The following is a 69686-nucleotide window of genomic DNA, read 5'->3' on the forward strand; positions in this document are numbered from 1 at the left end:
AGCCATAGCCCTTGGTGGCTTTAAATACCTAGGAATAGCTCTCATATTTGACATTAAATAGGATGGTGGAACTATACAAATGTTTCTGAAAACATGCAACAGGATCTAAAATAAAATAAAATAGAAGCGTACTAACCTAAGCTGGATCAGTTGCTGCAGTAATAAAAATGTCTGTATTACTTAGATTCTCATGTCTCTTTCAGGTACTGCCAGTCCCCTCCCCTTCACTAAAAAATGGCAAAATAAACTCAATTACTTTGTGGCACAAAGCAAAAGATCAAGAGCCAGTCATAAAATCTTATATAAGTCCAAAGGAATTGCAGCTTGAGAAGTTGCACTCTATCAAAGGTCCTAGAGAACGTTGAGAACCACAATATGCCTCACTCCCAGCCAACAATCTTGCCTGTTGCTCCCAGTGGCTGTCTTTCTTACAGCCACAGTACATGCCGGGAGTCTCTGCTGACTTACCTTCACCTCAGCTTTCCCCCTCCGGCCGGTGCCCTTGCTCACAATGGGGTCATCCTCTGCTCAAGGCTAGTGAAAGGATTCTTGCATTCTGATGACCTTCCCATCTGCTCTTGCAAATGGATGTCCTTCTCCTCTTTCCAGACACTCAAGGTTTGGGAACTGGCATCCTTGTGCTCATTGTGTTGATCATCCTCTTGGTGGCTTTGCTGGTGATGGATGTCTTCTGCTACTACAAGCGCCAGCGTGGCTTGCTGATGTATTGTAGGAACAATATCCTGGGCAAAAGCTCATCCGGAACAGGCACAGAAAACAATGGGTGAGTTCATATGGGGAAGAGAAGAATAGTCATGGTAGTAAACGAGGACCAAATATTGGCATAGCGATGATGGGAATCTCTTCTTAACCTTCTCCAGTGGTGATCTTCCTCCACCAGTCTTTCATCTACTGATCCCATTCCATGTTTCAGTTGACACCCACAGCAGCCTGATTGGGATGGTGGTGATAGTTCATAGTGATTTCCGTGGTCCATCAGTTATAGACATGTTTTGACCATTAAGACTTTCTCAGATATGTCCCAATTGGTCCTGAGTCCTTGGCTTAGAAAACCTTCTCCATCTGCTTTGGGGAAGGTGTCCAAATAATTCAACTAGTGTGTCAGTGGCTGATAAAAAATCTTTTAGCTGAGCACTTTTCCTTTTGTCGAGAGCCTGTTCTCTACAAACACAACCTTATGTTGTATATCACAACTTCTTTGAATCTAGTAGTTCAGTTAGTCCAAGGACTCAGGGCTAATTGGACATATCTGAAAAAGATTTGCTGGATCTATAACCGGTTGTTCCATAGCACTATTGCCCTATTTATATTATCGATCACTGTTCTTTATTATGTTTCTTTCTTTTTTAGCACAAGTATACTTTCATCTATGTCAGACTTTTTAAAAAACAAAAAACCCACACACAACTAATTTTGAATGGCAATTGTGCCTCTCCCCCTGATAGAAATTTTATTATTATCACATTTATATTTCACCTTTCATTCAAGGAGCCCAAGGTGGCACTCATGGTTCTTCTCATTTTATCATCACAATCACCCTGTGAGGTAAGCCAGGCTGACATATGGTGACTGGTTCAAGGTCACCCAGTGAGCCTCATGGCCAAGTGGGGATTTGAACCCTGAACTCTCCTAGGACCTAGGCTGACAATCTTAACCACTGAGATCCAGCGCCGAGGGCCTTCTGGCAGTTCCCTCATTGCAAGAAGTGAGGTTACAGGGAACCAGACAGAGGGCCTTCTCGGTAGTGGCATCTGCCCTGTGGAACGCCCTCCCAGAAGATGTGAAGGAAATAAGCCATTATCTTATTTTTAAAAGACATCTGAAGGCAGCCCTGTTTAGGGAAGGTTTTAATATTCAATGCTGTATTGTTTTTAACACTTGATGGGGAACCGCCCGGAGTGGCTCAGCCAGATGGGCAGGGTATAAATTATTATTATTATTATTATTATTATTATTATTATTATTATTATTATTATTAACCACTATGCCACACTGGCTTCCTCAAAGAGGGTAGGTTAACCTGACTTGTCTTATTTTTTATCTCTGTATGTTGCTCTGGGAGTCTTTTTTCAGCTGAAGATTGGAATAAAAAAAAAAGGTTTGGATAAACAAGCATGTTTATCCATGCTCACCCATGCGTTAGTGTCAGGGGCTCAGGAGCAGAGGCACAGGGGAGAGAGGAAATGGAGAGCGAAGGGGAAGAATCTGAGGGAAGCGTAGGGGAGTATGACAGTGAACCGAGAGATTCCATGAGCTTCTCCAGCGAATCAGAAGATTCCCAGAGGGGGGGCGCCTATGGCCAGGGCAAGGGGGGTCCCAGGGGGGACGCACCAGAAACAAGAGGCCAGCGGGGACTCCCAAAGCAGCAGCTGGAGATCAGGACCAGCTTCCCCACCAGAGCGTAGTGGGGGGGAAGAGTCCCATGCATCAGGGCCAGCGTCTCCTCTAGCAGGGAGAGAAGAGGAGTCAGGGCTGACCACGCTACATTCGGAGAGTGAGGGAACGGAGGGGAAGTCAGACCCAGCTAGCCTCCCCGAAGGGGGAAGCAGTGACAGGAGCAGTGTAACGGTCAGGAGGAAGGTTGCCGGCTGGGCGCGCACACCAAGTTCAAATGTACAGGCGCGCGGGACAGCAGGAAACCAGGATGGGGAACCAGGTCCTAAAGCCCGCCGGAGGCAGGGGGAAGAATCAGGGGACTCAGCGTCAGAAGAGTCCAGAAAGGGCAAAACCCCAGCGGACAGGCGGACCCAGAGGAGGAAGGAGCAAAGGAAGAGGTGGAGCAAGGCTAGAGTCTTAAACTGGTGTCTGGGGGGAGGAGATTCAGACGGAGCTTCAGCGGTCTAGAGTTTGAGACGTAGGGCTGCGCGCCGCGGCTTTGAAATCGAAACTGAACTTCAATAAAGACCTTTGTAAATAGCAACGAACTGGCGTTGGTCCTTTGTGAGCTGGGACCTCGGGCAGCTCTGACAGTTAGCTTTCCATTATTTTTTTCCACAGGAAAATGCTCTCCAAGTCGGGAAAAAGTACAGTGGTGAATGTTTCTGGCATTGAGGCCTGATTAGTCTCTACAGCGATGACCTTAGATTGTGCAAGGATGGAGATGGGACTCCATGGCCCAGCTTGGATGAGCTCTTCATCAAAAATGGAAACACAGAAGTCGACTTCCCATATGGGAGAGCTGAGAAAATAGCGCCTCTCTTTCTCATCTCACTTTTTCCTTAACACCCTCCTGCCTGTGGCCCAGTGACCTAACTCTCCTTTTCAGAATAGCTGTTGCACCACAAGCCAGTGGGAGTGAAACACCCTCCTCATGCAGCCTTCCTCAACTCTATGCTCTCTAGATGTTGTTGGATTCCAACTCCCATAATTCCAAGCCACCATGGCCCAAACGGATAGGGCTGGGGGGAGAAATTTGATTCTGTTCTCATTTAAAAGCAAACTTACCTAATTTGCACTTCCCGAAACAAGATGCAGAACAAAAGCCAGGCATCCTTTGAAATCTGCCTGTCTCCACATTTTGGAAATGCCGTGGCTCAGCTGGGTAGTGGGTATAAAAATGCACGTACTAGTGTAAAGTGCATACTAGTGAAGATAACATGAAGCTATGTCTTATATTAGGGAAAGCCACTTGTCAAAAATGTTCATGCTAGGCCAAATTGTATACAAAAAAATGTGTGTGGGAGAAATTTGCACTAAAATGCTAATGATCTTTCGTGAGTCCTTTTTTTTTTTTAAATCACCAATTGATGCGGAAATATGGAGGAGTGAACTTTGGATAAATTAGATAAACAAGACACTGAGAGAAACTGACATTGATGTATTTCTCCATCCCTAAGTCAGCGGTGATGGGTTCTGTAGTTTAGCGACATCAGGAAGGCATCAAGTTGAGGAAAACTGCTCCAGTGTAGGGATGGTCAACCTTTGACCCTCCAAATGTTACTGGACTACAACTCCCATCATCCTTGATCACTGGTCATACTAGCTGAGGCTGATAGGAATTAGGGTCTAACAACATCTGGAGAGCCACAGATTCCCCAACCTCACCCTCATGGTTTCTCTATACCAGGAGCAGACTGGAAATCCCACCCCCCCTTCACACCTCATTTTGTGTCTCAGAGCCCTTGTTTCAAGCAAAAAAGTCCTGGAATTTCTCCTTAGAATTGTACGGACATTTAGAGAGTAAACTTTTATTCCTCTGATACTACCTCTTCTCCATCATCCCTGATCCTTAATCTCAATAAAGCTTCAAAATTGGAACCTGGGTTTGACTGCATACTTTAGTAGCCCAAGAATCTGCTCCCTGCATGCCTGATTGATTGCTCATTCTGGCTCCATGCTTTATCTGACATGAGGAACACAGGCCAGCTTGCCTAGTGGGGAATAGGAAGGCGTTATTTGTTAGTTAGATGTTAGATGTAAGTAGCAGTCATGTCTGGGGGGAAATTAAGAGGTGGTGACAGCCATAAGAAATGGAAACACACTGCATCCTGGCCAACCCCAGGTTTCATTATTACCAAGGCCCTGGATGTGTATGTTAAATTACAGTTGCACTGTATTATGGACTTTGCAGTTAGGCCCATGAATGTTTTCATACAGATGAACACTTCAACCATACCACGCCACATAGGTGGGTTTTGTAGTATACCAAAATTATGGTGCACTGTGACCATGCATGAAATACCTACATGTCAAAACACCTGGGGGTTGACTACAAAGCCCATAATGCAGTACAATTGTGATGAATGTGTATGTTTGCATGAAAAGCATCAATGGCCTGAAAAACAGTGATTGTTAATATACAATTATCAATGGGAGTCATCATACATTATATGCAGTGGACACTTATGGTTGATTTCTGCAAAAAATAAAAATAAAAAAATTAACTGCAATAGTCACCTGGGCTATTGTACATCTGCATTCCATTTCTTTCCTCTAAGGAGCTCAATGCAGCATATATGGCTGCCACCCCAATGTTATTCTCACTACTAACCTGCAAGGTAGGCTGTGGCTGAGAGACTGCCCCAAGGTCACCTAGTGAGGTTCATGGCTGAGTGAGGTTTTGAAACCTGGTCTTCCAGATCTGAAGTCCAATACTCCAACCACTACACCCCACTGGCAGTGGCATCATCCTGGGAGAATAAAGACACCAGGATCCCCAGACACAGTCTGCGTTACAGGTGACAAGGCAGGGGAATCCTAGGACAGTGGCATCTTTGGGCACATCCTGGCAGAGGAAACATGAACTGAGCGCTCCTGTCTATTTGTTCCAGGAGCCGATTGAGAAAATACATTTCAATTCTGGAGAAATAATAGCAACAATGAGCTGCAGATAACAAAATTACACTGGTCCATGCACCATCCATACAGTAACAACAACAATTAACTAAATTTCTATACCACCCTTCATCTGAGGAACAGTAGGGTGGTTTACAATATAAAAGCACAAAAATACATACCATAATAACAAACAAAAACAATACTTCACCCACAGTTTAAAAGGCCACTGATTCCCTCTAACACCCATTACTAGATGCTGCTAGAATGCAGACAGCACCACCTAGTGTGTATAGAAAGGGAGACCAGCGGCAGAGGAAGAAGCCAGAAGTTCATCTCTTGGTTCGGGCTTCATATATCTGCAAGGACAGCAGAGCCATGTTAAGCCAGTGAAATGGTTCTGGGAAAACTATTCCCTGCACTGACATAAGAAGGGCTGTGGCTCAGGGGCAGAGAACATGCTTTGTATGCAAAAGGTCTCAGGTTTGGTCCCTGGCATTTCCAGGTAGTGCTGAGGGTGGGTGGGTGCGTAAGCCATGTACAAAATGAGATGGACAAAATGGTGTTCGACTCACTATAAATAATGCGGCTTCATAGGACATGAAACCAGCTTGGCTCCATTCATTGGTGATGAAGGAGCAGCTCCTTCAGTGCTTGGTTTCCTCTTAGCTTTCAAAGTTAGTTGCCTTGGGCTCTGTCACTGCACCTGTGGCACCCTGACCTCACTGCTGCCCTGCCCACGTAAGTGACAATGAGGCTACTGCCAGGTCCAAGGCTGTGTGGTTAGTTCTGCCGCAACACCTCGGCAGCTGCCCCTGCACAGGAGGAATTTTCATGGGTGTGTTCAGAGCAATTATTTGTCCGTTGCAGATGTGAAACAAATAGCATTTTGGGAGATTGGACCCAGCACACAGCAGATTTGTGAATGGCCTAATTTTGCAGCCTGTAAAAAGAAAATGCTATTTCCACTCTCAAATGGGGTTTATTTTGCCACATACCTGTCTTCTCAAGCCTCAAGTGGTTTCTCCTGGGGGAGGGACATGTGGGGCTTTGAGACCAATCAGGATGGGGTAGTGATCAAGCTTTTCATGGTCAAATGGTCCTATGTTCAGGTAAGGTAAAGGTAAAGGACCCCAGGACTGTTAAGTCCAGTAAAAGGCGACTATGGGGTTGTGGTGCTCATCTCGCTTTCAGGCTGAGGGAGCCGGCATTTGTCCACAGACAGCTTTCTGGGTCATGTGGCCAGCATGACTAAACTGTTTCTGGCGCAACGGGACGCTGTGACAGAAACCAGAGTGCACAGAAATGCCATTTATCTTCCTGCTGCAGTGGTACCTAGCTATCTACTTGCACTGGTGTGCTTTCAAACTGCTAGGTTGGCAGGAGCTGAGGCAGAGCAACGGGAGCTTACCCCATCACAAGGATTCAAACCACTGACCTTATGATTGGCAAGCCCAAGAGGCTCAGTGGTTTAGACCACAGTGCTAACCGCACCCCCATGTTTAACCCCCAGCATCTCCAGGTAGGGTTCCCTGCCTGAAACCCTTGGAAGCCACTGCCATCCAATATGGACAACACTGAGCAAGATGGTCTAACTCATCTCCTTATGTCAGGAAGAGGCTCCACATTGTAGTTCTGGTAACTCTCCACACAGGCTAGCCTCAGAAAGAGCTGGAGGTTTACAGTGGCTTCCAACACAGAGATTAGGAGCGAAACAGAGATACTTGCCATTGGCAGCCAAAACTGTAAAGACGTGGCTCTCCAATTCCTTGCAGCACCCCCAAAAAACAAGTCTGGTTGCACCAGTACAGAAGCTGCTTGTTGGAGAAGAGGAAAATAATAATGTTTGGCCATGCAATTATAATGCAAGCCATTGAGATGCCAACAACCGTCCTTGACTTATTCCTGGACCAGCCCCAACTCTCTCCACATATACAAACATTTGATATGGGGGAAAACGCACACACCAAAGGGACAAACTGATGCTTGATTCCTCCATGTGACATACCTCAACTTAGCAACTTCTTCATTTCCAGGCAAGAACAGCTGCCAGTTCTCAGCTTACATAGTCACAGGTGAGTTTTCCTTTGCTGTTGTTGCTCAGGATAGCTTGGGTTTGCTTTCTTAAGCAAAGAAAGGGGAGGAGAAACCCTACATTCACCTTGTTTCCAGGCTGCCAGGTTCACCTCCCAGTCTAAAAGAAGGTCACCAACTTTGAAAGAAATTGGGTTCTGCTCCTAGGCCTCAGTCAGAAACTTGAACTGTGGACATTAGCAGGTGATGCTGTTGATCTCCATGCTGTGAAAATGTGGCTATCCTGTTTCCTGTTTAAACAGCCATTGTTAAAGGTACAGAAGGAGGCTGGACTGGGGTTTTCTGGTCACTTGGGAACCCCCTGTCTAGATGGACAGATAACCTTAGGCTAAGCAATGTCACTTTAAGACCCTGAGCTGCAGGAGAAATGGATGGCTTATTTCTAGAGATGATTGACTCTAAAGGGGTTTTGTTTCCCAATGGATTCTATTAATGATTCACTGGAGAATGTTGCATTGTAATAGTGACCCTGTGTCCTATGGCTTATCTAGCTGCTGGAGCTGCTCCCATCCCTTCATCTCCATTCTAGGAAGAGTTGCACTTGCTGCGTGAGCCACGGGCAGGGAAAGGTTCTTCTCTGTGCCTGCCAGAGACGGTCAAAGAATCAAAGAACAAACCAGGACAGATACACAAGTCAGGAACAACAAATATACAGGATCATACTTGAGTCGAAGAAGACCACATGGCTTGAGCGAGGCTCCCTTGACACAGAAAATCCTTCCTAGATCCCAGAGTTTCCAATGCCCAGACTGGGCTGGTGGAGTTAGCCCAGTGCCTGAGAGTACTTCACCATCTGCAGTTCAGCGATTTACAACATGAGACAGATTTCCACAAATCTCAGCAACTCCTGACAACTTTTGCTTTGCATGCAGCATGCATCCCTAGCTCTCAAAATTGGACTCTAACCATCTACCTGGACAATACACTTCTTAGTGTAAGCATACAGAAGGTGACTCGGAAACTACAATTAATTCAGAATGCAGCTGCTAAACCGGTGACTGGGAGTGGTCATCGGGACCATATAGCACTGGTCTTAAAGGATCGAAATTGGCTCTCAGTACGTTTCCGAGCACAATTCAAAGTGTTGGTGCTGTCCTTTAAAGCTCTAAATGACTTTGGCCCTATATACCTGAAGGAGGCCCTATATACCTGAAGGAGGCCCTATATACCTGAAGGAGGCCCTATATACCTGAAGGAGGCCCTATATACCTGAAGGTCTCCACCACCATTGCTCAGCCCAGACACTGGCATCAAGCACTGAGGGCCTTCTGGCAGTTCCTTAACTGCAAGAAGTGAGATTACAGGGAACCAGGCAGAGGGCCTTCTTGGTAGTCAATGCCCTCCCATCAGATATCAAGGAAATAAACAACTATTTGACTTTTCCAAGGCATTTGAAGGCAGCCCTGTTTAGGGACGTTTTTAATATTTGATGTTTCATCATGTTTTTAATATTCTGTTTGGAGCTGCCCAGAGTGGCTGGGGCAACTGAGTCAGATGGGCAACATACAAATATTATAACAACAACAACAACAACAACAACAACTACTACTACTACTAATGGTGTCTCTTGCAGCTCCCTCTCCTTTTAAAAACAAAAAAAGAGTATCTTTGCCCCTGGGCACCCTGCAAATTATAGTGCTGGGTTACAGATAGGTAGCCGTGTTGGTCTGCCATAGTCAAAACAAAAAAAATTCCTTCCAGTAGCACCTTAAAGACCAACTAAGTTAGTTCTTGGTATCAGCTTTCGTGTGCATGCACACTGGTATCTGAAGAAGTGTGCATGCACATGAAAGCTCATACCAAGAACTAACTCAGTTGGTCTTTAAGGTGCTACTGGAAGGAATTTTTTTTATAGTGCTGGGAAGACTCTAGTTACTTGGGACTCAGCTATACAGCTGTAAATGTAACATTTTAAGTGTGTTATACAAATGTGACACTAGATGGTGATGGGGAGCTTATGGCAAAATCAATATATTTTTCAAAACTCCTTTTAAAAAGCATTTTCACAGCATTTTCATGTGTCTAGATTCCAACCTGCTGTCTTAATTAGCCATGATCCCTGATCTCCCAGGTCCTAGTCTGACACCTTAATCACTACATCACACTGGTTCCATTCCATCCTCCTCCCCCTCCTCCCCCCTCCCCTACTGAGAAGCATAATGTGAATGAGTGAAGGCTCTAAGTAATAATCCACTTTTCCTTTCCCAGGCTTTGCACTTGCATGGACTCATAATGAGGCATTTCCTTTGGCTGCTGTTCCTTGCAGGTAATATGTGCAGGTTTTGGTATGTGCTAATGAAAGGAGTCTGGGACATCTCAAGCCCCATTTGTCTCCTGGGTCTGTAGGGTAGCATTTGGAGGAAGGATGGAAGAATATATGAGTGTGGCTCATGAGAGAGCAAGCAACAATACTTGCATGCATTGACTCTGGAGTCATTCAGATCAAAATCAGTGGGACTTACTCCCAAGCAATAGTCTACATACCATGGTTCCAGAATCCAGCAGCAATCCAAAGAGTTGGAGGCTGCAAAAGAACCAGATACCTCCCTGGCTATGAAATAGAGGAGAAGTGTCCTTTAAGGCTTTGAAGTTCTCCGCAAGCGAAAGGAGCCCAGAGGAGGTAGACTGGAGACAGGGGCTTAAAAGGCCTCAGTGTCCCCAGCCTTTGTTAGAGTAGCTTAACTCACTTTGAGCTATCCATGGTCCTGAAATGGCTGCCTTCCCGCCTTCCCCACAGGAGTGGACAGCAGCCATGACACCGACAAAGGAAGACTTGATACGAAGAAGTAGAAAAGAGAGAATGCTAAACCCCTAGCTAGAAAGTCACTCTCGGGACTTGAACACACTTTATAGGACATTTTTGCTTTGCACAGCAGATGCCTTCCTTTCAAAACTCCTCTCAGATTCCTAAATTTTTGTCGCATTGCCATGCGACAATGGGTGGTGGAGAGATGGATGTTTTGCACAGTGGGCATCCAGAGCCTCCTTGCACATCTTAAAATCATGGGGTTCTTTGCATTCTGACCACTGCATTTAAAAACAATAGAGAGGCATTAATCAGGGAAACAGTGGCCTATGAGCTGAATGGAGCCCATGGCCCTCTTCATCTGGCCCACAGCACCCCTTTGCCCTGCCCGCCCAGCTCCAGCAATTAGATTTGGGGGAAGTGACGCGCAGCATAAATTAATAACACAGCCTTCTTCAGTAAAAGAATAAAAGCTTTACTGAGTTAAAATAAACTTGTTTGCAAATAACTGCATAGTGAACAGAAGATTAAACTAGCTTCAGAGCATACACAGAGTTACTGAGTCACACAGAGACTCCATTGGGCACAGGCTTCACAGAGCACAGGCTCTACCATACTCTGACTCACACACACACACACACACACACACACACACACACACACACTCACAGAGAGAGACAGAGAGAGAGAGAGAGAGAGAGAGAGAGAGAGAGAGAGAGAGAGAGAGAGAGAGAGAGAGAGAGAGAGAGAGAGAGAGAGAGACTGACTGGGACTGAGACACTGCCTGGAAGCAGATACAATACTTATACAGATAATGAGTCATCATCAAGATGAGTCACAGTGATTCAGCATGCTGAGTGATTGTGCAGCTTTTCAGCATTTCACAGCATTTCTAGACTCCTTTACTGCTTCTGCTCTCAAATACCTTTGTCACATGACAGGAAGGCCATCTATTAAAGCCTATAGAAGACTTTTTTTGAAGCTTTATTGTACAGGGAGCATGGGGGGGGGGAGAGGAAGGCTCACAGCTCTGAAGAGAAGGGTTAATTCTCTCTCTGTGCTGCAACATCTCTGGCAAAAACTACTCCCCTTGACTAGAAGGCATTTTTCCAGCCTGACTACAGCAGGGTAAGAAGGGTAGAACATGAGACTCAAAGTATATGTTTGTGAGAGAATAATGAGTATGGGTATGCGCCTGTATACACGCACGGTGTGAATGGATTTGTGCAGTGTGAGGTAGTGGCTGGTGGCCCCACTCACTGCCATGACCATGGCCACTTTGGTTTTGGCTCCACCCAGTGCTAGAATGTGGCCCTCAGAAAGTTGGCCATGGGAGAATGCAGCCAGCTACATTTTTTACTTTTGCATAATCTGATGCAAACTTATCCATTGTCTTCATGGGAGATGATAAAAACATTAAGAGGTATTGGTTAATTTCTCAGTTCTTGGAGACAAATTCAGTTTATGGGTGACATCAAGGAGCTGGAAGCGAATTTTCATAGTAAGTGAGTAACTGACCAACCTTTCGTATCCGCTTTCCTGTTTCAGGTTATATATATTGCGATTACCCCCTAAGAATAAGCCCCGATACTTTGGTTGCTTGGAAAGGTTCCTGCGTGGTGATTCCATGCCAGATCAGTGAAACACATCATTCTGCTAAGGTCCAGGCCACGGATGTGGCTTGGTTTTTCCAGCCTGTTTGGGATAACAGTTCATTTGACTATAGCGGCAGTCTGTTGTATGACAGTTCCAAAAGGAGGAAACTCAAAGCAATGGCAGTAAGTCCTGCCTTTCAGGACCGGGTGAAGTTCATAGGCAATTTGGGCAACAGAGACTGCAGCCTGATGATTACTCAGCTCCAGACAAAGGACAGTGGCATGTATGGGGCAAGAGTTGTTGCTTCCGTTGGAAACCACAATTGGAGAAACAAATGGTTTCGTAACGCTACGGTCAACGTTATAGGTAAGAGTTTTGTAGAGCAGTTCTAATTTGCCTTCATCACTTATGAAGGATGTGGGACCCAAGCCCTTCTCTTTCAAAGTGTTGACAGCAGCGTTTAATATGGCAAGTTTCAGCCCAGAAATGATGCCTGGAGGTTGCAAACTAGTTAAAGGATATGTGTAGGCTTGTGGCTGTAGGACACCCAAAGATTCTCTTCCTCTTATACTGTACAGTGGTACCTTGGGTTACAGATGCTTCAGGTGACAGATGCTTCAGGTTACAGACTCCGCTAACCCAGAAATAGTACCTCGGGTTAAGAACTTTGCTTCAGAATGAGAACACGAATTGTGCAGCGGCAGTGCGGCAGCAGCGGGAGACCCCATTAGCTAAAGTGGTACCTCAGATTAAGAACAGTTTCAGGTTAAGAACAGACCTCCAGAACGAATTAAGTTCTTAACCCGAGGTACCACTGCACTTAAGAACTTAAGAAGAGCCTGCTGGGTCAGACCAATGGCCCATCTAGTCCAGCACTCTGTTCTCATAGTGACTTGTGAGAAACCCATCCCAGGATCCGAGCAAAAGAGCACTCTGCCCTCCTGTGGTTCCTAGCAGTTGGTATTAGGATGCATTACTGCTTGCTCCTAATCCCCTCCCAGAGCTACGGTTCCCAGAGTAGATTAAGAATCAATCCCTCTTTGCAGGGAATCCTAGGAATTGTAGCTCTGGGAGGCAAATGGGGTCTCCTAACAACTCTCAGCGCCCGTAATAAACCACAGCTCCCAGAATTCTTTGGGGGAAGCCATGACTGCTCAAAAATGTATAGTGTGGACAGCATTGCCTTAGATATGTCCATTAGTTTCAATGGGCCTACTCTGAGTAGGAGTTAGGTGGATATAATCCTGGACATTGATGTAGGAAGACGCCAACAATCAGATAATTAAAGATGCACATTAATTGATTGCCCAATGTGCTCAGTCCCTATTTCTAACAGGTAGTTACTTATATGAGTCTCTTTTTTGTTGACTAGTTTTTAGCCACATTCTCCTGTTACTCTGAGTAGGCAGGTGCACTGTAATAATGTTGTGATACGTATCATCCAGAAAGAAACATTTTGATCTGATTTTCCAGACAGCCCCAAGGGTGTCCATGTTGGCATTATGAATGACCTGCCCATAAAAGAAGGAGACACGGTTGTGCTGTGCTGCTCTTCAGGCAGAAATTACTCCAGAGACAACTGGTACAATTGGGTCAAGTCAGATCACCATTCAGTTGAGCATACGTATAGTGCTTCAGAGCTGTTAATCTTCCCTGCGACCTCTGAACCGGTCACATCTTATGAATGTGAAGCATGCAACAATGCTGGCTGTACTTTATCCCAAATGGTCACCGTGGATGTACACTGTGAGTAGCACCACTTTATTTACTAGTTGGGACCCTAAGGCATTCTGCACCGACAAATCCACAAGGACAGGGAGAGCAGAATGTTTGGTCCATCCAAGGTACATAGCATAAATGCACAGTCTACCTATTTGTGCAGCCAATTCAGGGATTGCAGGTTGAATACAAATGGATGAAGTCCAGGTTCCTGCAGATAGAGCTTTCTTCTTCCAGCATCAGGTCCAGCTCTGAGGGCCTTCTGGCGGTTCCCTCACTGTGAGAAGCGAAGTTACAGGGAACCAGGCAGAGGGCCTTCTCGAGAGTGGTGCCCACCCTGTAGAATACCCTCCCATCAGATGTCAAGGAAATAAACAACTATCTGATTTTTAGAAGACATCTGTAAGACAGCCCTGTTTAGGAAAGTTTCTAATGTTTGATCTTTATTGCCTATTATTATTATTATTATTATTCTGTTGGGAGCCACCCAGAGTGGCTGGGGAAACTGAGTCAGATGGGCGGGGTATAAATAATAATTTATTTATTATTATTAGCTAGATAATACACTGTGGATGTCAAATATTTGATAGTGTTGTGTTTTATGAAAGTGTGGACCTTTACCCATAGAAACTGTGAACTATTTTTAGTTGTCAGATAGATCCACTGAGGCAAAAACAATTTGGTGATCTTTTTCCATGCTCCTAGAAACTGAGAGCAATGTAAACTGTGAGCATTCACAGTTGGCCCAAGAAAAAAATATGAGTGCCAAGAGTTGCAGGGTTGATAAATTATGTTGTTTTCCTGACTTCAATGCTGTTTACTTGATATGCAACAGATCCTTAGATGACATGACTTTCCCGGGTTCAGTTGACCAGGTGTGGGGTTTCTTCATATGATGGTTTCTCTTTGTCCTCCTCTCTTCCTGAAGTTGCCCCCAAAGATGTAAAACTAAAAATGACGCCGGCAGGCAAGATCCAGGAAGGGAAGTCTGTTCAGCTGAAGTGTGAAGTCGGAAAGGCAAAACCCCAGAATCTCACATACGCATGGTACAAAGATGACGAATGGCTGGAGATGGACTCTGCGACTGAAGAGTTGTCCATTCCAGAAGTTACTTTAGCACACTCTGGCAGATACAGGTGTGAAGCCGGCAATAGTGTGGGCACATCGCAGTCCTCACCAGTCACACTCAGTGTTATTGGTGAGTAAGACAAAGAGAGAGAGACATTGAAATTGTACTAATGATAAAATCTTAGAGCTTGACTTCTGTGTTGTAGCCTCTTAAATATGACTATTATTACAAATACATCATTATGTGATATAATGAGGCGCAAGCTGATGACCATCTACCTTGAACTTTTCCCATTTCAGGTTTCTTGTCTGATGAAAGTGGACTGAGGAAACATGCTAACTCTTTGGTGGCCTGGAAAGGATCCTGTGTGCTGATTCCATGCGAGATCAGCGGAACATTTAACTTGGCTACAGTCAACGCCACAGCTGTGGCTTGGTACTTTGAGCCTTTTTGGGACCACAATTTGCCGGATTATAATGGTACCTTGTTGTACAACAGCTTCAAATTCACAGAAGGCAATGCAAGAAGTGCTGCCTTTCAGGGTCGGGTGAAATTTTCAGGGGACCTAGGTAATAGAGATTGCAGCTTGATGATCACTCAGCTCCAGAAAAGTGACAGCGGCAGGTATGGGGCAAGAGTTGTTGCTTCTGTAGGAAACTATCCTTGGAGACTCAAGTGGTTCCTTGATGCCACAGTTAATGTTACAGGTAAGAGCTTGGCAGAACAGCTGTGATTTTTTCGCTCCATCCCATATAAAAGCGGTCTTTTAGCTGAGATGCAGAACCCTCCCTTTCAAAGTATCAGCTGCAGTGTTTGAATGGTCAGCTTTCAGGCCAGAAATGATGTTAGCAGTGAATCACTCCCTCTATTTCCAAATTTCAGAGGAGAGGGGAGGTTTCTGTGTAGCCAAAACCCATGCACAAGTGCTGAGTGTGTATATATATATATATATATATATATATATATATATATATATATATATATATAATATATTTTATTAATTTCAACATACCAATTATTATACATTCCACAGAACTTCACATCTTATACAATCTTTTTGGACTTCCATCAGCACCTCTGATGATCCACCATTTTTATCATTTCTTCTGTATTTCTTAAATTCCTATTGCCATTAATTATCTTAACTCACAATCCGTCTCTTTAACCATTTTTGCAATAATTCAAATAATTTACCTCACAAAACTTCTTGCAAACCTACAAAAGTAATCTGGCCATCACAATTACTTTTCAAATAGTCCGTAAATTTACGCCAGTCTTCTGTGAATCTCTGGGATTCACAGAGAGGCAGGAGTGCTGAGTATTAGCAGGCTTGGGGTCAGTTCAAGGTTGGCATAAGTACAAGTGATCTTTAGAAAAAAAAATACTAAGACAGATTTAGGGAACCTGTGAAGTGAAGGCCCAAGACAGGTGTTGATCATTATGTGAGCTGCGCACAGGTGGTCTGAAGCGAGCGAGTGAGCTACCACCATCCCTGTGGAGCCTCTTTTTATTGAGACAAATATGCAAGCCAGGCAGATACATTTTTGGGCTGTGACCTTTACACATCTTCTGTCCCGAAATCGTGGGGTGGTACAAATCTATTTTGGCACCTGTTCCACAGCGTCATTTTCCCCTTGCGCAGTGTATGACGTAGGAGACAAACGTCTCATGGAAAAGGGTTACAGACAGGACACCGCAAACTGCTGAGATCGCGAAAGGTCAGGCAGAGGTGGAACGATGTACAGACAGCTGTGGCTTGTCTGGGGGGGGGTTTCCCTGCACCCCAAGGTCATGCGTGCAGGCAGATTGTGGCTGCCTGCTGGTGAGGAAGTGTGCTCCCTCTGGACCCCACTCCCCACTCCGCGATATCCCTACAAACCTGTGTGACCCCTCCCCCCGCAGATGTTGCTGGGCTTGCAGGTGAGAATCCAAAGAGAACTGAGCATGCTCAGTGGCCGTGGAATGCTGATGGAATGTTGATGTCACCTGTTGAATTTCTTCACATCAAACTACTGAAGATGTAATGATAATTCTTCGATTGCATTCATTTTTTTTTTAATGAGATGGACTGCCTTAATTTTTCTTTAGCAGTTTCTAGCCATCTGGAGCAGCTAGAACATGATGCTGAAAATGGAAGTGGTGGTACATTATGACATGCCGTCCTTTCCTAGATAGTTGTATCAAGAAAGTACGAGAGCAATCTTATTGGTACAACTGACTGGGCCCCAAGAAAGAGAAAAGCAGGTGGGCCCACTGAGGTTGGTCAGCCCACAGTGTATTGTGTCCAACAGCCCCCCAAGGCCTGGAACTGTGCTAAAACACAGGTGGATACTGATGTTTTGGAGAAATTCTGTAGCTCAGTGGTAGAGCAGCTGCTTTGCATGCAGAAGGTCTCAGCCTCAGTTCCCAGCATCTCCAGATGCTTCATCCACACACATACATTTAAAGCACTCTTATACCACTAACAATCATGGAACATTGTTGGCAATGTTGCTTGTTACCAGGGCTTTCCCACCCAGCTGGAACTCACCAGAACTGAGTTCCGGTATCTCTCAGGTGAGCACCATTGCCATTATAAGAGAACAAAGGAGGCGTTCATGGTGGGTTCCGCCAACTCCCCCCACCCTAGAAAAATAGCACTGCTTGTTATGGTTTTGGAAGTAATATCTCCATGAGGTCAGCACCTTTAACAAACCATAGCTCCTATGATTCTCCATGACGGTTAAAGTGGTATAAGAGTGTTTTAAACACATTGTAGGACTGGGTGAGACTCCTGTCTCAAATCCTGGAGAGAGCAGCAGCTGTTCAGTGTAGAAAATATTGAATAGATGGACCAATGGTTTGGCTCAGTAAATGACAGCTTCCTATGTATTGGTGGCAGTATCCATCAGTTTATCTAGTAACTCTTTATCATCACTTTGCCCTAACTACTGCTATTTTTCTTTCCTTTCCTTCTGTGGATTCAGAGTCACCTCCAGAACCCAGGTTGGAAATAGTCCCTGCAATAGTCCATCAAGGGAGGACTACAGAAGTGGTCTGCTCGGTGCCTTACCATTGCACCGATGTGCTCGTACTCTTGACTCTCAGTGGCTTAGAGAAGCATCACTTGTCTCCACAAATAACCATGATTGAAAATCAAATCATGAAGACAGTGACGTTTGAACCCACATGGGAGGACAACGGGAAAACGGTGGGCTGCTCGCTGAGCAATCTGGACGGGTCAGAGATATCCCACAGTACCATGAAACTGAATGTGAGATGTGAGTGCACAGTGGGAAAGGATGGGTCTTTTTGTGGATTGAGAAGATGCTGCCCGGTGGGAGCAAAATTCAACTAATGCAGTTAGCCACGTCATCACAAAAGCTGCAATAATATGCACCAGGGGTAGTGAAAAAGGGAATCCTTTCCACGCGAAGGGCCATCTAAGCTCTGCATTTAAACCTCCAAGGAAGGAGAGTCCACTTCCTGATGTTTATTCAGAATCTCCTTTCTTGTAAGTTGAATCCACTGGTTTGGGTCTTAGCCTCCAGAAAACTCTTTAGATATTTGAAGATGGCTGTCATATCTTCTCTCATTCTCCTCTTTACCAGGCTAAACATGCCCAACTGTTCCCCCAACTCATAAGGCTTTGTTTCCAGACCCTTTATCACCTTGGTTTGTTATTATGTATGCAATCCACAAACAGGCACATTGACCTGATTTTCCAGATCGTCCCGAGGATGTCCAGCTTACCATTATGAATGATTTGCCAATAAAGGAAGGAGATGCCGTCATGCTGAACTGCTCTGTGGGCAGAAGTAACCCTGGAAACAACTGGTACAACTGGGTTAAATCAGATTCACATACAGCTGAACATAAGTATAGTGGCTCAAATGTATTGGCTTTCCCTGCGACACCTGGATCTGAAACGTCTTACACATGTGAAGTGTGCAACTATGTTGGCTGTACCTCATCCCAAGCAGTCACTGTGGATGTTCATTGTAAGTAATGCTACTTCATTTGCTTTCTAGAAGCCCTGGAGCACTCATCATTGACTAATGTACTTGCTCACAGGGAGAGGAAAAGCTTTTGGAGGCAAGTGTATTCATTCAACACATTTAACATGTCCAAGACAGGCACAGCCACTGCACAGCCCATGAAGCAAATTCAGGGGTTACAGCCTGAATGCTCAAGGCACTAAATCCTCTGTCCATTTGTGGGTGGCTGGTACACTGTGGATTCCAGGTGCTTTGTAGCCTTGCTTTGAAACATGTCAATGGAAACTGTTACAATTTATACATAAAGACCAACCGGGGGGGGGGGGATTTGCTTTGGAGAGTTTGAGGATGATGTAAGCAACAAGCTCTTGCTGATTGCACAAGAAGGTAGTGTGTGCCTGGGGTAGGGCTGCCACATTCTGTATGCATGTGTCTTTGGGGACAGTACAGGAAATTCCTCTCTTGTGCAACTGGCTTTCATGCATGCCATGGCACTGCCAGGCAAGGAATGTCCAGCACGAGGAATTAACTCTTTATTAGAAGTACACTTGCAAGTTAGGAAAAGGCATGTCCACCAGTTCTACGTCTCCCAGCTACCCCTAGGTGTGCACCTGATGAGGCAGTTGCAGCGACAGAGAGGCCTCAACCTCAGCTTATGTATCTCCCCAGTGCTCCCCCCCTAAAAAAATGTTTAGGGGTACTCTCATTTTGATTAAAGCAAATCACCATTTTATAGTTCAAATTGGGGGAAATAAAAACAATAAATGGACAAAAGTACAAAGGTTCACAAAATGTTTAGGGGTATGCATACCCCCATGTCCCCCCAGAAAAAAAGCACTCTATCTCCCCTACCTGAGCTGTGTGCAAGCAGGCGAGGACTATGTCTGTGTGTAACCTGTTTCTGTCTCTCCCATTTCAGTTCTCTTCTGATCCTGGGAGACAGTGGAGCAGGAGAGGTGGGGGCAGGAGGCGGTGGCAGCGTGGGGGTCCTTGACTTTACACCAGCCTGACCTATCTCTTTCTCCTCCTGCACCTGTTCTTCACTCTCCAACACTGCAGTTTCTCCTGCCTCTGACTTCAATCCCCCTTTTCCTGGGTCCTCTCCTCAGCATCTAACATCCATTCCTCAGTGTCCAGCCAGGCTCTGACAGTGCAGCAGAACCCTTGGTGCTGCAGTGATGATGATGATGATGATGATGATTTTGCATTCATTTGCTTGTGTCTTTGTGTGATGCTTTGTATTTGTTCTCCCTTCCTGCAGTTGCTCCCAAGGAAGTATACATTTTGGGAATGACAGAAAAGGTGGTCCATCAGTATAGCCGTTTTCAGGTGACGTGCGAAGTGAGAGCAGCTAACCCCCGAGAACTGAAATACGCATGGTACAAAGATGAGCAACAGCTGCTGCAGGACTCTGCAGATAATGTGTTGACCATCCATGAAGTGAAACCAGAGGATTCCGGGACCTACCATTGTGAAGCAAGCAACAGCGCAGGCCCATCACGCTCCCAAGCCATTCTTATAGATGTCCGTTGTGAGTAAGATTGATTGAGCTTATTTATATGCCACCTTTCCACAGTGGGCTGGGCCCAAGGTGTCTTGCAACAAATATCCCCTTATTACCAGAATACAAAGAATTGTAGGGGTGGTTGTGGCTAGGACTGCCTTTTTTCCGATCTGGCTGGTTCTCCAGCTACGAACCCTTTTGGATAGAGATGACTCGGTCACTGTACTCCACGGTCTGGTATCTTCCAGATTGGATTACTGCAACACACTCAACATGGGGCTGCCCTTGAAGGCAATTCAGAAGCTTCAGCTGGTCCAAAATGCAGCAGCCAGATCACTGGCTGGTGTTCCATTTAGATATGATGCAACCTCTATTTGAAATAGCTGCATTGGTTGCCAGTTCATTTCTGGGCCCAATTCAAGGTGTTCACATTGGCGTTTAAAACCCTTAAACATCTCAGGCCTCAAATATCTGAAAGACTGCCTCCTTCTCTACAGCCTCACTTGGGTGCTGAGATTGGCCCTCTGCCCTCAGAGGCTGAATGTGGTGAAGGCCTTGGACAGGGCATTCTTTGTGGTGGCCCCTAAGCGGTGGAACTCCCTCTCAACAGTGGTACACCTGGCACCTTCATTATACAACTTTCAGAGGATGCTGAAGATGCGCCTCTTTGCCCTCGCATTTAACAGTTGAGGTGTACGCTTTTAGGATCCACTTTGTTTTTATGGCTTAAAGTTGTTCTAAATTGCTTTTAATACTGTTTAAGTGCTGTAGCTTACCCCTGGATCTTAAGGTGAAGGATGGGTAATAATTGACTGATTGATTAATAATAATAATCTCTCCTCCAGAGGAGGTTGAGGGCAGAAAATGGAAATGTTGTAGAGGATGATGGTGGTAATTCCTCTTCTTCCTGGAAGTTCCAGTTGCTGGTGCTGGTTTCATTGAAATGATGGGTTGTTTGAAGCCTTCACGCTTGATTCCTTTGTTCTAATACCTAGGCACTAATCCTATTGCACCCCACAGCTGAGCACAGAATCCCAACATCTCAGACTCTGAATCTCTGTTGTAGGTACCAGTGGCCTTTTTATTATGTCATATTTTCAAGCAGAGGTCATGGATGCTTACTCCACCCCAGCTGATAGAAACCAAGTCATTGCTAGTAGAAGGTCACACATCCTTCAGGCAAAAAGCCAGCTTCATTTGCTAATAGGATTGTGGGGCCAAAATGAAATGTTGCCTACATTAAGCATTCCCATATTCAGATCCTGAATTTTGCATCTCGCAATGTTTTCCATTTTGCTTTCCAAAATTTGCCTTGGGGTTTTGAAAGGCATAGAACCTCAAATAACCTAGGAATTAGGTTTGGGGCTGAGTAAACTGCAGAGCTCACCTTCAGTGGGTGGTGTTTAAGACTAGTCCTACTCAGGGTAGACCCATTGATGGACATGGCTAACTTAGGTCCATTAATTCCAGTGGGTCTACTCTGCATAGCACTTAATTGAATACCACCCAGTTTGTGCAAGAATTGGCAGGAACCACCTCAAAAGCAATATGCATAAGAATCCTTTGGATTATATCTGGCCTAGAGATGTCTGGAGAGATCTGAGAGTGAGGTGCACAACTTTACAGAATGATGCAGATAATGCTAGGGGTCTGTTAGTTGTGGGGATGGTAGGATTACGGATGTAAGATGGCACCCTTTTCCACCACATGCAGCACTGTTCCCATGCTGCTGCAGTTCTTCCTCCAAAAACTACATTATTTGTCTTCCTCTCCACTGTGGGAAATTTATGTAGCTTATGCAATATATGTAATTAACTATGGTGTCATTACATTATTCCATCTCATTTATTTCAAAATAAAGGAAACACAGTGCAAATGGGAGCAAAAACAAAACATTAATAATAATAATAATAATAATAATAATAATAATAATAATAATAATAATTTATTATTTATACCCACCCATCTGGCTGGGTTTCCCCAGCCACTCTGGGCGGCTTCCAACAAAATATTAAAATACAATAGTCTGTCAAACATTAAAAGTTTCCCTAAACATTTGCAGTCTGAAAGCAACAACAACAGCAGCAAAGCAATCATATTCATTGGACTGGGTTATTCAGAATGGCATGGGATGATTAAGTGGATGTAGACAATTTCTTCTCCTGTTTCTGTTTTTGTCATAATTCTCCTACATCTCCGGAATATGATGTTGAGTATGTTTTCTTTCTTTGCCCCAAAGCCTGATTTATAAGGATTTCAAAGAACTGAAACAAGCAGTCATCAATATTGTGACCACCTTTTGAGAACAAAGAAGCAGAGCAAAGCCCCAAAGGATATGTCCGGATAAGAGAACCTAGAAGTAACCACAAAGGATGAGAGGCAATCAAGATCCCAACTACATTCTCACAAGTGATGATTCTTCCGCCATACTTTCCACTCTTTTCTTAAATGTTGTCTTGTGTTCACATCCCTTTTGTAAGAGAACAAATTCTTGATAAACATCTCCTTAAGATGAATCTTGGTTTAAACCCCCATTTAGAATCAAACAATGTTTGCAGGGTACCACATTGGCTACGTTGGACCCAAAGCTTAGGCCAGTCTGGAAAGTCTCAGGTCCCTGCCTCCTCATCTCCCCGCCTCCTCATCTCCCCATTTTTGCCTTTTCCTTTTGTGCACCGTCTCTGCATACTGACTGGGAAGGGCCATTGCTCAGTGGCAGAGCATCTGGTTTTAATGGGAAAGGTCCCAGTTCCAAACCCTGCTATTTCTTGCTCTGGGCTGGGGAAGATTCCTATATGAAGCCCTGGAGAGCTGCTGGAAGCCAATAACAGCACTGACTTGAATGGACCAATGGGATGAGCTCAGAATCCAGACCCTTTCCATGTTCCTAATTGCCAGGAAGAGAGTATTCCCTAGCATACATTGAGTATGGGCGGAGGGAGGGAAGAGATACTTTCATTTGCTTTTTCATACAAACTCACCTAAGCTAACCTTCCCAAACTCACCTAAGCTAACCTTCCCAAAGCAAAACCCAACTCTCCTTTGAAATCTACTTCACCGAATTTTGCATTGCACTAGGGAATATCACTGGCAAAAATGTGCTTATTAGGCATAATTGCATACAAAAAATCCATACATTCATCTGTGCATGAAAATGTGTTTGAATCTTCTCAAAAACATTCCCCAAATTGATGTAAAAATGCAGCGAACTTAACGACTGAAAAACATGAGAAAGAGAGGGAAACCAAAATGGGCAGATTTCTCTGACCCTCATGAACATGCACTGAATTTGACTTGCAAAAATGGAAGTCACTTTCAAACTCCCACCATCACCCCTGGCTATTGATCATGTTTGCTGGGGCTGAAGGGAGTTGTAGTTTAGCAACATCTGGAGGGCAAAAGGTTACACATTTGTACTCCTATCAAGACAAGGGATAGAGGTCAGGAGATAAAGATGGTAGAATGGCCAGTACCAATGCTTTGTGGACAACATAAATGTATCCCCATGAATTGGTAGGGAGTGATTCTTCTGCTGATGTCCTGAACCCATGGCCTACCTTGTGGCAAGTCAGGAGTCAAGTCCCTAGTCCAGGGTCAATCCACATGTCCACATGTGTGCTGCATCATGTGATTGATTATGTGTGGTGGGGCTTACCTGGGCCCCCACAGTATTTTATTCAACTTGGCACCCCTGCACTGTTGTGTTTTCTGAACAGCTGTTGTCTTGATTCTAATGAGTGTGTGTGAAAGCCAGCCTACTGTTTGAAACTGAAATTTACATTCATTGCTCCTCCCACTTAATCTCTGGCCCCACCCACCACTGGCACCCAGAACAGAATGCAGTCCTTGGGATGAGTAAAGTTGACCACATCTGTTCTAATCCAAATTTAACCCTCATTTGGCTATTCTGTTCTTAGCTGTTAGTTTCCTCCTGGAGCTTGCTGAGCTGATCAAAGTGTCTTTAAAAAACATATTAAACATTAATGTTGGCATTGCTAACCAAACATGAATACTGCTGTACAAAGCAATTGCTAATCTACATGATTTGACTTGTTTTTTTGTTTTGCTTTCATTTTTTAACAGACTGTTGTATTCATCCTTTGGGTTGCTCTGTATATTTTGTTCTGTTTTCTGAAAAATAATAAAAATTTCAGTTTTAAGAATGAATTATTTGGATAAGTAGATTAAGTCTGGACTCCAGGGTGCTGACATGGAACTGTAGCGAAAAGTACATCATTTTGTGCCCCTCATGCTATCGCTTTGATAGTCAGTAGGCGGAGCTGTTTCTTTTTCATCAGGCTAGTTTTGGCCAGAGTCACATCAGCAACTAGAGTCCACTTCTTCATGAGAGCTTATTAGGCAAACACACAGAGCTTCCAAGGTATTCTGGGCCACCTGCTGGCTCTGGGAAGGAACTGTAAGTCTTCCTTGCTCAGCAGCATTGAGACACTGTGAGTGAGCCTATAAATGAGGGGGGTGGCAGATGCAAAAAGATGACCAGGTCACACAGCCAATATGCTGACCCTTCTTCTACAAATCTTTTGAAATTGCAGGAGCCTCATTAGCCTCATCTGCACTTTCATCTGGCCACTCCACAACCTTGTCTTCAAATCGAACTCTGCTCCAAATAAGCCTCAAGTAGTAATGGTTCATTCAGGCAGACTTGCAATTCTAAGGGGCACCATCTCCCTGTCTATTGCGCACCCTTCACTCCTGCTGAAGGTGTTTTTCCTTTCAGCTTGGATCACCTTTAGTATTAGAGCCCAAATGGAGTTGGGGAAGAGAAGTTACTATGGAGTTACGTTTGCTACCCTCTCTCTGCTACCCCGTTTTTCCTTCTTCCACCCCCCCCCCTTTCTTGCCACCCACATGAAATCCGGCAGATGCCTGCAGTTGATGTTTGGGCCCACCCCTTCCTTAAATGAAACATTGGATGGTCCTCTGCTGTCAGGGGTTCCTGCTGACCAGCCATGCATTGCTCCGGTCTCAAACTCACAGCAAAGTGGGTAGGCTACTCTTCTAACAAAAATACCTCACCCTGAACCGCAGAGACTCAGCCAAGCTTGAAGCAGCAGAACCAGATGCCCCAGATCTTCTGCTCAGGGCAGAAAAGGGGAAGTTCTTGTCACAGATGCGCAGCTTTAGTTGCTGCTGGGTTTATTGTTATTTTGGGCCATCACAGCTTGGCTGAATCGGACCCTGGCAAAGTGCTGCACTCAGCTAAGCTGAGCTCCTCAGCCTTCGTCTGCATCTTCACTATCAGGTAAGAATACAAATGAATGATTTCCAGGGAAATAACTTTTACTTGAGAGCTTTCATCTCCTAAGGGGTTTTTAATGAATGCTCCATAAGCGGATGTCTCACAAGGGGTGTTCACAGGTGACACACAGCAAGGGTACAATCTGTGTACCTGTGTAGCTAGGCAGCTGAGCTGCACAGTTATTCACATCTAATGTTCAAGGGGAGTCGATTCTGTGTACACAAGAGTTGAGCTTTGCAAATCAACGCATGCAAACTGTTTCATGCAAACCCTTGTACTGTGTAGAGGCAGCTGGCACTTCTGTTTAGTCGACTGTGTGAACAAGGCAACTAGCATTTGTGATCCATGCAGGGCTGGCTGTAGGTTTGGCAGGTCCCTGGGCAAACTGGAGCTCCAGGTCCCTGGGTAAACTGTCTCCTCCAGACAGCAGACCAATGTACAGGGTTTAGTTGGGGAAACATTTCCCATCACTTCCCTGCTGGGAGAAACTCTGTAAAGGACATGTAAATGTTACATAGCTGTGCCTTTCAATGTGTTTGTTTACAGATTGTCACTGTGGGGGACCCAATCAGGAAACAAGGCAGTGTTAACCCTTCATCCCCCACTGTGGCCTCTTTTCATCTGCAATTTGCAAAGTAAAATAAGATTTTGTTTATCTCAGTTGCGCAGGTGTGGGGCTCTCAATTCTGAGTGAGAATTGAAGCAAACAGTTAAAGCTTTCTAACAGGCACTCCTCCCTGCCTCTTGGGTCCCGATCTGGATCCAGTATCATGCTGTCAATATATGTAGTGGGGTGTGGTGTGGTGGGGGAAACCCTTCCATTCAATTCACTTAAAGATACAGCTACACAGGTAATACAAATTGTTCTGTGGCCCATGTGTTAGAAGGATTGGTAGGAGGGCATGCCATTTGTTTCCTCTGATAACTTTTGATCAGGAGGAAATGCTTTAGCAATGATACTGATGTAGAATAGAAGGTCCCTGTTTCCATCTGAGGAATGTTGGAGGGTATGGCTGCACTTCCTATTTACTCTGTAAGGGATGTGGTGTAGTGGTTAAGAGCAGTAGTCTCGTAATCTGGTGAACCGGGTTCGATTCCCCGCTCCTCCACATGCAGCTGCTGGGTGACCTTGGGCTAGTTCACACTTCTTTGAAGTCTCTCAGCCTCACTCACCTCACAGGGTGTTTGTTGTGTGGGAGAAAGGGAAAGGAGATTGTTAGCCACTTTGAGACTCCTTTGGGTAGTGATAAAGTGGGATATCAAATCCAAACTCTTCTTCTTCTTCCCAATACAACTGTGGTGGGCAAGCATACAGATTGCAAAGTCTATTTATTGCAAGGGGAGGATGAACTCTAGTAGAACAGCTCAGTCTGCTGAGTTTTGCCTCTGTGAAAAGGAGGAGACAGAGACAGGAGCAGCTGATGGGACAGCCAAGAACCTCTGCCCTGCCCTGCACTCATAGGGCAGATATCACAGGGCCTGCCATGTCTAAGTCTTCTGATCCAAGCTTCACTGTACTTCCTGCAGCATCTCAGCATGGCGGAGAAGCAGTAGCTGTCAGTGGCCAGATCGAAACAGGCAGGCGTTTGAAAAGGGGCTTTCAATTTTGCAAGGCAAATTCAGTGCATGTTCACTATGGTTGGTGAAATTGGTCCATTTTGGTTTGTCCTTATTTAGAATCGTAAGTTCTGTATGCAAGATAGCTGCATTGTTTTGGAAATGTTCTTAAGAAGTCTCCTTGCTCTCATGCTGTTCAAGCTAGTATTTCTGAGCTCTGAGGGTGAAGTAGACAGGTTGGTGTCTCCTGTTTATACCCTACTTCTGATCATTGATATGGGCTCTGCAGAAGGCCTGAAATGGATGTGGGAGTCAGACTGGAATATTTTGATTGAAGACAATGGTTGGACTTCTATATGGTTAAGGTTCCCATTGACATCCATTTTATCTACCATGAGAGAACATGCATTGAAAATAACGCAAAAATGGTATACGACTCCTATGAGACTGTTTCAAAGAAAGTGTCCAATTAGAGACCATGTTGGAGAGGATATAAGGAGCCTAGGTAATTTCAGGTCAGGCAGAGGACTTGTGACGAAGTGTCAGAGTTTTGGACTGTGGTCTTTGCAGAAATTTCTATAACAATTGGACAACAAGTATTGAAATCTCTGGAAACACTACTGTTAAATAGGAAGGGCACTACATTAGCTGATTGGCAGAAAGGGGTTTGGGGAGTTGCTTTGGTGAACCCCTCCCAATAATCTGGTTAAAGAAACAAAATATTAAGTTTATTTTGTACTGGTTTGGTGATTTTTATTGTTTATGAAAGCGAAGAGGAATTTCAAAGACATCTCTCAGCAGTGTGCAAAACTTTCTGGCTGCTGTGAACATAATGGATTAGAATTGTCCATACACATTCTTATGACTCGGGGAATATATTTCTGATGGTAAATAACTGTTACTGAATGAATCAATAATCTATTTCCACCCCCTTGCTTCCAGATTTGGCCCTTGCATGAATCCACAATGAGGAGCTTCTTTTGTCTGCTCATCCTTCCAGGTAATGCATGATGTGTGATGCAGGTTTGATTTGTGCAAACAAAAGCAATTTGGGCTTCTGGTATCTTTTCAGCACCACTGCTCTCTTCGGTCTTTAGAAAAGAATGAGGAGAAGGCAGTGGTGGATGTTGGGCTCTCAGATTTCAGCAGTGCCCTTTGCGACACTATTTTCCATGAACCCCACCTCTGTAGCTCCATTCTGAAACCTTGTCTTGATGCCCCCTGCTGGGTAGTGCTCAGTGGGACCACACCACTCCTGCCACCCTAAAAGTGCCTCTGATGATGTGTCAATGGTCCAGTTTAAATCCCCCACTATTGCATTGCTATTGACATGTTTCAGAATATTCCTGCAAAAAGCCACCAGTCTGGAGAGGTAGTCAGAAGTTTAGTTTAGTTTTGATTAGAGAGCACTGCCTTCAAACCATTTTCATCATCCTTCTGAATGCATGGTGGGAGCTGAGCAAAATATCACATGTTGTTTTCCGATTTAGGTATCTTGGGTTATGAAAATATGTTGACTATTGCACCGAATAATCTGGCTGCATGGGAAGGATCCTGTATTCTGATTCCATGCAAGATCAGCCTAACATATAAGAACGTTCGGGTTGACAACTTCTTCCTGATTTGGTATTTTGACCCTGAGTATAATCCCACACTGAAAGATTATTCTGGTATCATGTTATACAATGGCTCCACGATCTCAGAGAACTACCTGACTCCATCAACTCCCCATTTTTTGGATCGGGTGAGCTTTGTTGGGAATTTAAACAGTAGAAACTGCAGCCTGAAGATTTCTCATCTCCAGAAAAATGACAGTGGCACATATGGAGCAAGATATTATGGCTTCGTTGGAAACAGGCGTCATCCAGACAAGTGGTTTGCTGCTGCTGCTGTTAATATTAATGGTAAGAAACTTTCAGAGATTCTTTTTCCTCCACTATAGATACAGTACACCACATTCTTATTTGCCTTGCCAGTATCTAGTACTGAGTTTTTCACAGCACTTTGATATGCAAAAAGAATCAAATATTTATTTATTTTATTACCTAACAAATTTATAATCTGCTTTATAGCCTGAAGGCCTTGAATTAGTGTATGAGTTAAATATGGGGATACTATATACACAAGTTCAACTTTAAAAGCAATAAAAGAATTCATATGAACTTTAAATCAAGAAAACCACCTGTACGAGTCTATGAAAAAAAGGAATAAAATTATTTCTGCAAATGCCCATTTGACAACTAGCAACTCAGAAAGCCATAGTAATTCAAAACAAATGCTTCACCCAACTAGGGATATAAGATGTCCTTATTTCCCATCCTTCTCTGGATTTGTCACATGCAGTAATGTTCCCATTCTGCAGGGAAGGAGACTTGGCAGCTAGATGGCTCCACCAACAGAGGCGTCTCCTCCCTCTGCAGAGCTGGTTCTCACATGCCCTAGATCCTCATGCCAACAGAGTCACCAGTGCCGGCTGGTGCCCATAGGGACTGGTAGGATGATAGACAGAGAGGCCAATAATAAGCGGCACCAGAGCAATGACAGGCAAAGCCAACAGATTCTAGATTTGCCCCCGTCCTCCACCCTTCTGAGTTGTACTTGGGGAACTTTGAAAGTGAGGAGGAAGTTAGCAGCCAGTGCTAGCCCCCTCTGAACTGGTTATAAGTTAGGAGGCAGATGGGAGGGGTACTGGCTGAGGGCAGACTGTGGTTGTAGAGGGAGTGCCCCATTTTCCTCATTGGCCAGCCTCCACGAATACATAATTTGGAAAAAGTGATCATTCTTTCTGTGCACCAGCTGGAGGCAGGTATAACTATGCTAACATGCTGCATCACAGAAGGCCTGGATGCTTCGTGCCATTTTTGGATATATGATCAAGGCTCTTATTTGCTCAACAACTTCCTTTTAGATCAGGGGAGAGGAACCTTTACACTTCCAGAAATGGCAGGATTAGAACCCCCATCACCCCTGACCATGCCGGCTGAGGCTGATGGGAGTTGGGGTCCAAGAACATGCGGAGAGTCACAAGTTCTCCATCTCTGGTCTACAGCTTTGCCTGATCAATGACTTGGAATTTCCCTTTTTAATTTTCTGCATGCAGTGTCACCACCCAAACCCAAGATAGAAAGCAGAATGGCACAAATCCAAGAACAGAGGCCAGTGACAGTGACCTGCTGGGTATTTTACCACTGCCCCGATGAGCCAATTATGTTGACTTTCAGCGGCTTGGAGGAGAGTCGTATGTCTTCCCAAAAAACAACCAATAGAGATGGAAAAGTTCGGACTATTCTGAGTTTTACTCCAACTTGGGAGGATCACGGGAAAACGCTGACATGCACTCTGAAAAGCCACAATGGGACAGAGATATCCCAGAGCACCATGACATTGGATGTGAAATGTGAGTATTCAGGGGGGATGAAACTGGGCTATGTGGGGAAAATCTGGAATAATAAGCCACTCTGGGCAGCTTCCAAAGGAGTGTTAAAAACAATACAGTATTCAATATTAAAAACTTCCCTAAACAGGGCTGCCTTCAGATGTCTTTTAAAGATAAGATAGCTACTTATTTCCTTCACATCTGAAGGGCGGGTGCCATTACTGAGAAGGCCCTCTGTCTGATTCCCTGTAACCTTACTTCTCGCAATGAGGGAACCGCCAGAAGGCCCTCGGTGCTGGATCTCAGTGTCCGGGCTGAACGATGGGGGTGGAGACGCTCCTTCAGGTATACAGGACTGAGGCCGTTTAGAGCTTTAAAGGTCAGCACCAACACTTTGAATTGTGCTCGGAAATGTACTGAGAGCCAACGCAGATCTCTCAGGACCCGTCGGCCACTCCCAGTCACCAGTCTAGCTGCCGCATTCTGGATTAATTGCAGTTTCCTGGTCACCTTCAAAGGTAGCCCCATGTAGAGTGCATTGCAGTATTCCATGCGGGAGAAAACTAGAGCATGCAGTCCACAGGCAGGTAAAGTCTCAGCCTGCATACCAGGTGGAGCTGGTAGACAGCCGCCCTGGACACAGAATTAACCTGTGCCACCATGGACAGCTGTGAGTCCAGAATGACTTCCAGACTGCGCACCTGGTCCTTCAGGGGCACATTACCCCATTCAGGACCAGGGAGTCGCCCACCCCCTGTCCCCCCAAAACAGTACTTCTGTCTTGTCAGGATTCAACCTCAATCTGTTCGCCACCAAAAAAATATTCCGTCTGAACTGCACAAGATTCTGTTCCTCTGAAAAGCCATTGTTTAAACTCTGAACCTTGTGAGGGATGGTGGGCTTTGGCTTAGGCATTTACAATAGCAAGAAGCATGTGACTGTTGCATTTGGAAGGATATTACTGTTACTGAGTACAAAATGTGATATGAATCCCTGCAAGATGGGAGGGGGTTATAATTAAGGGTCCCTGATTGTATTCTAGGACATCCAGCCTTGCAGCTTCTATCAGTTTCTGATGGTACTTATGACTTCCATAATTTTATTTATTTCAGATGGTCCCAAAGGAGTTAAGCTGAGCGCTATGCCTGGAATCACAGTCCGAGAAGGGGAGAAACTCTCTCTGGCATGTACAGTCAACAGTAGCAACCCTGAAGTTACATACCAATGGTACTGGAAGGATATGCAGAAATATGAATGGACGAGCCCAATAAAGGAATTTGATTCTGTAGGAGAACAAGATTCTGGTGTCTATCGTTGTACAGCTGAAAACACAGTTGGATCCGGTAGCTCAGAACTGACCATCAATGTCCAGTGTGAGTTTCTTTGTTGGGCTGGTGAATGATGACCATCAAGATTTACAGACATTGCTTGCCTCTTCCTTCCTCTTCTGAGGGACTTTTCTTATTTCAGAAGAAAACTACTTTTCCCTTCTGATTTTCATGCATTGTGTGACTATCAGGATGGAAAGCAGGAAATAGCTTGTTTAACTCCAATTCTACCCACACACCAATATAGTTTGTAAACCTGCATTGCTGGTCTTGCACTTTTAGAATACAATCTTAAGTCCGGTCACCTTCAAAGATGGGCAGGGTTGCATCCAGGGCATGCTTGTGATCTGGTGGCTGCCTGGGTCTGGAGGGGGCATAGACATGGCCTCACTTAACCTTGCAGGTGCTGAACTGCAGTATCTGAACATGTTTGTATATATGGACTTTCTCAGCACTCCCAAATGAGAAATAACAGATATGATGAGAAAATAATGCTATCCCAAAATCTCCCTCCTGGGGTTGGGTTGGCTCACCCTGATTAATGTGGCATGCTGGACCAGGATCTTCAGCAGCAGGATTATAATTGCCACTCAGACATGCAGTTCACTGGGAGTTCCTGGACCAGTCCCCATTTCTCTGGGCTCATCAACCCTGGGAAGGTAGCCCATCTAGGAGAAGGAAAACTCTGATCCAGAGTGGTGTCCCTATGACGGTTAGATGGTGCCTTGTATAGATGGTGCCTCCTTCTGGCAACTCCTGCAGTCAAGCTGGTGCCAATCATATTGCTCTGCTTTCTTGTGGACAACATCAGCAAGTCGGAGAATGGGGTCTTGTAATCTGGGCAGCCCAGGACCTCCATACACACTGCCCAGGCTCGCACCATATGGAGGTCACTTTGATGCTGCTAATGCAGTGATTTGACTAAACCCACGGAAACACGCTCTGTTGTCTCTCAAGGCAGGTGGATGCCAACAACAGTCACCATCAGCATAGTAATGATCTGTTTTCTTAACAGTATCCCAAAATGTCCCTCCTGGAGTGGGCTGACTCACCCTTCCATATGGTGGGGCCAGTTTTGCTATCTTCACCAATCCCTGAATACACATGTTACTCTCTCACAGTTCTCTTGTCCCCCAAGGAAGCATACACAATTTCTTGCCCTGAAACAAGAGTCCTGATTTCAGTGTCCATAATTTCTCTACCCCAGATCCACCAAAGGATGTGAAGATTGACGTGCCACCAGGGAGAATCAAAGAAGGGGACAACGTGGTTTTGCGGTGCTCTTCCCGAGGGAATCCTGCCACCAACCACCATGGCTGGTATAAAGATAGTGAGTCTGGCATAATTGGAACTGACCAGGAGCTGCGTTTTGAGACGATCCAGTCCAGAGATTCCAGTACGTATTACTGCATAGCCAGCAACGCCATTGGAAATTCAACATCCTCATCCGTCACCCTGGACGTTCAGTGTAAGTAACCTCAGTTTCAGGAAGTGAAGGGTCTATAGGAACACAGGAAGTTGCCTTCCAGCAGCTCAGACTTTGACTGGCAGGATCACAGATGTGCTCCGCATCAACTACCACCTGATTCTTTTAAAAATTAAAACCCTGGAGGTTCCAGGAAAATTGACCACTTGCATGCAAAGTGCAACATCATATACAAATTTAAAGGAGAATTAGACGTATTCACTGGAAAAGGTTATCTATGGCAGATATGTTGTATCTGCACCCATCCCCGAGACAACACTCTGTAAGTAATGTGACCGGAAGTCCTGGAGCACATGTACCAGCCAAGCAGAGGTTATGGGAAGGCAGGTGCAGTCATTTCACAAACTTGATCCACACAGGCTATGTGACTCCACTACCTGTTTGGAGAATTGCAGGTTGAACTTAAATAACTTAGCCAAATCACAAGAAGGATGTACTCTTTGGCATATAGAGCCTCTTGGCGTAGACTGATCTTAGATCCCAACTTGTTTGCAGCCTTATATATGACAGAAGCCAGGATGCTTGCCTATAGAAATTGTGAGCCATTATTAGTTGCAACTTACACAGGCAGATCCGCTATGGCAGAAAGATTTTGGAGAATGTTTTTTTCTGATGCTCCTCAAGGGGTGAGCACTCACTGTTGGCAACATTTAATAAAAGGTCATTGCCAAAAGCAGGGCTGTTGAGTGCAGCAGGCATGTGCTTTCCAAGCTGAAAATTGAGGTTGTTAACTTAGATTTACTACCGAGGAATCTGTATTCAGCGGTTGTTGTGTGTATGTGTGGCGGGTTTTGCATGTGTGTCCAGGTGCTGGGACAGGTGGGGCATGTCATGTGATACATTGCCTTTGGTCTCTCCTCCTGCAGTTGGTCCCAAGGATGTGAAAGTTGTGCGAGAACCCCTGGGGCTGATCACTGAAGGCAGCTTTGTTAAGCTGAGATGCGAAGTGAGAGAAGCCAACCCCCAGGAGCTCACCTACATATGGTACAAAGAAGGGCAACAGCTGCAGCTGGACTCTACGGTGACCATCCCCAAAGTGACCCCTGAGCATTCTGGCAGTTACTATTGTGCAGCAAGCAACCAAATAGGCTCAGCACAGTCCTCACCAGTTTGGCTGAGTGTCCGTTGTGAGTATGGAAAGGAGAGACTCCTGAAGATGGCTGATGAGGACCCCACCCCGAGTATCTTATTCCCTGACTCTGTCCTCAGGGAAGGCCCATCCATTCTCGGTGCTTGAGCCAAAATGGGAAGTGCCACTCTGTCCTGCCGTTGGCACCGCTGCCTCCGCCACCCACCCTGCCATTTCCTTCACTGGTGGAGAAGTGCTGATTTCAGGCGAGATCTCCCCGATTTTGGGTGAGATCTAGCCTGACCCATGCAAGATACTGTGCACTTCACAAGATCTTGTGCAATTTCAGTGAGAATTCACCTGAAATCGTGGTCAACACCAGCCCCACCTCACCCCTGTAAATGGGGGCAGTGGGGCAGGTGGGGTCTGCTTAGGCAGCTTATGCTGAGGCAGCATCCTCACCCTGCCAAATGGCATATCAGCCCTGCCTGTCCTCTAAGCTTCGCTTCTAGCTAAGCTTTGAAGAGTCTTCCAAGGGTCTTCAGCCCTTGCCTTTTAATCAGAATCAGTGCTCTCTCATTCATTCTCCTTAGTCTCGTTGTTTCCTTTCTAGAACACGGCAGGGAAAAAGGATGGGGACAAAATTAAAGTTAAAAAGTTGGATCTGCCTCTCAACGGCTCTGGCTTCACCTGCTGTTGGTCTCTCCGTCTTCTGCCCTACAAGCCCTGAAGGGCACCAGCAATCCCTGAGTCGTACTGAGAGCCTTAAGACAAATACTATGGTGGACATTTGCCTTTGAGACCCAGCTTGGCAGGCCACCATCCCTGGAAGTGCAGCCCAGCTGCGAAGGCTGGCAAAGCACAATCACACACCTGCTCTCCGTGGGTTTGCTGTGTTGTAAGCCAGAAGTAGATGCTGCCTACAATCAAAATCAAAGAAAAGAATCAAATCTAAATGGTCATGAGTCTTAATAGTGGGATGAGCCATAGGCCAAATAACTCATTGGATCATTTTCTTTTTCTAGCTACCTGCCTGGACGTGCTACCACATGCCACCTCTGGGCCCAAACCCAAGACAAAAGATGGTAAGCCGACATAGCAGGTTTGAACAGATTTCATAATTTGACTTCATACTTGGAGTGGTGTGTGTGCACACTTGTCCTAGATGCTTCTCCTTTCCTTCTCAGATGAGACACAGGCTTCCTCGCTACCAGGCTGCACCCTGGAACAGATCTGCTCCTTGTGTCCGACGACTCTGGCTTCTCCCCAGCCTCAACTAACCTCTCCAATCCCGCTTGCTCTTCCTTCCTCTTCTCAGACACCTGGCAAGAGCAATGCTTTCTGGGAAGAGTTCTGCTCCACCAGGAATTCGCATGGTCGTAAGTATGACCTCTACTATTCACCATGGAAGGCATCCATTAAGGTTAGCATTTTCCTCATCTTTTTGTGAAGTTTATGCATCCACTTTGTATGCAGACAGTCCTATGTTTAATCCTTGGCATCTCCAGGGATGCAGGTGGTGCTGTGCCTAACAACCCCAAAATATGCCATCTGAGGTGTGGTGCCTTGCCCTCTCTGATGTTAGGGTAATTGTAGAAGAGCTAAATGGGACCTCCTCAGAACATTTCCAAAAAATAGTGGGTAAAATACAACCATCAAAATAATGAACAATTAGTTGCCCTTTGATGGTACCTCAAAATAAACCACCCCAGGTGGGCTTCCTTGCCCTTGTTGCTTTTGTTTTAACACCCACACCCACACACCCCCTCGCCACAGTGTGACATTGTTTGGATACCATGCTAAGCCGAATTTGGGTTAAGTGAGAGGCATCAAGTGTACCAAGAAAATCCTAGGCACTTTGTTCCTCACCCAGCTATGCTACCCAGAGTGAAGCCACAGCATGTTTTAGTATTGCATCCAAACTCAGCCTCATAGATTGCCTTTATCTCAGCAAGCCAAAAGCGATAAACCAAGAACAAGGCCTGGATACAGCTCATGGTTTCTTGGAACTGAGACAAACCACCACAAGCCTGGGTTTGCACACAATGTGAAAGCAAACCATGGCTTACCTTTAGGTAGTGCTTTGGCAGCAGGGCTTGGGGAGGAATGAAGAGCACGAGACATTTAATTTCTGGGTCATGGGTTTGATCCCCACCTGGGCAAAAGATCCCTGCTTTTCAGGGGGGTTGGACTAGATGACCCTTGTGGTTCCTTCAAACTCTACAATTCTACGATTCTAAGATTTAGGCAACGGAAGCAGAGGCCTTCACATCACCACTCAGATGGTTGTCTTTTAACAGCACTCCAAAAGAAGCCACCTCAGACACGTTTCCTTGCTCTGTCCAATATTATGGCTGGCTTTGACTACTTACCATAGTGTTTTTCTTTCTCTCCCCCAGAAAACAAGATCCTTAGCATGATCAATGAATTAAGATCTGCAATTGACAAACTTATAAATGAGCTGCAGCAAGCAAGGCGCTGGATCCAGGACCTTGAATCTTAGGCCAGTGGTGTCAGGTGGACGGAGTCAGATGAAGCAGTAGAAGAGAATGATTCAAACACCTTTCTCATGTGTTTTGATGTTTCTGCCTTATGTTCAATTCCTATTTCTAATTTTGCCTTGTGTTAACGCCCATTTAAAAAGCTGGCTGAGGGCTGCAATCAAGATTCACATTTTAATTTTTTAATTTTTTGCCTTGCAGAATAAACTCATGATGGGGATCACCAGTTAAATGAACAGAACTCTGATTCTTCCCCTTCACTGTTGTGTTTTCTGAACAGCTGGTGTCTTGATTCTAATGAGTGTGTGTGAAAACAAGCCAGCTGTTTGAAACTGAAATTAACATCCATTGCTCCTCCTCCTTAATCTCTGGCCCTGCCCACCACTGGCGCACAGTTGATAGAAGGTTGCCCAGGCCAGAGGGCAGTCCTTGGGATGAGTAAGGTTGACCACATCTGTTCTAATCCAAATTTAACCCTCATTTGGCTATTCTGTTCTTAGCTGTTAGTTTCCTCCTGTAGCTTGCTGACCTGATCAAAATGTCTTTAAATAACATATTAAACATTAGTGTTGGCATTGCTAACTAAAAATGAATACTGCTGTACAAAGCAATGGCTAGTCTGCATGATTTGGTGTGTGTTTTTGGTTTTTTACAGAATGCTGTATTCTTCCTTTGGGTTGCTCTGTATGTTTCCTGAAAAATAATAAAAATTTCAAGTTAAAAAAAAAGAAGAGAAGAATTCTTTGGATAAGTAGGTTAAGTCTGGATTCCAGGGTGCTGTTATGGAACTGAAGCGAAGAGTACAACATTTTAAGCCCCTCATGCAATCGCTTTGATAGTCAGTAGGCGGAGCTCTTTCTTTTTCATCAGGTTAGTTTTGGCCAGAGTCACATAAGTAGCTAGAATCCCCTTGTTCACGAGAGGTTATTAGGCAAACACACAGAGCTTCCAAGGTATTCTGGGCCACCTGCTGGCTCTGGGAAGGAATTGTAAATCTCTCTTGCTCAGCAGCATTGAGACACTGTGAGTGAGTCTATAAGGGGGGGGGGGCAGATGCAAGAAGATGACCAGGTCACACAAGCAACATGCTGACACTTATTCTACAAAGCTTTAAAATTGCAGGAGCCTCATTAGCCTCAACTGCACTTTCATCTGGCCACTCCACAACCTTGTCTTCCAATTGAAGTCTGCTCCAAACAAGCCTCAAGTAGTAATGGTTCATTCAGGCAGACTTGCAATTCCAAGGGGACCATCTCCCTGTCTATTGCACACCCTTCACTCCTGCTGAAGGTGTTTTTCCTTTCAGCTTTGATCGCCTTTAGTATTGGAGCCCAAATGGAGTTGGGGAAGAGAATTGGGGGTGGGAGTTGTGTTTGACCATCAGTTAAGGGAGGAGGGCTAGGGCAAAGGGTCCAGTATACCCTGTACTTGCATCCCTCTGGTGTCCTCAATTGTACTTAAATTGTAGACTTGTCTTTGGGGACATGGGTTCTAAAGAAAAGCGGGACACCCGGGGATCAAATAAATAACTGGGACGGCTTCTGTAAATTCAGGACTGTCCCTGGAAAATAGGGACACTTGGAGGGTATGGAATTCTGGGGGCTCCAAAATTGTTATATTGGTCACATCAGTTTTAAAATACTGTGAAAAGAAAGCATTTAAACTATGCCATACAGCTTGAAGATTAAGCCAGTTAACACAGAAACAGTTTAATCTTAACTGGAGTTCAAATAATATTAGCTAAAACACAAAATATTATGCAAAGCAGCTTACAAATGTTATATTGGTCACTATGGAGTTACTTTTGCTACCCTCTCTCTGCTACCCTGTTTTTCCTTCTTCCACCCCCCCTTCTTGCCACCCACATGAAATCTGGCAAATGCCTGCAGTTGATGTTTGGGCCCACCCCTTCCTTAAATGAAACATTGGATGGTCCTCTGCTGTCAGGGGTTCCTGCTGACCAGCCATGCATTGCTCCGGTCTCAAACTCACAGCAACATGGGTAGGCTACTCTTCTAACAAAAATACCTCACCCTGAACCGCAGAGACTCAGCCAAGCTTGAAGCAGCAGAACCAGATGCCCCAGATCTTCTGCTCAGGGTAGAAAGAGGGAAGTTCTTGTGACAGATGCACAGCCTTAGTTGCTGCTGGGTTTATTGTTATTTTGGGCCATCACAGCTTGGCTGAATCGGACCCTGGCAAACAGCTGCACTCAGCCCTGAAAGGGCACTCTTAACACAGCTAAGCTGAGCTCCTCAGCCTTCGCCTGCATCTTCACTATCAGGTAGGAATACAAATGAATGATTCCTAGGGAAATAACTCTTACTTGAGAGCTTTGATCTTCTAAGGGTTTTTTGATGAATGACCCATAAGGGGATGTCTCACCAGGGGTGTTCGCAGGTGACACACAGCAGGGGTACAATCTGTGTACCTATGTAGCTAGGCAGTTGAGCTGTACACACTCGCAGATATTCACATCTAATGTTCAATGGGAGTCGGGTCTGTGTACACAACAGTGGAGCTTTGCAAATCAATGTGTGCAAACTGTTTCATGCAAACCCTTGTACTGTGTAGAGGCAGCTGGCACCTCTGTTCAGTCTATTGTGTGAACAAGGCAACTAGCAGCTGTGATCCATGTAGGGCTGGCTGTAGGTTGGGCAGGTCCCTGGGCAAACTGTCTCCTCCAGACAGCAGACCAATGTACAGGGTTTAGTTGGGGAAACATTTCCCATCACTTCCCTGCTGGGAGAAACTCTGTAAAGGAGATGTAAATGTTACATAGCTGTGCCTTTCAATGCAGGTGTGTTTGTTTACACAGATTGTCACTGTGGGGGACCCAATCAGGAAACAAGGCAGTGTTAACCCTTCACCCCCACTGTGGCTTCTTTTCACCTGCAATTGGCAAAGTAAAACAAGATTTTGTTTATCTCAGTTGCATAGGTCTGGGACTCTCAATTCTGATTGAGATTTGAAGCAAACAGTTAAAGCCTTCTAACAGGCACTCCTCCCTGCCTCTTGGGTTCTGATCTGGATCCAGTATCATGCTGTCAAAATGTGTAGCAGGGTGGGGTGGGGTGGGGGAAACCCTTCCATTCCCTTCACTTAAAGATACAGCTACACAGGTAATATAAACTGTTCTTTGGCCCATGTGTTAGAAAGATTGGTAGGAGGTCGTGCGCTAGTCGGATTTGTTGAAGTTGGCTTCGCTCCATTTCTCATGTATCCTATCTTAATTTTTGGTTTGCCACATTTCCACATTCGTTTGCTTTTTTCCTTTAAAGTATCTTTTTAAAAAATTTGTATGCCATTTTGCCTCATAGATACATTTTCCCAAGCAAATTTACCTAACAGAAAGCATTTTTAATGTGGTCATTCCTACCAATATATGCATTTTAATGCATACTTCCCCCTCCATGTGCATTTTAAATGGGCGTTTTGATGGAAGATTTGTGCATTTGGAGAACGGCCAAAGGATAGCTGAGTTTTGGTCAACACTTTATTTCAGGAAATGAGAAGTAGGTAGTTGAACATTAAAATATAGACTGAACCAAACTTCGCTCCCAACCCTAGGGAGGTCTAACCACAAGCAGCCTTTGAATTCGGTTCAGAACTCTTTTCACCCATGTGTCTGTCTGTCTCTCTGTGATCAACTCCGGCCCAAGAAACCAATGTCCGCACTGTGGAAGGACATGTGGGTCCAGAATTGGCCTCCACAGTCACTTACCAACTCATTGTTAAAACTGTGTCTATGGAAGACAATCTTACTCGGCTACGAGTGATCGCCAAAGAAGAAGATTTATTTTTACAATGTTGCATTTATTGTTCATGTTTTGTGTGTATATGCACACACAGTTAGTTGTATTTATTGATTTGGGTTTTGTCCGTCCCCCCCCGGCTTTCCCAAATGCAATACATAAATTCAAAGTTTTCTGTGCTTAAAATACTTCAATTTTGTTTGCTTCCTCTAATAACTTTTGTACTTGATCAGGAGGAAATGCTCAAGCAAAGAAACTGATGTGAAATAGAATGACCCTGTTTTCATCTGAGGAATGTCGGAGGGTATAGCTACACATCCTATTGATGGCCTGACTCTGTAAGGGATGCTACAACTGGAGTGGGCAGGCATACAGGTTGCAAAGTCTATTTATTGCAAGGGGAGGATGAACTCTAGTAGAGCAGCTCAGTCTGCTGAGTCTTGCCTCTGCGAAAAAGAGGAGACAGAGACAGGATGGGGCTGATGGGAAAGTAAAACAAGATGGACAGCTGACGGGGCAGCCTGAGACCCCTGCACTGCCCTGCACTCATAGGGGGGATGTCACAGGGCCTGCCATGTCTAAGTCTTCTGATCCAAGCTTCACTGTACTTCCTGCAGCATCTCAGCATGGCGGAGAAGCAGTAGCTGTCAGTGGCCAGATCGAAACAGGCAGGAGTTTGAAAAGGGGCTTTCAATTTTGCAAGGCAAATTCAGTGCATGTTCACTATGGTTGGTGAAATTGGTCCATTTTGGTTTCTCCTTATTTAGAATTGTAAGTTCTGTATGCAATATAGCTGCATTGTTTTGGAAATGTTCTTAAGAAGTTTCCTTGCTCTCATGCAGATCAAGCTAGTATTTCTGAGCTCTGAGGGGGAAGTGGAGAGGTTGGTGTCTCCTATTTATATCCTACTTCTGAGCACTGATAGGGGCTCTGCAGAAGGCCTGAAATGGATGTGGGAGTCAGACTGGAATATTTTGATTGAAGACAATGGTTGGACTTCTATGTGGTTAAGGTTCCCATTGACATCCGTTTTATCTACCATGAGAGAACATGCATTGAAAATAATGCAAAAATGGTATAAGACTGCTATGAGACTGTTTCAAACGAAGGTGTCTAATTAGAGATCCTGTTGGAGAGGATATAAGGAGCCGAGGTAATTTAAGGTCAGGTGGAGGACAAAGTGTCAGAGTTTTGGACTGTGGTCTTTGCAGAAATTTCTATAGTGATTGGACAACAAGTATTGAAATCTCTGGAAACACTGCTGTTAAATAGGAAGGGCACTACATTAGCTGATTGGCAGAAAATGGTTTGGGGAGTGGCTTTGGTGACCCCTCCCCCAATTATCTGCTTAAAGAAACAAAATATTAATTTTCTTTTGTACTGGTTTGGTGATTTTTATTGTTTATGAAAGCAAGGATGAAATTCAAAGACAACTCCCAGCAGCATGCAAAACTTTCTGGCTCCTGTGAACATAATGGATTTGAATTTGTATCCCCCCCCCCATCCTTTATGCTTACTGGAGACGGCTGTCTTCCTGGTTGTTAGGGACATTGAAAAGTGCCATACACAGAGTCAGCCCATTGGTATTATTTATTGTTTACTTATTACATTTATATACCACCTTTCTTTTTCTAAGGCTCTCAAGGTGGTCACATGGTTCCCTCCTCCCTTTCATCCTCACTACAACCCTGTGAGGTAGGTAAGGCGAAGAGATGGTGACTGGCCCAAGGTCACCCTGTGAGTTTCAGGGCAGAGTGGGGATTTGAACCTTGGTCTCCCAAGTCCAAGTCCCAAGTCCAGCACTCTAACCATGACACCACATGGGCTCATTGGTCCATTCAAGTCAATATTGCCTACTGACTGGCAGCAAATCTCCAGGACCTGAGGTAGCAATCTCTCCCTGCCCTGCAATGACAGGCCTTGGATCTGGGACCTTTTGCATGCAAATCATGTGCTCTGTCCCTGAGCACATAGGAGTACTATGGGAGCAGAAGCACAATGGACAGGAATAGAGCATGTGACAAGTTCTCCTCCTTCCACCAAGGTGCATAAACATTCTTATGACTCGGGGAATATATTTTTGATGAAAACTATCTGTTACTGAATAATCTATTTCCACCCCCTTGCTTCCAGATTTGGCCCTTGCATGAATCCAGAATGTGGAGCTTCTTTTGTCTGCTCATCCTTCCAGGTAATGCATGATGTGTGATGCAGGTTTGATTTGCGCCAACAAAAGCAAATTGGGCTTCTGGTCTCATTTAAGCACCACTGCTCTCTTCGGTCTTTAGAAAAGAATGAGGAGAAGGCAGTGGTGGATGTTGGGCTCTCAGATTTCAGCAGTGGCCTTTGCGACACTAAAATTCCACGAGCCCCCCCCCCCCGTAGCTCCATTCTGAAACCTTGTCTTGATGCCCCCTGCAGGGTAGTGCTCAGTGGGACCACACCACTCCTGCCACCCTAAAAGTGCCTCTGATGATGTGATGATGGTCCACTTTAAATCTCCCACTAATGCACTGCTATTGACATGTTTCAGAATATTCCTTCTAAAAAGCCACCAGTCTGGAGAGGTAGTCAGAAGTTTAGTTTAGTTTTAATTAGAGAGCACTGCCTTCAGATCATTTTCACCATCCTTCTGAATGCATGGTGGCAGCTGAGCAAAATATCACATGTTGTTCTCCGATTTAGGTATCTTGGGTAAGGAAAATATGTTGACTATTGCACCGAATAATCTGGCTGTGTGGGAAGGATCCTGTATTCTGATTCCATGCAAGATCGAGCAAACATATAAGAAAGTTCGGGTTGACAACTTCTTCCTGATTTGGTATTTTGACCCTAAGTATGAAGACACTCTGAAAGATTATACTGGTATCATGTTATACAATGGCTCTTTGACCTCAGAGAACTACCTGACTCCAACAAGTTCCTACTTTCTGGATCGGGTGAGGTTTGTTGGGAATTTAAACAGCAGAAACTGCAGCCTGAAGATCTCTCATCTCCAGAAAAATGACAGTGGCACATATGGAGCAAGACTTTATGGCTTCGTTGGAATGAACCGTCACCTAGACAAGTGGTTTGCTGCTGTTAATGTTAACGGTAAGAAACTTTCAGAGATGATTTGTTCTCCACTCTTGCGAAAGTGGTCAAGTAGTCTGGAAGCTAAGGGCACCTCTAGACTGTCACTGTTCTGTGGGAGAGATTCAAGTGCATACCACAAATGTAGATTTATGCTCTTTTAAGTGCTCTGTTGCCCTAGTGCAAGAATTCACTTTTAAAAAGAATCAGCCTTTCTGTAGCTTGGCAAGTGGGGTGAGCAAATGACTAATGTGGGAAGATGAGTAAATACCTCATAAAGAAATCAATATGAATAACAGATGTGATCAAATCAGAACAAATGGTCAACAAGGATATACTCTGCATAAGTTTAATGCAAGGAAATACAGTGGTACCTCGGGTTAAGTAATTAATTCGTTCCGGAGGTCCATTCTTAACCTGAAACTGTTCTTAACCTGAAGCTAATGGGGCCTCCTGCTGTTGCCGTGCCACCGCGGCGCGATTTCTGTTCTCATCCTGAAGTAAAGTTCTTAACCTGAGGTAATATTTCTGGGTTAGCGGAGTCTGTAACCTGAAGCGTATGTAACCCAAGATACCACTATAAAGATGAACGTTCAATAAATAGGTCTTCGGGTGAAGTCCTAAATTTTCACTTTTCTAATGCTGTAATTATAATCCTATAGGAGTCATAGAATCAAAGAATTATGGAACTGGAAGGGATCTCAAGAGTAGACTAACAGTAATGGGTATACTGGTAACTGAATAACATTTCTGGAATCCCCTCCTAAGGGTTTGGTCAATGACACTAATAATGTATTTGCTAGGCGGTCATGCCATATCTTTGTGTGAAACTAATGTGTCATTCATCATCTACATTGTGTTGCATCAAACGTTAGTCTATTCAGAGTAGACCCATTGAAAATAATGGACCTAAGTAGATTAACTGTAGATACAATGCATTGTGTACTTATTTGCCTTGCCAGATCTAGTGCTGAGTTTTTCACAGCACTTTGATATGCAAAAAGAATCAAATATTTATTTATTTATTTTACTACGTAACAAATTTATAATCCGCTTTATAGCCTGAAGCTCCTGAATTGGTGTGCAAGTTAAATATGGGGATGCTATATACACAAGTTCAGCTGTAAAAACAAGAAAATAATTCATATGAACTTCAAATCAAGAAAACCACGTCTACAAGTTCTACAAAAAAAGAATAAAATTATTTCTGCAAATGTCCATTTGACAAATATTAGCTCAGAGGCAGGTATAACTATGCTAACATGCAGCATCACAGAAGGGGTTCAAAATAGGCCTGGATGCTTCTTGCCATTTTGGGATAGATGATCAAGGCTCTTATTTGCTCAACAGTTTCCCCTTAGATGGGACACAGGTGGCGCTGTGGGTTAAAGCCTCAGCGCCTAGGACTTGCTGATCGAAAGGTTGGCGGTTCGAATCCCTGCTGCGGGGTGCGCTCCCGCTGCTCGGTCCCAGCGCCTGCCAACCTAGCAGTTCGAAAGCACCTCCGGGTGCAAGTAGATAAATAGGGACCGCTTACCAGCGGGAAGGTAAACGGCGTTTCCGTGTGCAGCTCTGGCTCGCCAGAGCAGCGATGTCACACTGGCCATGTGACCCGGAAGTGTCTCCGGACAGCGCTGGCCCCTGGCCTCTTAAGTGAGATGGGCGCACAACCCCAGAGTCTGTCAAGACTGGCCCGTACGGGCAGGGGTACCTTTACCTTTTACTTCCCCTTAGATCAGGGAGGGGAACCTTTAAACTTCCAGAAGTTGTGGGATTAGAACCCCCATCACCCCTGACCATGCTGGCTGAGGCTGATGGGAGTTGGGGTCCAAGAACATGCGGAGAGTCACAAGTTCTCCATCTCTGGTCTACAGCTTTGCCTGATCAATGACTTGGAATTTCCCTGTTTAATTTTCTGCATGTAGTGTCACCACCCAAACCCCAAATAGAAAGTATGGTGCAAATCCGAGAACAGAGGCCAGCGACAGCGACTTGCTGGGTATTTTACCACTGCCCCGATGAGCCAATTATGTTGACTTTCAGCGTCCTGGAGGAGAGTCGTATGTCTTCCCAAAAAACAACCAATATAGATGGAAAAGTCCAGACTGTTCTGAGTTTTACTCCAACTTGGGAGGATCACAAGAAAACACTGACATGCACTCTGAAAAGCCACAATGGGACAGAGATATCCCAGAGCACCATGACATTGGATGTGAAATGTGAGTATTCAGGGGGGATGAAAATGGGCTATGTGGGGGAAATCTGGAAAAAGATATTCCGCCTGAACTGCACAAGATTCTGTTCCTCTGAAAAGCCGTCGTCTGAACTCTGAACCTTGTGAGGGATGGTGGGCTCTGGCTTAGGCGTTTACAATAGCAAGAAGCATGTGATTGTTGCATTTGGAAGGATATTACTGTTACTGAGTACAAAATGTGATGGGGATCCCTGCAAGATGGGAGGGGGTTATAATTGAGGGTCCCTGATTATATTCTAGGACCTCCAGCCTTGCAGCTGCTGTCACTTTCTGATGGTACTTATGACTTCCATATTTTATTTATTTCAGATGGTCCCAAAGGAGTTAAGCTGAGTGCTATGCCTGGAATCACAGTCCGAGAAGGGGAGAAACTCTCTCTTGCTTGTACAGTCAAGAGTAGCAACCCTGAAGTTACATATCAATGGTACTGGAAGGATATGCGGAAATATGAATGGACGAGCCCAATAAAGGAATTTGATTCTGTAGGAGAACAAGATTCTGGTGTCTATCGCTGTACAGCTGAAAACACAGTTGGATCCGGTAGCTCAGAACTGACCATCAATGTCCAGTGTGAGTTTCTTTGTTGGGCTGGTGAATGATGACCATCAAGATTTACAGACATTACTCGCCTCTTCCTTCCTCTTCTGAGGGACTTTTCTTATTTCAGAAGAGAACTACTTTCTCCTTCTGATTTTCATGCATTGTGTGACTATCAGGACAGGAAACAGGAAAAAAGCTTCTTTATCTCCAATTCTATACACACACCAATATAGTTTGTAAACCTGCATCATTGGTCTTGCATAAAATGTACCTTTAGAATACAATCTTAAGTCCGATCACCTTCAGCCTCACTCACCTCACAGAGTGTTTGTTGTGGGGGAGGAAGGGAAAGGAGAATGTTAGCTGCTTTGAGACTCCTTCAGGTAGTGATAAAGCGGGATATCAAATCCAAACTCTTCTCTTCTTCAAAGATGGGCAGGGTTGTATCCCGGGCTGGCTGGTGGCTGGCTGGGTCTGGAGGAAGCATAGACATGGCCTCATTTAACCCCATAGCTGCCGAACTGCAGTATCTGAACACCTTTCTGTGGACTTTCCCAGCACCCCCAAATGAGAAATAACAGATATGATGAGAAAGTTATTTAATGCTCTCCCAAAATCTCCCTCCTGGGGTTGGGTTGACTCACCCTGATTAATATGGCATGCTGGACTAGGATCTTCAGCAGCAGGATTATAATCCCCACTCAGACATGCAGTTCACTGGGAGTTACTGGACCCCGTCACCATTTCTCAGCCTAGCTTACTTCACAGGATTGATGTGAGGATGAAATGGGGAGGTGGAGAACCACACTCAGCAGCTTGAGCTCCTGGGAGGAAAGGTGGGATGAAAATATATACTGTACATCAGTGGCGTAGCGTGGGTTGTCAGCACCCGGGGCAAGGCAAGTAATTTGCGCCCCCTAACCCCTAACCTGCCGCCGCTGCCAGCTTCTTCTTGCTGCTGCCTGGTCTGGTCTGGTGTGGTTCTCTCCCGCGCTCAGCGCTGCGCTGGGCGGCCGCTGCACTGTCCCTCCCCCAGATAGTCCCTCGCTCTCTCTCCGCACCGCACGCCTGGCACCCACCCCCTCCACACTGGGCGGCGACCCGGCGGCTCGGATCGGATTCGCACAGCCAGCACTGCAGTGTGAGAGAGTGAGCCAGGTAGGGGCAGAGAGCTGTGAGTGCGAGTGCGCCCCCCCAGATGTTGCGCCCGATGCGGGCGGCCCCCCTGTACCCCCACACTACGCCACTGCTGTACATAAATAATGGTTGGCCAAATTAATACCACAGCAGTAAACATCATAATCACCATCAATTAATTAACTGATGATGATGATGATGATAGAGGGGGCAGTAGTCATTCTGTTGACACGGTGGTAGCAGAGGTGGCAGTCAATGGTGATGATAAAAGTGAAGTCTTACTCTGACTTCCCCTGTGACAGGCTCTGGCAGACTGAACAGATGAGACCAAAGTGGGTCCAATGGTCAAGCAGACGGTTTCTGCACTTGCTGTAGAGGGGAGTGAGGGGCAGATGGGCTCATTAACACTGGGAAGGTAGCCCATCTAGGAGAAGGAAAACTCTGATCCAGAGTGGAGTCTCTATGATGGTTGGATGGTGCCATGTATGCTTCCTTCCAGCAACTCCTGCAGCCAAGCTGGTGCCAAACATATTGCTCTGCTTTCTTGTGGACCACACAAGCAAATCGGAGAATGGGGTCTTCTCATCTGGGCAGCCCAGGACCTCCATACCCACTGCCCAGTCTCGCGCCATATGGAGGTCACTTTCATGCTGCTAATGCAGCGATTTGACTAAACCCCCGGAAACACACTCTGTTGTCTCTCAAGGCAGGTGGATGCCAACAACAGTCACCATCAGCATAGTAATGATCTGTTTTCTTAACAGTATCCCAAAATGTCCCTCCTGGAGTGGGCTGACTCACCCCTCCATATGGTGGGGCCAGTTTTGCTACCTTCACCAATCCCTGAATACACACGTCACCCAAGGAATCATACACATTTTCTTGCCCTGAAACAAGAGTCCTGATTTCTGTGTCCTTAATATCTCTACCCCAGATCCACCTAAGGATGTGAAGATTGACGTGCCACCAGGGAAAATCAAAGAAGGGGACTATGTGGTTTTGCGGTGCTCTTCCCGAGGGAATCCTGCCACCAACCGCCATGGTTGGTATAAAGATAGGGAGTCTGGCATAATTGGAACTGACAAGGAGCTGAGTTTTGAGGCGATCCAGGCCAGAGATTCCAGTACCTATTACTGCATAGCCTGGAACACCATTGGAAATTCAACATCCTCATCCGTCACCCTGGACGTTCAGTGTAAGTAACCTCAGTTTCAGGAAGTGAAGGGTCTGTAGCTTGGACTTTGACTTGCAGGTTCATAGCTGTGCTCTTCATCAGCTGCCACCTGATCCTTATAAAAACCCTGGAGGTACCAGGAATATTGCACGCAAAGTATGTGGCACATCATATACAAATTTAAAAGACAGTTGGGCGTACTTGCTGGAGAAGGTTATCAATGGCAGCTGGACATGACAGCTTTGTTGTACCTCCACCATCAGAGGCTATGTGCTGGAAATCTCAAGTGGGGACAGTGTTCTTGTGTTCATGTCCTGCTTAAGGACTTCCCATAAGCATCTTGGTTATTGACCACTGTGAGATGGACCTTTGGCCTGATTCCTATGGGCTGTCCTGAAGCTCTTACCTTGGGATGCAATGAGAGGTCAAGCAAGGCTGTTTGTATAAACGAGCAGCTCTGCTTGATTTCTGCAAGCTGAATTGGGATAGTAGCGCCAGCCACCTTGAGTGAATCTTGTCCCAATCCTGCTTGTGCACAGCCCTTGAATACCATGCTGGCTGGGGAGGAGGGTGAATCCTCTACTTGCTGGTCAGAGATTAATGGAGAGAGTTGGGCACCACCAACCTTCCTCTATTGATGTTCTCCATGTTCATGATCCTCCTTTGCTGGCTAGTGTAGAGTGAATTAAGGCCATTGAATCCTTCAGTTAAGAACAGAGTTGGCTGTCTTATACAGAGTCAGACCACTGGTCCCATCTAGTTCTATGTTGTCTAAACTGGCCATGGCTCTGCAAAGTTCCATGCAGGAGACTCTCCTAACCCTGTGTGGAGATACTGGGGATTGAACCTGGTACCTTCCACACGCAAGGCAGATGCCCTACCACTGAGCTATGGCCCTTCCTTTTAAAGGCTGTAAATCTCAATGTGCAAGGCCACCACTGCATTTTCAGTATAAGCAATTTCTTGCTCACCTGCTCCACAGTGCGGCAGACTAGCAGCCCATGTGTGTTGACTGCTCCCATGCTTCTGCTGGTGATATTTGAATGATGCTGATCATGCTAGTGGGACTGGGAAATTGGGTAGCAATTCTGTCAGGGCAGGTGCCAGGAGCTGGTCAGTAATAACTCACATGATGTCAGTGAAGTTAACTCTTTATTCAAAGAAACAAACAACTCAGGATTCCAGGCCTAGTGGGCACAGTAACTCTTCCCTGTAGATTATTGGGAGACGTCAGAGATTGAACTACAATCTTTAAGCTGCAACCTTTTCCATGTTATTGTGAATATAACTCTTAACTTTTGGAAAGTGGGTATAAATGTAGAAATACTTCTGGAAAATGACCAGCACCCGTGCACATGAACAACTTGGAGATTATCAATATTAACTCGTCAATGTGCAACATTTGTATTTATAGGTATTTATGCTCATTCTTTGCTATTTTGTGTGTGACTGATTATTGTGCACATCTCCCAACTACGCACATCATGGTTGATGTTTCTCAGGAATAAAAAAAACATTGATTTGATTTTCCAGATGCTCCCAAGAATGTCCAGCTTATCCTTAATAGCCGTCAGCCCATCACAGAAGGAGACACTGTCCCACTGAACTGCTCTGTGGGCAGCAGTAACCCCAGTCACAAACGGTATTACTGGTACAAGTCAGGGGAACGTATAGCTCATACTCAGGAACTGTACACCTTTACTGCACCACCTGAAAAGGTCAGCATTTACAAATGTCAAGTTTGCAACGAGATCAGCTGTACAGCATCTGCACCCATCTCTGTGACAACACTCTGTAAGTAATGCTACTGGAAGACCTGGAACACGTGCACCCGTCAAGCAGAGGTTATGGGAAGGCAGGTGCAGTCATTTCGCAAACTTGAGCCACACAGGCTATGTGGCTCCACTACGTGTTTGGAGAATTGCAGGTTGAACTTACCATAAATACCTTAGCCAAATCACAAGAAGGATGTATTCTTTGGCATATAGAGCCTCTCGGCGTAGACTGATCTTACACCTGAGATCCCAACTTGTTAGCAGCCTTATATATGACAGAAGCCAGGATGCTTGCCTATAGAAATTGTGAGCCATTATCAGTCGCAACTTACACAGGCAGACCCGCTATGGCAGAAATATTTTGGAGAATGTTTTTTTCTGATGCTCCTCAAGTGGTGAGCACCCACTGTTGGCAACATTTAATAAAAGGCAACTGCCAAAAGCAGGGCTGTTGAGTGCAGCAGGCATGTGCTTTTCAAGCTGAAAATTGAGGTTGATCACTCAGATTTACTGCAGAAGAATCTGTATTCAGTGGTTGTTGTGTGCGTGTGGCGGGTTTCGTGTGTGTGTTCAGGTGCGAGGGCAGGTGAGGCACCTCATGTGATACATTGCCTTTGGTCTCTCCACCTGCAGTTGGTCCCAAGGATGTGAAAGCTGTGCGAGAACCCCTGGGGCTGATCAAAGAAGGCAGCTTTGTTAAGCTGAGATGCGAAGTGAGAGATGCCAACCCCCAGGAGCTCACCTACATATGGTACAAAGAAGGGCAACAGCTGCAGCTGGACTCTACGGTGACCATCCCAAACGTGACCCCTGAGCATTCTGGCAGTTACTATTGTGAAGCAAGCAACCAAGTAGGCTCAGCACAGTCCTCACCAGTTTGGCTGAGTGTCCGTTGTGAGTATGGAAAGGAGACAGTGCTGGAGATGGCTGATGAGGACCCCACCCCAAGTACCTGATTCCCTTACTCTGTGGGGTGGCTCATCCATTCTCGCTGCTTGAGCCAAAATGGGAAGTGTCACTCTGCCCTGCCATTGGCACCGCTGCCTCCACCACCCTCCCTGCCATTTCATTCACTGATGGAGAAGTGCTGATTTCAGGTGAGATCTCCCCAATTTCGGGTGAGATCTAGCCTGAAACCATGTAAGATATTGTGCACTTCACAAGAGCTTGTCCAATTTCAGTGAGATTTCAGCTGAAATCGGGGTCAATACCAGCCCCACTTCACCCCTATAAATTGGGGTAGTGGGGCAGGTGGGGTCTGCTTAGGCAGCTATTGCTACCTGAGGCAGCATCCCCACCCCACCAAATGGCACATCATCCTGCCTGTCCTCCAAGCATTGCTTCTAGCTGAGGACAAGCTTCCAAGATCTTTTCTTCAACCCTTGCCTTTTAATTAGAACCAGAGCTGTCCATTCCACCCTCCTTAGTTTCATTGTTTCCTTTCTAGAACACAGCAGGGAAAAAGGATGGGGGCAAAATTCAAGTTAAAAAGTTGGATCTGCCTCTCAATAGCTCTGGCTTCACCTACTGTTGGTCTCTCTCTGTCTTCTGCCCTATAAGCCCCAAAGGGCACCAGCAACCCTTCAGTCATATTGAGAGCCTTAAGACAAATACTGGACAGTGCTGAATGTATCTTCCCTGCCTTTCTTCTTGGCAGATGGGCCTCGCAATGTCCATTTACTCCTGAGCACCCAGGATGCTATCATTGAGGGAATGAGTATCTCATTGAGATGCGATAATGATGCCTCCCCACCAGCTGATGTTTACACGTGGTACTGGAACAAACAGAGGCTCCAGGAAACTTCCAAGATACTTCAGCTTAAGAAAATCCAGGTCGACCAGTCAGGATCCTATCACTGCAAAACTTCCAATAGCATCTCTGAGCAGGAGTCACCGCCCATGGGCATCACTGTGTCCTGTAAGTAGTTTAAGGTTACCAGATTTTTTCCAATGAATCCGGGGAAACTTTTCAACTGCAATAGGAATTATAGGATTTTGTATGCGGACTGATTTGTAAATCCGGGGACTGTCCCTGGGAAACAGGGTTGTCTGGTAACCTTAGAGTAGTTATTAATGGCAGGTCAAAAATTCTACCTTGCAAAATGTTGTTTTAGTAGCTGCATGACCATGCTTTGTCAAGAATTGTATGTTGATAATTATTGTGGAAGGACGATCCATGGATATAATGGCCAATGCATTTCCAACAACCTGTGACCTGACCAAGGAGCATGGGCAAAGGAGAGTCTTGAGAGCTAGACAGATAGTTCTGGAGGGCTGTATTTGAGCCCAGGACCAGAGGTTCCCCACTGCTAATCTATAGAGATCTGCTGTAGTGTCAGAGTTATTGTGGGAAATAAACATGGCAGCAAACCCAGCCACTCAGAGCACTAGATGGTGGTGGTGGGGTTCAGAAAGTGCGTATACACAGCCCTGCCTGGGACCTTCTGCATGCAAAGCCAATGTTCTGAGTTCAGGCCCTTCTCACTGCTTGCAAGGCAGATGGATGCCAAGGAGAGGAACCTGGTGGACTTCAGTGTGCAACTGAACAAAAGCCTGCTTGGGATCAGGCAACAATCTTTTCGCCGTTACAGCCAGGTGTTGCAAATTCTGCGCTTTCTCCCTTTCTGTGTCATGTAGACAGCAGAGCTACTGTGTTGAAGCGTGCCCTGATTGGCCTGGGCAGTGTCCTACTTGCGGTTTTCCTCCTGGGGTTGCTGTCGCACTTGGTGCAGAGATGGTAAGTGGTTGTGGGGAGAGCCTCTTTGACCCAGGTAGGTCATTAACTGGTGGTGTTTCTGGAGGAGGTAGGCTTCCCTATTCTGCTGGCATTGTATCATTGTGCATTTAATTATGTATGGATTTTATAATCGAGCTAATGCTTGTAAACTGCTTAGAAGCCATTTTGGCATGTAAGCAGTATGTAACTGTAAATAACTAGTGGGTAATGTCTGACATTGTCCAGGAATTTGTAAAAACAAACAAGGTGTTTTTTAAATGGATAGTGTAGTGGCCCATCATGCCCTAAACCAGACAAGGTCACATTTGGGCCTGCCATCCTACTTCACAATGGCTCCTGACACCCAAACTTTGATGAAGCCTCCTGCCCTCACTTCTGGACACCTCATGCCAAGTTTTGTGATGAAATCTGGAGAGGCGGCCAAACCTATGGCAAAAAATGATCAAAGTCATACCCATGTCCAGCTTCAGTCTGCCATCTTGATTCAGAAGGGCATTTGGCATCCCAACAATGACAAAAACCACTACCCCACCTTGAGAATTCTCATGCTGAATTTAGCAACGGTAGTTTGGTAGCTGGGAAAACCTGTAGAGAACAGGCAGACAGACCAGTTTCCAAAATATGTAGCAGAAGAGATTGACCAATGATCTGACATTTTAAATAATGCCTATCAACTTTCTATAAATCACACACACCTTCTGTTTGGTGAAGGGGTTTGGAAGTGGTGGTAGTCTTCTGGTGAACTGCCCCAGTGGGACAGAACTGTATCTTTTCTACCATTGCAGGAAGAAAACATTAGACCCCGGCACTGGAAGGGCACGGAGATCAGGCTCATTTTTTGTGAAGAAGGTTAAGTCTTATTTTCCACTGGCATCAGTACATTGTGGGAGGGTGAGGGTGTTGAATCTGTTTGCAAATAACAAGTGACATGGCTGCTTCTGTGACCAGCCAATGAACTCTAGATGTTGTTGGCAGTCGTGACGATCAGCATGAATTAATAGGACAAATTAGATGAAGCTGCACCACAGTCCCAAGTATGATGATAGTGGTTGCTTCTTCTCCCTTGTGGCAAGTAGCAACCTGTGGGAGTCATCCCTCCAGCCTTGCGATTGGGACTGGGGCACAGTGGGAATTGGTTGCCGTCCCCTTGCTTTGAAAGAGAATTGGACAAATTCGTGGGAGATATCAGTGGGTACTAGCCACCATGACTATGTTCCACCTTTACAGTCAGAGACAGGGTAGCTCTGAATTTCAGGAGCTGGTGGCTTTTCTCAGCCCCGAGTGACACATGGGACACCCCGTGAAAGGCACAGGAGCCTGTCATCCTTTGCATGGAGGGGTGGGTGGGCACTTGGAATATATGTCCCTGCAGAGAAAATGAAGGTGTCCTAGGCAAGAGAGTAAACACTGCTTTGTTTCTTAGGCCAAGGGAGAAAAACTGTGTAATGGTAACAACAGGCTGAGAGAAAATGGAGCAGATGGCTCCATTGGATTCCTGAACCAGGGTGCAGAAACTTCAATTTCTTATGCAGCGCTCAGGTTCCCTCCAAGTTTGTCCGAGGAACACACTGTTTATGCCAGGTATGATGGGGAGCAAACTAGAGGGTTGAGGGAAGCTGTGGTAGATACGTTGCCTTTTTTGGAAGACGGGGGAGTCAGACAAGTGATGGGTTTAGATGAACTGCAGTAGGAAGGGGCTTCCACATGCAAGGAGTCATCACTGAATAGGCCCTTCCTATACACTGCCTGTAAGGGACACGGGTGGCGCTCTGGGTTAAACCACAGAGCCTAGGATTTGCCGACCAGAGCATTGGCAGTTCGAATCCCCGCGACAACGGGGTGAGCTCCTGTTGCTCAGTCCCTGCTCCTGCCAACCTAGCAGTTCGAAAGCACCTCAAAGTGCAAGTAGATAAATAGGTACTGCTCCAGTGGGAAGGTAAACGGCGTTTCCGTGCGCTGCTCTGATTTGCCAGAAGTGGCTTAGTCATGCTGGCCACATGACCTGGAAGCTGTATGCCGGATCCCTTGGTCAATAAAGTGAGATGAGCACCGCAACCCCAGAGTCGGCCACGACTGGACCTAATGGTCAGGGGTCCCTTTATATTTATACACTGCCAATGCCCATATTTTCTCTCTCCTTCCTTCCCTATGATGGACAAGATACAAAGGAGGTCACCAGAGCTCCTGTGAGTTTATCACTGGTGTAGAAGAGGGGATTTCAGTTGGTACAGCTTCTCATGTGGTGGGTGGGGAAAATGTGCCCATCCTGAAACCACATCGTTTGCATGATGATTAAAGACTCAGCAACCCCAGTTCTTCTTTGCATCTGGTACTTCTGTTGCTCATCTCCTGTGAATGGGAAAGTGTATAAAGTCAGTAAGGGACCCACCCACTGAAAATCAACAAAATGCAACATGGTGCATTCTGGATGTAGATTACAACTCCAACCATCCTTCACCATTGACCATGCTGGCTGGGGATGATGGGAGTTGTGGTCTAATGGAGGGCACAAAGTTGACAAAGGCTGCTATATTGCATTCAGACAGCCTAAGCACTAAATTCCTCTTCCATACTCCGAATGCTTTTCTAACTGGAATCTTCAATTCTTTATAGTGTCAAAGCACCGCAACCTTTGGATGATGCCGTGATCTACAGTGTGGTAAAGAAACCCCAGCTCCCCACAAAGGTACATCTTCATTGCAAGACAGAATCCCATGGGATGTGTGAATGACTTGGCTTCTCCAGTATTGTAGCCCATGATCTCCTATGGTTGGCATGTCTTGACATATGGTTGGAAGTATGCCAGGGGCCCACATCCTAGCAGGTTCTCCACTGACCCTGGAGATGCTGCGGTGAGGAGGTAGACTCACAGAGGGAAAAAGGACCACGGAGGGTAATCTCAAGGTATCCCCCATAACTCCAAAATGCTGTGAGGTTTGGTCCATGCAAGGTGGAGGTAGGGGCTTCAAAGGGGTCTGGTCCCAACACAAGCATGACCAATGTTTCAGGTCATGTACTAAATTTGGTTGTCATTCAGACTGCAAATGGCAGTTTGACTCACACTGTAGAGAAACAGGTTTAAGAGCAATATGTCTGCCTCTTTTAAAGCATCACAGAGAGTTGCGGCTTTCAATAAACGTGTATTGAATATATGGGAAATAACTGTGTACAGCTGAAAACGCTGTCAGCATTAAGATAAATTCAACAGTGTAAATAAGTTTTGATGAATGCAATAACGGAACACAGATAGGTATAGTTTTTGTAAAATGTGCAGGGATTTATTATATGCAAAATCAACCATGGAAAGAGAAGAATGGAAGTCATGGATATCTCAAGGGTGTAAAATGAGTATTTTAAATTGTAAAACAGAAAATTAAATATATATTAAAGAGAGAGAGAGAGAGACAGACAGAGAGAGAGAGAGAGAGAGAGAGAGAATTGCGGCTTTCAGTTTAGTACAGGGAATTCAAGCTGTCACTAGAATATTTTTCTCAACTTTGTGGTCAGCTGTAGAATAGGTGTGTGGTGAGAAGAACAGAACAGGGGAAGCCCTGATGCAATTTCCCCCAACCTGGTACCCTCCACCTGTTTTGGACTAAAACTCCCATCATGCCTGATGATTGGCCATGCTGACTAGGAATGATGGGAGTTGTAGTCCAAAGCAGCTGGAGAACATCAGATTAGGGAAGTTGCCGTAGTAGCACCCTCCTTTGGAGTCATGAAAAAGTCAGGTTTAATTCCACCCTGTTTTTGTAAAGCAACTTGAGAAGGTGGTTTTTGTTTTAAAGGACCTTCAAAAACAAAGAGCACTCGAATCTGGCAAAATAAAATGCCAGATACCTTTAATTAGCTGGGCTAATGTCACAACCATGAGAGAAAGGTAAACCATCCCTAACCTTCCCAGGTAATCCACTTCTGGATAGATAATGAACTGCCTTCATAGTGATTTGTTGCTCATGGCAAGTGAAAACTGAACTGAGTGGGTACCATTTATTTTTTTAATTTGAATTTGCTTTGAAACTCATATCATCAGGCTTGCTAATGCACAGGGCCATGCTGTCCTGATTCAGCTTCTGGTTTCTTATGCTGTCCCACCCCCTTGTTGGCAATTTACAAGAAATCGTCACCCTTGAAGTGAAAACCATTTTTCTTTAAAAAGACGAGCATGTGTTTCCTTTGTAAGGCCCAGATAGAATCTCTGCAGAGCGTAACATGGCCCCAGGGATGTGCACTGTCAACAGCATCTCCTACTAGCTGTGCTACTTTTTAAAATCATTACAGTATGCCAGTGCCTTCTGCTATCTGCATGAGATGCAGAAATTCAATAGGTAAAGGAGGCTTTCCTTGCCATAGTGGTGAGACGGGAGAGAGGAGAGAAATCTCTTGAAGTCTGGTCAAGCAACTGTTGAATAAAAGTTTTGGGGCATGTGGAAGACCTGCCCTAAAGATGGGGGGGGGGACCTAGATCTGTATTAATTGGCACTTCTAATGAAGCTACAAATCCATAGCTGTCAACTTACAGATTTGAAAATAAGGGACCAGCAGCCAAAATAAGGGATCAACAATTACTTTGATAAAATACATATTTTGTTGCGTGCAAATGGCTTTAGATACCTGTTAGGTCCATAAATTACCATATAGCATATATTCAACACAAAAAACAGCAACAATTTGTTGTTGACAAAGCACTGCTGGACATAGAAAGGGCTCCATTACTTTCAGTAGCTTATTTAAGGGACATCATCAATAAGGGACAGCAGCGGGACATGGTGCTGGGATAAGGGACTGTCCCGCCAAATAAGGGACGCTTGATAGCTATGTATAAATCTCACCACCTCTGAATGTTGGCCATTCTGGCTCGGACTGGTGGGAGTTACAGTCCAATGATGTCTGGAAGGCACTGAGGTGGGGAAGTATGCTCTGTTGCATCCAGGAAGCTTAACCACTAAATCCAAAATGTGAAAGTTTTATCAACTGCATAGGGATACCTGTTGTAGCATGGCTGGGTGGGAGTGCAGATGTAGTATCATGAAAAACTGTGGTCCTTAAAAAACACACAAAAAAACCAAGCTGTTAGTCCTTAAGTTTGCAGCGAGCACCCTGAAAAATGTGTAGGTGGTTTCTACTAAATATTCCAAGGCTTTGGGTGGAAGCTGCCTTAAAACTAGCCAAACAATTGGCCTTTTTAGCTCTGTATTGTCTATTTCAGGGCTCAGCAACCTTTTTCAGCCGTGGGCTGGTCCACTGTCCCTCAGACCATGTGGTGGGCCGGACTATATTTTGAAAAAAATAATGAATGAATTCCTATGCTCCACAAATAACCCAGAGATGCACTTTAAATAAAAGCACACATTCTACTCATGTAAAAACATGCTGATTCCCGGATCGTCCATGGGCCAGATTGAGAAGGCGAATGGGCTGCATCCAGCCCACGGGCCTTAGGTTGCCTACCTCTGGTCTATTCTGATTGGTAGAAGCTCCCCAGGATTTCAGACAGGAGTCTCTTCCAGCCCTGGAGATGCTGGGAATTGAACCTGCCATGCGAGGCAGATTCTATGCTACTGAGCTTTGATGAAGGGCCAGGGAGGGCTGGGGAGGATTCTTAGTCTGAAACCCTGGAAAGACAGTACTTGCAGACAATACTGAAGTACAGTAAATGGACCAGTGATCTGACTCAGTAGAAGGCAGATTGCTATGAGTGCGCTGCAAACATCAAACAAACACCACCCTTGTTGTCATCATTTCTTCTCCACAGATTTTGATAATGGACATTTTCTGCAGCTGTCGGGATTCTGACAGCACCTGGCATGCAGAAGATAGCACTTGACAATGCAAACCTGTAGCAGCAGACAGTGTTTGATATTAGGCATGATTTTAACAGCTACAATATAGCAGCAGCTAATATTTGACCATTTGCGATATTCTATAAGTATTAGAGCAAGGATGCAGAGGTTCTTGGACTTCGGCTCCCATCAGCCCCAGCCAGAACACCTAATGGTCAAGGATGATGGGAGCTGTAGTCCAACAGATTCGGAAGGCCTACAGGTTCCTCAGCTGTGCAGTAGAGGTCACTATTTGACAGCATCTCACAGGACAGTTGTTATGCAGCCGCCACCAGTTTTGCTTCTGCAATATACTAGCCAACAATTGACGTATGAAAGTTGGTAGATGACATGCAATGAAATGTACTCCAGTTTATATAATAATTCAGTCAGTCAGTCAGTCAGTCAGTCAGTCAGTTATCCAATCAAAACAGGCAAATTACAACATTTTGAGACACCCCCATACAACTCTATCCAAATACTGCATTTTGAAAAATGGGCATTTATTGACCTCCTTTGGACTTTCATTTCAGTGTAACCCTGGGTCTCTCTAACACAGTAGAGCAGTCTTTCCTAACTGAGTGCCTTCCGGATGTTGTTGGACTACAGCTCCCATCATCCCTGACCAATGGTCCTGCATGCTTGGGCTGATGGGAATTGGGGTTTAATTACATCTGGAGGGTACCACATTGCCTACTCATGGTTTACTGGCAGGAGCTCTCTGGATTTTGAAGCCAGGCTTCTTTCTCAGCCCTGCGTGATGCCAGGGGTTGTATCTGAGACCTTTTGCCTTTAGAGTAGACCCTCTGCTCCACCACTAAGCTACACTCCTCCCCCTCAACTTGTATCTCCTTCTGCTTTAGGGAGACACCAAACCTGACTACGAGAACGTGGTGAACAAGAGTGAAGAGGAACTGCATTACTCATCCTTGGTGAACCTGGGCCCACGGCCTCGCCCCACCTATGTAGACTATGAAACAGACTCTGAATCGGAGGAGAGCATCCAGTATGCATCCTTGAAACACTGATCCTCTTGGAACTAGCAGAGATCAGGAACTACTCCTAGACTCTTTCCCCTCTGTGTTGAGGTAGCGCCAGCGGCTGGGCCTGTATTATAGCTTGCTGTTTGCAATCAAATGCAGCAGAACTTGAGCGGGCAGTACAGATGATCTGGCTGTACTGGGAGACAAGCAAGGCTGAGGTTTAGATAGATATGGTGCATCACTGCCAGCACAGCGCTCCACCTATCAACACATTTCATTGGTGATCGAGATCAGTATCCCCAAGTCTTGTCTTTCCCATCAGATCATATGGGAAAGATCTGCTATTCCTTCCTTCCTTCCTTCCTTCCTTCCTTCCTTCCTTCCTTCCTTCCAACAAGTCAATCCATACTTGCAAAATAGAAAACTGCTCTCTGTATATTCCAGGTGAGACTATTAATTCATCCGTATCACCATATCATCAATCTTGGCTAGAAGCAGCTCTGCAGGCTCAGAAGTCTTTCCTGTCATCTGCTGCCTGATCCTTTGAACTGGACATGTCACAGATCGAACCTCTGCATGGATCCTTCCACTCAGCTATGGTTGCATTTGGTTCAGGGATTCCCAATCTGGGTGGGGTCCCACTGTGCCTTGAAAGGGATGGGGAAGATATTTGATTCAGATCACGTTTTACGGTAAACTTAAAGAATTCTCATTTCCCAAAGCCGCACACAAACCGAAACACAGTTGTCCCTCAAAATTCTCACTTCTGCAAATTTTGCAATGCAGTTCTCCAACCATGCGGCGCGTATAAAGAGGTATATGCAAAGTGGGCATATATAGGTCTTTGTGTGCGTCCCAACTTTTCATATCAAGTGGGCCACAAGGGTACTTTGACATGAAGCCTGCGGGCCTCACACTGCCTTGTTGTGCACATGGGGGGAACAAGGCCAACATTTGACCCCCTGCCAGCCCTCATTCTACCTTCCCAAAGCTGAGTAAGCAAGGTGCTGGCTTTGGGAAGGAGGTGGGAGGACTCTAGGACCCCATCAGAGCTCCTTGTGCCTCCTTCCCCCAATGCCTTGCTTACCTGGCTTTGGGAAGGCAGTGCAAGGGCTGTGGGGGAACATCAAATGTTGCTGAGGGCTGCCCCAAAAGACCTTGAAACCTTGAGAGAAAGACCACAGTGGACCACCCATGTGTGCGTGTGTGTGCACGCACGCATCTATTAGTGAAAACAACATGGGAAAATGTAGTATATAAAGGGAAGATGTTTTGCAAAATTGCATTAGGCAAAATTGCAGGCAAATATGTGCATATTGGGGCAGATTCACACTAAAATGGGTTATGAATTTTCATGATGTGAAAATGTGAAGAACTGAGCTTGGAAAGAATGAGAAATTGAGAGAAACCAAAACTGATACATTCACCTATACTGCCAGGAACTTCTTGCAGAGGCAAGAGGGCCAGAGGCTGACCCAGGGGAGGGCTTTTGTGCTACCCAAGGGGCATGAGCTAGGGCTGGAGGAAGAGGGAGAGTCCGAGCAGTTGGAGATGAGGTAGGAGGTGTCAGAAGAGGAGAAGGAGACTGTTGCTGTGGGACGGGGCGGTCAAATCCCCACTGCCCCCTTCCCCACAATCTCCAAGGACTAGGAGGGCTGGAAGAGGCAGGCATCTTGTGTAGGTCGCAAGTTTCTTGTGCATGCCCTATCAGGCAAGGGGTACTGAAGTCTGAAAGGGGGGGGCATGGTCACACCATTGCACCAACAGCCTAGTTTGGAGCACAAGTGTGGAGCGGCGATGCCAGCTATTTCTTTGCCAAAGCTGTGTGTCCGGGTTCCGTGCACCTTTATCAATAAATGATTAAACTACTGGTCATTTGTCCTCCTTAGGCCAGAAGATACATATGTACTGAAGAGATCATGGGACATACTGCATACCAACCAAGCATATATACGCTCGCTGAGCCGCAGCCATTACTAAGCTCGTAGTCACATTTGTGGACCTATATGGTCAGTGACAAGACATCTGGTTCTGAATGGTATTGCTACAGCCTTGCCTTCCTTCTGTCACTCAGATGTAATCCATCAGTTTTGACATGCAAGTGTATCCATGGAGTTTGCTTTTGAATCTGTCTATTGATTGAACAAACAGTTGTCTCCAATGTTTTGCAAAACTTTCTCCTAGCAGCACTGATTGTATCTGAAAGAAGTTTATGGCAGTCCGCTTATATATCCTTTGTATCACATGGTGGAAATACTAATGGTTCCCAGAACAGCTTGAATCCAGGTATCATATCTCAATAACCCCATTCATTTTGTTCTAAAATGTCAAGGCTAGTGGACAGGTCCACCGCAAATGTACGTAATATCAATAAACACCTCCTTTCTTGTGATGCTTCCAGCAAATGGGGATTGCATATATCTGATACCTGGCATACATTCCTCAGTGTCGTATGCCATCCTGCAATTCATTTAAAATACATTACTGTTTGAGTAGTACGTAATGGAAATCCACACACTGTTCTATATATATAATCCCCTGTATCAAAATGGAAAACAGGTTTTTGTCTTCAGCTACTGGCCTTCCCTGCATCAACCAACACAGAAGGTTGAGTGACAGCCGTATCAGTTTGGCAGCAAATTGGGACCAGCAAAAACTAAGGGAGTTGCTTCTAAATACTTGAGAGGTTCCCATGATATGCACATGTACATACCGATGGAAGATGTTCTATAAAAGGAAGGGCGATACAATGCAATAAATAGTGATGGATAATTAAAACCCTCTTAGCAATATGGAAAGGACTATGATTCTTTGGGATCTACAAAATATTGAGTTGACAGTTAAAAGGGTGATACCACCAACTACCGTTTTGGGAGGAGGAAAACAAGAAAAAATATTCTGAATCCCATAAGCCAGAACAGCAAGCAGGATCGCTGCACAGCGATCCCTCTTGCTGTCCTGGCTTATGGGATAGCCACTCGCAGCCTCTCCCAGGCAGCGGGATGAAGGCTCCCCTTGCCCGAAGAGGCTGCGTACGGTTAAGGCAGAAGCCAGGAGAGGCGCTTGGCTGAAGGACTGTTGCACAGAGAGCGAGAGCTGCACAGCGCCCCTTCAGCCAAGTGGGAGGAGGAACAGAAGGAGCCCCCCCGTTCCTCCTCTGGCTTCGCAGGACAGGCGCGTCGCTGAAGGAGCGCTGCGCAGTTCTCCCTCTCTGTGCAGCGCCACTCGCTCCATAAGACACACTCACATTTCCCCTTACTTTTTAGGAGGATAAAAGTGCGTCTTATGGAACGAAAAATACAGTAGATGTTCCTCTGGGTCCCTTTCAACTCTACAACTCTACAATTCTATTATTCTATGTACAGAGCATCCTTCTTCCCAGGTTCTGTCTTTCAGGTTGTGCCACCACAAAACCACTTCCTGAAGCTCGATCTGTCTGCTGGCTGGAGACAGAAAATCACCTAAGCTCCATGGCAGACATCTCAGGAAGCTGAAACTTACAGCTCTTTCTTACAGCCAAGTGGGAGGAGGAACAGAAGGAGCCCCCTCTGTTCCTCCTCTGGCTTCGCAGGACAGGCGCGTCGCTGAAGGGCCGCTGCGCTGTTCTCCCTCTCTGCGCAGTGCCATTTGCTCCATAAGACGCACTCACATTTCCCCTTACATTTTAGGAGGAAAAAAGTGCGTCTTATGGAGCGAAAAATATGGTAGGTTGGCTTTCAAAGAGGATTGGACAAATTCATTGCAGATAAGGCTATCCTTGGCTACCATGTTCTACCTCCACAGATGGAGGCGATAATACTGGATGTCTGAAAATGCAGGAGAGGAAAGTGGTGTTGTACTTAGGTCCTGCTTATGGGTTTCTCATGGGCACCTGGCTGGTCACTGTGAGAACAAGATGCTGGACTAGATGGGCTGTAGGCATGATCCAACAGGCTTTTCTTAGGTATGGAGAAGGAAACTGGGTGAGTTGATGGGGGGGGGATGAGAGAACTGACCTATTCAAACCCCTAACAACCTACAGTAAGCATCATGGACTAGAGGGGGTTAAAAACAAACACCTATGCTGCACAAGTATGTGATTTGTTTTATTTTTTTGCTACAAATACTGTATTGCAGTGTATACATGGAATTTTACAAAATGATAAGAAAAGGAACGGAACAGATTTCCTCCCCTCTTTTACAGTCCTTCCCCCAGTGTGTGTTTGTGTGTTACCGAACATTGCTCTCACTTCTAGGAACTTACTTCCCCAACTGCACCTATTTAGCTATGTCGCAATATCACAATGCCTGTCTTCCTCAGTAAATAGACCATCTTTCACAACTTTGCTGGCCTGTACAGTTAGGAGATAGACACTGTTTTGTATTTTGAAAGCAAGAGGTTATGAAACAATAAAAATAAGTAAATCTGTGACGTCTGGGTTCCAGGGAAATCAAGTGGAAGATGACTTCAGCCTTTTCTAAGACTATGTATCCAGACTGCTACCTCTGTTGACTCAGGCCTGCCACTCCCCCACCCCACCCCAGGTAGAGGTTTTAGATCTTAACAGCTAGGGATGTCACCTACACCTGGGACCCCATCACCACCCATGGCTTTCTCCCAAACTTGAGTGGACCATCACCTACACCTGGGATCTATAACATGATGCTCATGAATACTACAGCATCCCCAGATACTTTCTTGGCACCTGCCAGTGCCCCTTGCCCCTCTTAATGATTTATTTTTCCTTTGGTTGGTGGAGATATTTTGGCAAGTGGGGATGTCCTGCTTTGGTTGGTCTGTTATGTATTTCTTTTGGGGTGTGTAGGTGTTTTTCTTTGGGGTTTTTTGTGTGAAATCTGAAAATCACAATATTGCTTCTGTGAAATGGGTATTTTGGGTTGCCCATGACAGTTTTAGGATTCTGGGCTCAAAATGTTAGTTGGCCACTGGCCAACTAACATTCTAGGGCCTCTGTGGGCTGACCTGGGAGCAGAAATACTCTGATCAGAGCCCAAAATTTATTGTACCACAATCCCCTGGAGGAAGCTCTGAGGCACTGGGTGTCAGTGGCTGTGGGACCTGCTCAAAGATGCTGGAACAAACTTTTATAGAAATGTCACTTTTATAGAACAAAAAAAATTCCTTCCAGTAGCACCTTAAAGACCAACTAAGTTAGTTCTTGGTATGAGCTTTCGTGTGCATGCACACTTCTTCAGATACACGTGCATGCACACGAAAGCTCATACCAAGAACTAACTTAGTTGGTCTTTAAGGTGCTACTGGAAGGAATTTTTTTTGTTTTGACTATGGCAGACCAACACGGCTACCTATCTGTAACTTTTATAGAAACCTAACATACAAAAATCAGACTGTGAAACTTTTCACGGTATGGATCTAAACATAAACTTAATCTACACATTAGGGTGGTCATTGTACCTTGCTTTACAGAGAGATGCCAGTTTAAAGACTAAGACCATAATAAGAAACACAGCCATCATTTGAAATTCTGAATTTTGCAATGCATTTCTCTGACCAAGTATTGTGTACACAAATGCATATGTCTGTGACAATCACACAAACACACAGAGATTCTACTGGGGAATATTGCTCTGCAAAAATGTGTGTGTTAGGCAAAACACGGTTAAATATGTTTTTCATTGGGAGAAATATGCACTAAACACTAAAGGGTTTTCAGGAGGACTGTTAAAACCATCATCATCACCATCACGCTGCTGTGGAGAATCGAACATAAGAAAGGACAAAATGAGAAACTGAGAGAAACTGAAATTGGCAAATTTGCTGATGCCTAATCAGGATGTAAGGGACGCAGGTGGCGCTGTGAGTTAAACCACAGAGCCTAGGACTTGCTGATCAGAAGGTCGGCGGTTCAAATCCCTGCGACGGCGTGAGCTCCCGTTGCTCCGTCCCTGCTCCTGCCAACCTAGAACTTCGAAAGCACGTCAAAGTGCAAGTAGATAAATAGGTACCACTCTGGCGGGAAGGTAAACGGTGTTTCCGTGCGCTGCTCTGGTTTGCCAGAAGCAGCTTAGTCATGCTGGCCACATGACCCGGAAGCTGCATGCCGGCTCCCTTGGCTAATAAAGCGAGATGAGCGCCGCAACCCCAGAGTCGGCCACAACTGGACCTAATGGTCAGGGGTCCCTTTACCTTTACCTTTAATCAGGATGTAGCTCTCAGCAAAGCTCACCTGCTTGTTCCTTCCCATCTATCTCTTGTGGTCTGCCTTAGTGTTGAGTGTGCAAACTGGGACATGCATGTTGGGAGCAGTTCTCATACCCTTCCTGCATGGGGAAGCAGGAGGCCCTGTCAAAGGAAGCATTTTATAAGCTATTAACAGGGGCAGGAGTCAGCAAACCAACAAACACTCTAGAAGCGGGCTAGATCTCCTCTGCAACAAGCTGGAGGGAATACAAACAACAGCTGTGAGCAGGAGAGCCATGAAACACCAGCAAGTCAATATTCCTGTTTCATTGGCTGTGCATGTGTCACACACTTCATTAAGAGGCCCTCTTTCCCTCCCAACCAATCCTGATCTTCAGACACTTTTATCGGTTAATGCGATTGTGTTTGCATTTTTCTTTTTAAATGCCATGCAATCGTTCAGCACGATGACCTGCTGTAAATGTGTTACTGGTTTAAAGAAGCTGTTTTGTTGACACACACACACACACACACACACACACACACTTAAATGTAGTGTAGCAAAGTACATAGTTATCTGTGGAGAACACTCTTTGGTGATTAGCCTGGAAGCTTCCAGAAGCTGTGAAGACTCTTAGCCCCTGTGGGTTGCTAGCTTTTATAATGGTCTTGCTGCTGTGCTGTTTAACACACACAAAATTAAATGAGAAGGCTTTGTTATTTTTTAAAAATGATATTTATTAAGATTTCAAAAAAAGGTTACAAAAGTAATAAAAAGAGAATAAAAAGAAAAGAAAAAAAACAAAAGATACAAAATACAGGAAAAATGAAGACAATTAAAAATAAATCCCTCTTTCTATGTCTTACTTTTCATTTACTTGTTTCCTGACCTCCTCACACCTCCCTTTTTTGTATTCCAGTTCTAGTAGTTAATTCAGCAAATCCTTTCCCTCTTTGTGTTTATCTTATTTCTTTATCTTAACATATTATAGCCTTATTTTTTCATCTATTATCAATCCATTTTTACATATTCCTTTTTAACATTATTGCTAAAACCGCTTCAATTCATTCCGACATCATTTTAACACTCATTATAAATGAGAAGGCTTTACCTCATATGGGGATAATATTGTTGAAAAGGCAACATATGCTAAATTTGAATGGATAATGCTGGTATTAAAAGTAGCAACAGCAACAGCAGCTGAAACTTAATCCAGATAACACAGAGACACTGTTGATGGGGGGGGGGATCATCTAAATTGGGTTAGGGCTAATTCCTGTCATCTGGAGATGGTCCTTAATCCAGAAATTTGCTTTACATGGTCTGGTGGTGGTGGTAGCTCACTTTGACAAGCATACCCCCCTAATCTTACCTTACTAAGGGAAGAAGGAATGAATAGATTTTTTGCGAACATTATTTTTTTGGTAAATCCATACCATACATTTAAAACTCTCTTAGACCACTTTAACAGTCACGGCGTTTCCTGAAGAAACATGGGAACTGCAGTTTGTTAAGTTATTAGTGTCACGACTAAAGTCTTTGAGGGCAGAAACTGGAAAGTGCTGGGAAATTCTGGAAGCTTCTAGAAGGTTCACTTCTGATGCAAATGACTACTTCAAGGTTATGCTGAGCCAGTAGAGATAAATTCTTGCACTCATTGAGCTACTCTGTATCTCTCTCTTACTTTCATTTGTACCTCATGTGTCTGAAGTTTTTTCCTGAAGATTTTGCAACAAGCCTTTGCCATTTTAGTAAAAGTTTTTTCTTTTGGACCTTTGACTCTGTGTGGTCTTTTTTATTTATTGCAAGACACTGTCCATCAATTAGGAGATCCCTCAAAGAGCTACAATTTCCAAAGTTCGCCATGAAGAGGGCTTGCTCGTTAAACTTCACAGCTATGTGTGAAGAATAACATGCTTGAACTACTGGCAACACTATGGAACTGTGGCTTTTAGACCAGTATATAGTGGTACCTCGGGTTAAGAACTTAATTCGTTCTGGAAGTCCGTTCTTAACCTGAAACTGTTCTTAACCTGAGGTACCACTTTAGCTAATGGGGCCTCCCGCTGCTGCCGCACAAATTCTGTTCTCATCCTGAAGCAAAGTTCTTAACCTGAGGTACTATTTCTGGGTTAGCAGAGTCTGTAACCTGAAGCATCTGTAACCTGAAGTGTCTGTAACCTGAGGTACCACTGTACTGGCATGTCATGCTAAATATCATTCGCTCCAGTAAACATGGTGTGGCACAACAATGAACATCACTGGACGGTTTTGTTTTTGTTGTTAGAATTAGTATGCTGCCATTCATTCAAATATCTCAGGGCAGTTCACAACATAAAAATACAGTGGTACCTTGGGTTAAGTACTTAATTCATTCTGGAGGTGCGTTCTTAACCTGAAACTGTTTTTGACCTGGGGTACCACTTTAGCTAATGGGGCCTCCTGCTGCCGCCACATGATTTCTGTTCTCATCCTGAAGCAAAGTTATTCAACCGAGGTACTATTTCTGGGTTAGCGGAGTCTGTTACCTGAAGCGTATGTAACCTGAAGCGTATGTAACCCGAGGTACCACTGTACAGAATGAAAACACAGAATACATAATAAAACAAAAGCAAAACAAACTCCTCTTAGAGACCCATTTAAAGGGCCAAAAAATGTTAATAAGCCAAATGCCTAGTTGAAGACAAACTTTTTTGTCTGGCGCCTAAAGATATCTAAAGAAGGCACCAGGTCAGCCTCTCTGGGGAAAGCATTCCACAAACAGGAAACCACCACAAAAAGACCCGTTCTTGTTTTGCCACCCCCTGGACTTCTTGAGGAGGCACATGAAGTAGGACCTCAGATTGTGATCACAGGGTAAAGGTTAGTTCATATGGGGAGAGGTGTTGCTGTCCTGAGCTTCAATACCTCACTCTCCTGTACCTTTTCTGCACATCCGTGCTTTTGTTCCCCCTTGATTCCCCCATGAAAATAGCAGGAAAGAACTGTAAGCTGGTATACAAACCCAAGTTTAGTTACTTTACTTCCAGGGGATTTTTTTTGGTTAAGGGGGCTGCAAACAGCTTGTTTCATTTGTTTTCAGGAAGTGGCTATTATGTTATGGGAAATCTCAAATACAATGCAGAAATTAACAGTTGGGGGAATAAACTGCTGTGTCACTGCAGCCACAGCTTATGGTAAGGCCCATAGCTCAGTGGCAGAGCTGTTGCTTTGTGTGTTAAAGATTCCAAGTTCAAGCACAGGCATCTCCTGGTTTGGGTGGGAGACAAACACTGAAAAGTGGAAACTGCTGGTTCCCCCCAGCCCTAAATCAGAAGAATACTGCCTGTACCTTTTGTCCCATATCTCAGCTTTTGGAAATGCTAGAAACTCACTTTAAAAAAAGGAAGAAAGCTGGGTATCTGGGGATTCTGGTCTGTTTCAAGGGGCTGCCTCTTGCCTAACCCCCACCCCACCCCTGCATAGATGCCCATGTTTGGGACAGACATCTGATTGAAATCTTGGAGATCTGCTCCCATTCAGGGCACACAATACTGAGTTAGCTCTGAGCTGGCATGGGGCAGCTTTTTAGGTTTCTAGGAGAACCGTTTCCCACAGTGGCATCTTGACTGAATCACGTAGGCTAGTGATTATTCAAACTCAAAGGGGGGGGGGGGAAATAACAGGGAAATGTCACCTCCGGGGTGGGGACATTTCCCCGGCTTGTGCTTCTCTGAT

The 69686-nt window shown here is 45.1% G+C and overlaps 3 protein-coding genes across 4 annotated transcripts in view; all 3 read left to right on the top strand.

The window, feature by feature from the left end:
• The window catches only part of LOC309375209 (neural cell adhesion molecule 2-like), a 17570-nt gene extending 13292 nt beyond the window's left edge, over positions 1–4278 (top strand). Inside the window, exons 8-9 of the mRNA XM_081920790.1 lie at positions 610–784; positions 3019–4278. Coding sequence (XP_081776916.1) covers positions 610–784; positions 3019–3079 — 236 coding nt within the window. The 3' untranslated portion in view covers positions 3080–4278. The remainder of the gene's footprint in view (positions 1–609; positions 785–3018) is intronic.
• A 2785-nt stretch (positions 4279–7063) lies between these two features.
• LOC309375119 (B-cell receptor CD22-like) lies at positions 7064–22981 on the top strand. Of its 2 annotated transcripts, XM_081920592.1 has the most exons (10): positions 7064–7370; positions 9598–9655; positions 11684–12097; positions 13205–13477; positions 14379–14648; positions 14819–15226; positions 17486–17779; positions 18227–18499; positions 19758–20027; positions 22240–22981. In XM_081920592.1, exons 2-10 carry the CDS (start codon positions 9622–9624, stop codon positions 22242–22244), a joined length of 2241 nt encoding a protein of 746 aa, XP_081776718.1. In that variant the 5' UTR covers positions 7064–7370; positions 9598–9621; the 3' UTR covers positions 22245–22981. The 2 variants fall into 2 exon arrangements, with proteins under 2 accessions (XP_081776718.1, XP_081776719.1); XM_081920593.1 differs by lacking the exon at positions 13205–13477.
• A 1997-nt stretch (positions 22982–24978) lies between these two features.
• LOC309375864 (B-cell receptor CD22-like) lies at positions 24979–60652 on the top strand. Its single transcript, XM_081921783.1, has 22 exons — positions 24979–25263; positions 27760–27817; positions 28308–28721; positions 29918–30214; positions 31306–31566; positions 32729–32989; positions 33874–34134; positions 35102–35161; positions 35264–35499; positions 42466–42523; positions 43018–43425; positions 45330–45623; positions 45968–46228; positions 48270–48530; positions 50043–50303; positions 50918–51178; positions 51942–52202; positions 52922–53021; positions 53807–53870; positions 54445–54602; positions 55635–55707; positions 59707–60652. Exons 2-22 carry the CDS (start codon positions 27784–27786, stop codon positions 59869–59871), a joined length of 4449 nt encoding a protein of 1482 aa, XP_081777909.1. The 5' UTR covers positions 24979–25263; positions 27760–27783; the 3' UTR covers positions 59872–60652.
• Positions 60653–69686: the final 9034 nt, after the last annotated feature.

This window comes from Podarcis melisellensis (genome assembly GCF_964234715.1).
Source record: "Podarcis melisellensis genome assembly, chromosome: 8".
In the NCBI taxonomy this organism is placed as follows: Eukaryota; Metazoa; Chordata; class Lepidosauria; order Squamata; family Lacertidae; genus Podarcis; species Podarcis melisellensis.

Coding starts and splice junctions, on each gene's coding strand:
- LOC309375119 (XM_081920592.1), top strand. CDS start 9,622: ATGAGGCATTTCCTTTGGCTGCTGTTCCTTGCAG. Junction 12,098..13,204: donor CGCTACGGTCAACGTTATAG/GTAAGAGTTTTG, acceptor CTGATTTTCCAG/ACAGCCCCAAGGGTGTCCAT. Junction 18,500..19,757: donor AGTCACTGTGGATGTTCATT/GTAAGTAATGCT, acceptor CCCTTCCTGCAG/TTGCTCCCAAGGAAGTATAC.
- LOC309375864 (XM_081921783.1), top strand. CDS start 27,784: ATGAGGAGCTTCTTTTGTCTGCTCATCCTTCCAG. Junction 50,304..50,917: donor CATCTCTGTGACAACACTCT/GTAAGTAATGCT, acceptor CTCCACCTGCAG/TTGGTCCCAAGGATGTGAAA. Junction 55,708..59,706: donor AACCCCAGCTCCCCACAAAG/GTACATCTTCAT, acceptor CTTCTGCTTTAG/GGAGACACCAAACCTGACTA.